The sequence below is a fragment of the Malania oleifera genome, chromosome 13 (assembly GCF_029873635.1).
Source record: "Malania oleifera isolate guangnan ecotype guangnan chromosome 13, ASM2987363v1, whole genome shotgun sequence".
NCBI classification, from domain to species: domain Eukaryota; kingdom Viridiplantae; phylum Streptophyta; class Magnoliopsida; order Santalales; family Ximeniaceae; genus Malania; species Malania oleifera.
In genome coordinates this window covers 24834067-24906155 of record NC_080429.1, presented here as the reverse complement: position 1 = coordinate 24906155, position 72089 = coordinate 24834067, and the positions used below count along the sequence as shown (strand labels likewise).

At 34.9% G+C, this 72089-nt stretch overlaps 1 protein-coding gene across 2 annotated transcripts; it reads right to left on the bottom strand.

The window, feature by feature from the left end:
- Positions 1 to 49643: 49643 nt before the first annotated feature.
- On the bottom strand, positions 49644 to 52443 carry LOC131145546 (cytochrome P450 736A117-like). Of its 2 annotated transcripts, XM_058094690.1 has the most exons (3): positions 51456 to 52443; positions 50758 to 51196; positions 49644 to 50230 (listed from the first exon to the last, which is right to left on the bottom strand). In XM_058094690.1, the coding sequence occupies exons 1-3, from the start codon at positions 52416 to 52418 to the stop codon at positions 50136 to 50138; spliced, it is 1497 nt and encodes a 498-aa protein (XP_057950673.1). In that variant the 5' UTR covers positions 52419 to 52443; the 3' UTR covers positions 49644 to 50135. The 2 variants fall into 2 exon arrangements, with proteins under 2 accessions (XP_057950673.1, XP_057950672.1); XM_058094689.1 differs by having other exon boundaries at positions 49644 to 51196.
- Positions 52444 to 72089: the final 19646 nt, after the last annotated feature.

Genomic DNA, 72089 nt, shown 5'->3' with positions numbered 1-72089 from the left:
AAATTGGTAGGGGGAGCATTTAAAATTAAATTTCCACTGCTTAGCCACAAGTTCTTTGAATTTGCCATGTGATCCTTGTTTCAAATTTCTCTGATATTTTTAGGATCTATATGGTTGGTTTTTCTGGTTAATTTATGCTACATTCTTAATTGTTTACCAGAAAAACTTTTCTTACTTGAGTCCTTATGTTAAAGTTTCTTTTTTAGCGAGCACAATCCCTAGAACTTATTAGTAATATCATAAGGGGAAATTACATGGTCTAATAACAAGACCTGGTGTAAGCTTGATCGTGCAATGGTGAATAAAACTTGGATTCAATCTGGTTTGGGTGCCTGTGCTTGGTTCCACTTTCGTGGTACCGTATCAGACTATGCCTCTTGTACTGTGTCTCTGCTGGATGAGGAAAATCTTGGAAAGAGACCTTTTAAGTTCTTCAACACGTGGACTCAGCATGACAAGTTTCTGTATGTGGTTAGATCTGCTTGGAGAAATAGATTTCAAGGATGTAAATTGTTCAGACTAGCATGTAAACTACAGTCCCTGAAAGCCTCCTTGAAAGAATTGAACACTATGCACTTTTCTCACATCTCTGTAAGAGCTGGCAAAGCCAGTGATGAACTCATAAATGCCCCAGCTTCTATTACATGATAGTCCTAAAGATACGGAACTGCAGAGAACTGCTCAGACTAAGAGGGTTGTGGCTGCCAGACTAGAAGAAGCTCATAGAAGCTTTCTGGCCCAGCAATCTAAAATCAGATATCTTGCCAATAGTGACAGAGGTTCTAATTTCTTTCACTCCTTGATGAAGAGGAACAGTGCCAGGAATCACATTACTGTTTTGACTAAATGTATTGGGGATACCACAAAATCAATGCAGCAAGTTGGTGACGAGTTCTTAATTTTCTTTAAGGAACTACTGGGAATTGAGAATGTCTGTGAGCCAGTTGATCCTCATGTCATTGGCAGAGGTCCTATTCTGAGTTTTGATCAGGGTGGGAAAATGGTGGAAGAAGTCTCTAATATAGAGATAAAAAATGCCCTGTTTAGCATAGATGATAACAGATCACTAGGACCCGATGGGTTCTCTTCTTGTTTCTTTAAAAAATCCTCCTCCAGATATATGTTAAAAATTGATCTCAGAAAGCCCTGACTCAATGTCTTAGGGTTTCTTGAAGGAGCTACTGGTTCATCTCAATTTTCCTAGGAAAATGGTTGGATGGATCATGCAGTGTATCTCCACTACCTCCTACACTCTTTCTCTGAATGGTGGGATGGTTGGGTTCTTTGAGGGTAGGAAAGGGATTAGGCAAGATGACCCCCTAATCCTATCTCCCCTTCTCTTTGTTATCTGTATGGAGTACCTGTCTAGGTTGCTGAAGTCTTTGAAGCATAGTCCCAACTACAGCTTTCACCCAAAATGTGGGAAGCTTAGCATCACTCACTTAGCCTTCGAAGATGACCTCATAATCTTTGGAAGGGGTGATTTTTCCTCGGTGAAAGAGATTATGGAATGCTTAAATTGTTTTTCTAAATGTTCAGAGTTGAATGCCAATGTACTCAAATCAAATTTTTATGGTGTAGGGATTGATGGGCAGGCTATGGTTTCCATTAAAGATCTAACTGGCTTTAACATTGGTGAATTTCCTTTCAGATATTTGGGAATTCCCTTGGCTTCCTCCAGACTAAAATCAGTGCAGTTCTCCCCTTTGATAAGCAGAATTGCCAACCTGATTAGCTCCTAGCCTGGGCAAACACTCTTATATGTTGGGGAACTGGAGTTAATAAACTCAGTAATACAAGGCGTGGATTGTTTTTGGCTTTCCATTCTTTCCATTTTTTATTCTGTTTTGGAGCATGTGGTTAAGCTATGCATGTCCTTCCTGTTGGGAGGTAAATGTAAACCATTAGTGGCCTAGAAGACTATTTGTTTGCCAAAAACGGAGGGTGGGTTGGGGGTCGTGGACCTCAAATCCTGGAACTCTGCTCTCCTCACAAAGACCCTTAGGAATATTCATGCGAACAAGGAATCCATGTGGTCGAAATGGGTGAGCCATGTCAACTTAAGAAGGGGTAACATTTGGGAGGCTACTTGTAAGCATGATGACTCCCCTCTGCTTAAGAAGATTGCGCATACTAAAAATTAGTTGATTATGAATTGTGGAGACAGTAGCAGTGCTGAAGCTCATCTGAAAGTGTGGGAAGTAGATGGTAAATTCTAGTGTGCTGAAACCTACAATTTCTGGAGACCTAAGGGGAGGATTGTTCTCTGGCAGGCCTTGGTCTGGAAGAATGGGAGTACCCCTAAATACTCCTTTATCCTTTGGCTAGCAACGATGGGAAAATTGAGGACTTACGACAGATATGTAGGGGATGGAGTGGAAAAACAGTGTGTGTTGTGTGGTTTTGAAGAGGAATCTATTGATCATTTATTTTTCAAATGCCAACTTTCAGCCATAGTTTGGAATGCTTTGAGAGGTTGGCTTGGGATCAATAGAGCTATGACTACCATCAAGGCCAGCCTCAAATGGTTACGCAATGAAGCCAAAGGTACTGGAGTGCAAGCTGTAGCCAAGAAAATCTGTCTTGCTACCAGGGTCTACTACTATATTTGGTTTTTTTGGAATAAAAGGAAATTTGAGGGTATTGTTACTCTACCGGCGGCAATTATAAAGATCATCTAAGGTCACATTTATAGAATTGTGTATGATAAATTCCCTCATCTCTGTATTTGAGCTATAGTTATTGGCCTTTGGTCCTGGGTATACCCAGGTATGATGTATGCTATTTGTTTCTTGTTTTGATGCTTGTTACCAAGCTTGGCCTTAGGGGATTTTGATGTTTGACTTGTATGGGAGGTAAGCTCCCTCTCCTGGGTATGCCCAGTTACACTATACATATCCTTTGATCTATATAATTATAATTTTCAGATAAAGAAAAGGGAAATTACTTTCAATTTTTTTTTTTAAAGTAAGAACTGAACTTATAGGATATATATTTTATCTTGTGTGCTTAAATGCAATTCATGACATGCACTATGAATTTTATAAAATTCATTTGTCATGAAATTATTTTTTAAAACCTAAAGTGTTGGCCTAACAAGACTTATGAATCTTATTTTGATGATAACAAATCAAGGGAACTTAACATATTTGGTTAAGTGGTGTTGCAGGACTCGAGTATGTGAATACAAGATCAAGTAGTTACAAGTCTTATTCAAAGCATATACTCCAAGAAAGAAGATTTTATAAAGTTATAGACTATTAAAGCTTGAAACCAAGATAGACTCAAAGAATGGAAGTAAAAGCATGACAACTTAGTACTTAGAATGTATAAGATTTAAGACGTCTCATGTAAGTACTTCATCAATGTCAATGTGAATGATTGAAACTCTTAAAAATCATTATTGACTTAGAGACTAGTTTTTGAAAATCTTGGAAAATGTTTTTAATTAAGGTTCATTTAAAATTTTCAAAAATTAAAGGCTTAAAGTATTGAAAAACAAAGCTTTGGAAAGATGCAAGCTTAGGCGACTGACCATATTTAATTAGGCGATTGACATTTTATGCTAATGAAAATTAAATAGACAGAATAGTATCAGGCGACCGACCTCTCAGGATCAGGCGACTGATCCCATTTAGTGTTTGAAAATATAGTGTACTTAAAAGGCATAGGCGACTGACCCCGATACTTCAATCAACTGACCTTTGGTTTTTTAAATTTAAAATAGCGAGGCGAAAGTTTCCAAAACTGATTGCATGGACCCCAAATTTTGTAAAAACTTGGGGAATACTGCAAGTAATCTTGGGGAATACGAAAATTAAATTTTTTTTTTAATCTATAAATACATGTTAAACCCAAGGATTAAAAACACCAACAATAAGCAATCAAGCAAAATTCTTTCTACTCTACAAAACTATCTTGCTAATACTCTTGCTGAAGTGCCTAGTGAGATTTTGCTGATAAAAGCTAATGGTTCTTTGATCTTTCACTGAGTTTTTTAATCTAAGAAAGAACCCTGTTGATAATTACTTGAGCTTCATATTTCTATATTGATTTTTGATTGAAGTATATTAGTTTTAAATTGTACTAATTTGGTCTTGTTGAGAGTCTTATTGTACACAAGATTGTTTCTTGTTTTCTCTTGTTATCTTTGACAATTCAGGATTGTTGAATCGTTGCCTAGTGAGAGGGGATTCTTATTAGAGAGGGAACTCCACATGAGAAGGAGAGAGGTTGTAACTTATCGTAATAAAAAGTTGGAATCCTCACAGCGGTTGCTTGAGGCAAGGACGTAGGCTGCAGGCCGAAACTTGTAAAAATATGGTTCCAAGCTCTTCTTTCCTACTCTTTTTAAATTATGCAAGGATATTAAATGTGTGTATGATCTTTATGTCTTGCTAAAGTTTTGGGAATGCTGGAAATTTGAAGTTGAGATTGAATATTGGTTAAACTTAATAATATTGTGGTTATTGGTAAATTGTTGAAAGTATATATTGTTAAGATTAAAATTCAACAAAGGAAAATTTAAATACAAAGTAAGAAAATTTATTTTTAAGAAGCCCATTTCATCCCCCTTCTTGGGAATTCACCTTACTTTTTAATTGGTATCCGAGCCAGGTTGTAGTAAATCTTAATCTAGAAGCTACATAAAGATTTCTATGGCACACCTAGGTGTATCTCCTTTTGCCAAGGGTCAATCCTCATCTAGACCACCTATTTTCTACGGTATAAACTATACCTTTTGGAAACAAAGAATGAGAATTTATTTGCAAACTATGGATTGGAAAGTATGGAAAGTTATCACACATAATGACCTTATCCCCACTAAAACCATGGATAGTAAAGAAATACCTAAAGAAGAAAAAGAGATGACTGACAATGATCTTAAGATGCTGCAAGTAAATTCAAGTGCTATGATTGCACTATCTTGTGCTTTTGACGTAAATGAGTTCAATAGAATTATGGGACGCAAATCAACCAAAGAAATATGGGATAAACTAGAGGTAAACTATGAAGGAACAATTGATGTTAAAGATAATAGAATTGACATGCTCACAAGCAAGTTTGAGGCCTTTAGGATGAACTCGGATGAAACCATCACTAGTATGTACACTAGGTTCGCTCATATAACAAACTCCCTCAATGCCTTAGGGAAAAATTACTCCACATATGAAATGATCCGGAAAATCTTTAGAGGACTTCCACCAATATGGGAACCAAAGGCCACTACAATTATAGAAGGGAGAAATTTAAAAAATACTTCACTTGATGAGCTTATTGGATCACTTCTCACTTATGAGATACCCTTAAATGAAAGAAATTCTGAAAATAACAAACACAAGAAATCAATAACCCTTAAAGCTGTTAAAGAAAGCTTCAATGAAGAAGAGGAAGACAATGAATTAGACGATGATGATATAGCCTTCATCACTAGAAGACATAAAATTTTTTTCAAAAGGAATAAAAAGTTCCCTCAAAAGTTAAAAGGTTCAAAATTTGACAAAGGGGAAACAAGTGAAAAGGAAACAAAGAATGAACCCATTATTTATTATAATTGTAAGAAAGTTGGACATACTAAACCTGATTGTCCACAACTTAAGAAAGATGATAAGAAGAAGAAAAAGAAGACAATGAAAGCTACATGGGATGACTCAAGTTCAGGTGAATCAGAGAATGAATCAAGCGATGAAGACATGGCGAACATCTGCTTCATGACATGATATGATAACGTAAACTCCTATACTAGCTCATCTAAAGAATCTAGTGATGAGTCATGCAATGATTAGTGTGATAATATGACTTCATATAGAGAGATTCAGGCTAAACTATTTGCCTTACATAATAGGTTCATAAAAGTAACTAAAAGAAACACAGCCTTGAAAGAACAAAATGAAAAGCTAAAGAACCAACTAGACACCTCAATATCTACTGAAAAAGAAAAAGACTCACACATTGATGATCTCATGAAGAAAATAAATGAGATGCCTCAAGATTTAGTAAAGCTGCAAGTAAATGGTAAAAGCAAGAAGGACTTAGAAATAAGTAACCTTAAAAGTAAAGTTGAGGATATAGATAAAATCATCTACAATTTTACAAAAGGAAAGGAAAACTTTGAAAAATTGATTGGAACTCAAAGAATGTCCTTAGATAAAGAAGGACTTGGATACAATGGAATTTGTTAACCTTATAGGTCATATCTAGTTTTAATAATGACAAATACCTTTGTATCTAACCTATTCCTTGGGTTTATGTACAGGATAACTCTTCGCATGAAATGGAAAAGTCTCAAATCATATGGTGGCACATGGAGATTCAAAGGAAATGAAGGCCAAATTGTTTTCATTTGTATTTGATATTTTAATCATTTTGGGTTTGTAATAATTATCGGTCTGTAATAGTTAATGCATTGCATGCATGGTAGGACTATAAGCTCAATGACCTTAGATCGACCCTAGGTCCTTACACATCACTTGAAAAATCCCCTTTAACTCACAAGTCATATCTATGCATATAGGGGTGAAATTTAAGTAAAAATAGGACCTACTGTTAATTTTGAAAGGGCTTTGGCCAACCGAACTTAGGACGTTAAAAACATCTAGGTCGATCGAATAGGCCAAAAGGTCAACAGTTGACCATGCCCTGGGCGACTGAACTTAAAATGAACTAATTGTCCCCGACAGAATGAATTCCTAAAAGCCACATTTTCACTGTCCCCGGGCGGCCAAACGTTTAGTTCAAAATCACCCCAAGCGACCGAATTATGAAGTTCAGCGGACCGAACCATTCATTGGGCAACCGAACCTCGAGTGTTTGGAAAATCGCCTTGGCCCAGCCACCTGGACTTTCCCTTGCGTACCCGAACTTGAAAAAGTAACTTTTCTATCTGTGTTTGTTCAGGCGACCGGCCCTATGGACCGGGTGACCGAAACTCTCGGGTTTGCCACATTTTTACCACAGGTAATTAAGGATAATTGAGGTTAAAAATTGATTAAACATTTTTAATAATTTGATTTGTGTCCAAACGATTATATTTTTGTTAGAGGCTATATATGTATACCTTCATTTGCAAAAATTACAGGGTGATTTAGACTTTGATTAACAAAAATATTCTCTAAAATTCCTTGAGCCTGTTTTTCATATACAAGCTTACATACTCCACCCTGCTCATTCCTTTTGCGAAAACATCTTTGGTGAGAGTATCTTGAGAGAACCTACATTGCTACTACAAGCTTACACTCTCATATACTTGAATTGATTTTTGTTTTTTAGTGAGAGTAAGCCAAAAAGTTTTTCCTGGTGATCTAATCCATAAATTTATTTTGGGAAAACTTTCCTAAGCTAGTGAGTCTTTGCAGTCTTGTTGCAAGACTCAAGAGCTTGTCTTGTATTTTGAAGAAAATATTTTTGAAAAGCTGGTTTTCAAAATATCTTGTGTGCTTAACTTTTGAAAAAAATTTAGGAGATTTTTCTTGTGTATTTCAAATCTTTGATATTGAATATTGTGATTGATATTGTTATTCTGAATCAAAGATCCCTATACATACACTCTCACACTATGATTGCTTTACTTGCATTATCTTAAGAGTAGTTATACAATCTTCATTGAGCTTATAATATCCTATCATATTGAAGTGCATTGATTATACTGGTTCATATCTGCTTATTGGAGAAGCAAATAGATTGTACATGAAAATTTATATTTGATTATCTCACTACAAAAAAACTAGTTTTTAGTGACGAAATTATTAGTGACATTCAATTTCATCACTAAAAGTGGGTATTAGTGACTGTTTTAGCAACCGTCACTAATACGACACTATTAGTGACGATTTGAAACCGTCACTAATAGTTTCTATTGACTCTATGAGTCTGATCCCATTTTGATTATGACAAAACCAATGTTTCTCACTTGTACACTGAATTTCTTGAACAGGTTTATCCTTGTATGCACTGATGGTAGGAACTCAAGCAAGCCATACGAACTATGAAGATCAAGTTTCATTTATGAGATCTGAAGAATCGAAAGAATGAAGACCTAGTTGCTATTGTATTTGAATTCATTTTTAATTGGTCTGTAATAATATGTTCTAAAATAATGCATTTGCATGCATAATAGAGTTTAATGCTTAACATGACCGTAGATTGGCCATAGGGACCGAATGACCTTAGGGCACCCTTAGGTCGACCGATGCGAGATTTTTGGGGCTTGTTGGCCTTACAAGGTCTAATACTCTATTTTGATGCTAACAAACAAGTAGGACTTAACATGCTTCGGTTGAGTGTTGTATTTTCTCAGGAATCAATGTTGAAAGTACTTATGTAGCATGGATCAAAGTCTGAAGTCCATAAGAGCATGATGATTAAAAAAGATCAACATGAGAGCTCAAAGTATGAATCAATGAAGAAATATCAAGAGGGTTTAAAGAGATGAAAGCTCAGATAATTCTGAGAGATTAGAGACTAGCAACAAAGAAAGTTCAGAGCAAAGAAGAATCTTTAAGTACTTAGGAAAAGTTTTTGTAAGTACTTTAAGTTTATTCAAATATGAAGTTTTCATTTTGAAGCTCATTAAACAAAGAGACTTAGGGACCTTAAGATAAAACTTGGAATATGTTTTTAAAGTTAAAACAAATCTATATTCCAAGCAACAATGATAGAGAAATAAAAAATTGACTAGAAAATAAAAACATTCAATGAACATACGACTGTCTGTAAATCGACAGACGACTGGCCAAATTAACAAGGCTTAAAACTCAAACACAGAAGCCTGACAGACGACTGTCAAGGCTCTGACAGACGACTGCTAGTGAAAAGTGAGAAGACTGTGAAGGTTTCACCAGACGACTATTCGCCTTCTATATTATTGAATGGCTTAAAATTACATATGGACGGACGACTGTCACCATATGGACAAACGACTGTAACCTCATATTCTAATGACAGACGACTACCACTCAAAGGACAGACGATTGCCACCTTTTTGCCTATGTTTTTATAATTATATTAAATGGACAGACGACTGCCAGGACTTCATAGTCATCTGCCTCACGACATTTTTCTGTTTTCCAACGGATATAATTTTTGAAATTCAAATATTTGGAAACTCAAATAAGTTTAATATAAGGAAATAACTCTAAGTATTCTTGGGGAATAAGCAAGAAGGTTTTGTACATCTATAAATACCCCTAGGACACATTGATTTCTACACCAAGATCATTAAGAAATCATATTCTGCTGTCATACTCTCTCTCATTCTGAATTTCTGAAAGTGCTTCAAATTGCTCTCATCCTTGCTCGAAATTAAGAGAAGTTTTTACTGAATCTCTCACCGTGTTTGATCATTGAGTTGCTGATTCTTTCATTGAAAGATACCTACGGTGATAAGTTTCTAAGAGCTTCATTCTGAAATTCATATTCTGAATTTACTGAAGTGCATAAGTGTTTTAAATTTATACTAATCAGCTCTTTGAGGAGTAAGTTCTTGTACGTCTTGTTTTCTATCTTTGTAACAAGATTTGTTGACGATTTGAGTATTAAATCGTTGGACCAAATAAGGGGAGATTGTTTGGAGAAGGCGGGCTTTAGCCTTACCTAAGGAGTGCTTGTAACTGATTTTGTTCTGGCTAATAAAAGAACGGTAATAGTGAATCCTTTGGCAGTTTTGCCAAGGGCGAGGACGTAGGCTGTGTTGAAGCCGAACCTAATAAAAATCCCCGTGTTCTTCTTTCTCTACTCTACTCTTTATTTTTTAAGGATATAATCTGCGTGGTTGCTTTAAATTTCAATTCTGAATGTTTGGTTGTTAAATAGACTGGAAGGTAATTCGTTTTGGATAAATTAGCATTGATTGCGGAAACTGAAAGGGACTACGTTGGTTGATTATCCTTGACCTATTAATCTGAAAATTTATTTAAAAACTGAACATTGGGGAGAATAATAATTGTGATACAGAGCTTATACTGAGTGCAGCAAATTTTCACATATATTGTTACATAAATTGAGTGTTTGATCTTGCTGTGTTGATTATGATTGTTTCTAAGATTTACAACTTAAAAGACTAATCCTAAAGGGACTATTTTTTTAAAAATCCAATTCACCCCCCCCCTTTGGGAAGCTATTTCTAATTTCAAGGCTAACTAAAAGACCTTAGGTCCTTATACTTACACGTAAGATAGTCCCCAATATCACATATATTATCAAAGTGTTGACTTGGTTTTGGGCGACTGAACCCTTAGTGTTCAAAACACTTTGAGCGACCAAACCTTTGACCAATCAGAGTGTTGACTTGGTTTCGGGTGACCGAACCAATTTGATCGTAGCGTCCTTGGGCAACCGAACCGCTATTTTGACTTTTCCCAACAACTCGGTAGCCCGAACTTATACGTTCAAAATAGCCTCGGGCACCTAAATACTTAAGTTCAGTAAATTGAACTCTAGATCAGGCAACCGAAATGCGGATAGAATGTAAATCACCTTTGGTTAGCCAACCAAACCTTGATTTGGGCACCTGACCTTCAAAATAAACATTTTTTACTATGTTTATTCAGGCGACCGAACCAAGGGTTAGGCACTCAAATCTCTCAAGTTGCTTTATTTTTACTACGGTAATTAAGGTTAATTGGGGTTAAATTTCAAATTAAACATTTCTAATATTCCTTATTGTGTCCCAATGATTACTTTTTATGTAACGACCTGCTTATCTAAATATAAAATTGAAACATACTAAATAGAATAGTCAACCCGAACCCATGGGTAACGGGGACACCTGTCAATCACAACGGAAACCTAAGCAACTGTAAATATAAATCATATTCTCAAAGCCATAGATTACATAATACCAGAGTCTACTGTAATTCCATAATACTGTGTTTATATACAATCTCCAAAAATGCCAAAATAAACTTAGGATCGTACAACAAAAAAATCTCCTGATCCTAGTACAAGACTTACCCTCCTAACGGGGTAACTTAATAAACTCAACAGCGGCCACGCCCCACCAGTCTCTCGGGGTCTCATGAAAAATTTATTAAATTAAAGGGTGAGACACTTCTTAGTAAAGGAAAATAAAATAAAGACAGCTGTGTGACAATATGAATATTTATTGCAGTTATACATACTCAGTACATTTCATATATCTAAAAACATACATCATAACATGGTGGAATAATCATATACTTTCATATTTTCTAGTAATTCATACTGATCATGAAATGTCTATTATAGCTAATAATACTGAAAACATACCCAGGATGAATAGGTAGCTAATGTCATGTATTACGCCCCATGACGGATTGTATAGCCTGAAGGAGGGACCCGACAATGGCTGGCTGACCACTACCGAGTCAAAAATGTCTGTAAGTACGATGGGCCCGCCACACCCTGGTTCGGACTTCCAGGTGGACGTCCACATTCTACTGAAAGCCACATTGACTATCCATCTCCTACCCTCTCGTGGGGTGGTTAGCACCAATCTGATCATAGATATCTGATCTATAAGTTACGGTATCGTGCTCCTGAACTAAACCAAACTAACATCTGGGTTATGATAGCATAGAATACATGATATTATAAAATTTTTTCTTATTTCATAAATACGGCTTCACGCCGAAATCATTCTATATATACGACCTCGCGCCGAACATTTCATAAATACGACCTCGCGCTGAAATCATTCTATATATACAACCTCGCGCCTAACATTTCATAAATACGACCTCGCGCCAAAATCATTTCATATATATATCATTCTGAAAATAAATCAATTATCATGTATTTTCAACATCATTTGTACTGTAACGTTTCATATTCCTGAAAACATGCTTCATCCGTAACAAAGTCATATCGTAATACATTTCACGTAAAGTAATATTCATGCCACACATTGCCATATAAAGCCATACATTGTACTCTAAAAATCATAATTTTTGGTATCTCATACATACATATATATATATATATATACATATATATATATATATATATATATATATACATTTCAACATAATAGCAGTATTTTCTCAAATGTGCATTTCCTTTGTAATATACATATATAATACATGTTTTCTTGAAAATAAATTTACTCATACATAATAATAATTTGCATGGAAAATAACTGTTTTAGTTTATTCCCTTATTTGACTACTGAGAAAACCCCTATAAATTCAGGACTCACACCTATAGGATTTCCTAATCAATACCCTGAAAATGAAAACTCTCAGTACTAAACTTCAATATTTTCATGCGAATATCATTTCCTATAACAACAGTAAAACCAAATTCGACATAAAAAGACTTATCTCAACTTAGGGATGATTTCAACGGAGTTCCACCGACGATCTGCTCAGGCAGATATGTAGAGAACTTATCCGAGAGCATCGTGGTGGGTTCAGATTGTCGATCTGGCGAGCGACGGAGCTGGAATCGAAGAGAGAAGGGAGAGAAATCGAATGGAGAGAGAGAGTGAGATTTTTCTAAATTTTGACGTTTAAATTTGGGTTTTTGATATTTATAGGATTAGATTTGCTGACGACACATGTCACCTCGTCGACGAGTCCTGTAGAAAGTTTGTTAACGAACTTGCACCTTCGTCGACGAATTTCAAATTTCCCCAAAACCCTCTCTTTCTCTTTATTATTTAAATCCCATTATTATTTGGGTCGTCACATTCTCCCCTCCTCATAAAATTTTGTTCTCGAATTTTACTATTCATATAATTCATCATCCCTTATTAGGAAAAACGGTCTACTTATTTTATTACTTATCCCCACTTATAGCGGAGCAATACCGTGGTTACATTTCAAGTCTTGGAAAATTACATATACCAAAAGAAAATTTCCCCCAAACTAAAATACTTCTTACTACTAGTATATTACATGTACCTACAAAAGAAGCATTACATATTTACTCACATTTCATAATCACATATGGACTTCTTAGAATAATTACGGGTATTTCTGTCTGATCTGTTCCTCGAGCTCTCAAGAAGCCTCTTCTATTGCATGATTTCTCCATAGAACCTTTACTAGAGGAATTTTCTTATTACATAGTTCCTATTCCTTTCTCTCCAGAATCTGCACCGGTACCTCCTCATAGACTAGCGAATCACTATGCTCTAACTCACCATAGCTGATAACATGAGAAGGATCTGGGATGTATTTCCTCAACATAGATACATGGAATACGTCGTGCATCCTGGATAGTGTAGGTGGCAAAGCTAGCCTGTAGGCCATCAGTCCCACTTTCTCTAAAATCTCAAATGGACCGATAAACCTAGGGCTAAGTTTACCCTTCCTACCAAACCTTATAAATCCTTTTAATGGAGCTATCTTTAAAAATATGTGATCACCCACATCGAACTCCAAATTCTTGCTGTGATTGTCGGCATAACTCTTCTGTCGACTCTAAGCTATACAAATTTTATCCCTAATAAGTCGAACTTTATCATACGCCTGCTGTACCAGCTTTGGCCCCACAACTCGCCGCTCACCCATCTCATCCCAATACAAAGGACATCAACATATCTTACCGCTTCAAATGGTGCCATGTCAATACTAGATTGGTAACTGTTATTATATGCGAACTCTACCAGCAGCATGAATTAAGTCCAACTACCCCCAAAATCTAATACACACGCTCAGAGCATATCTTCTAGTATCTATATCGTCATCTTAGTCTCCCCATCTGACTGAGGCAGCAGAGACCCTAAAGCTTCCTGCAAGCTTCCCCAAAAATGTGACGTGAAGCGCGGGTCTCGATCTGACACTATGGATATTGACACCCCATGAGAACGAACTATCTCTTGGACGTAAATCTCTGCCAATCGGTTGAGGGTATAGCTGATCTTAACAGGGAGAAAATGGGTGGTCTTAGTCAACTGGTCTATTATCACCCAAATTGCAGTTTGGCCATGGGATGTCGATGACAGCCCTGAAACGAAGTCCATGGAAATATGATCCAACTTCCACTCTGGGATAAATAACGGCTGTAACTGGTCTATCGACCTCTGGTGCTCAGTTTTTACCTACCGGCACGTGAAGCACTGAGCTACATACTCGGCAATCTCTCTCTTCATACCACTCCACCATTAAAACTCTCGCAAATCTCCGTACATTTTCGTACTGCCAGGATGAATCGTATATAAGGATCTATGAGTCTCTTCTAAAATAGTCCTCCTAATGTCAGCATCAGCAAGAACACACAGTTTGGAAAGAAACCGCAATGCTCCGTCATCTGAAATGCAAAACTCCTCTCTCTGACCACTCTGCACTCTGTCCATTAACTCTACCAATTATGGATCTTCTTTCTGGGCATCTTTAATTGTTTCCTGCAGAGTAGGCAGTACCACTAGGCTGGCAATAGATACGGGAGTATTACTCTCTATCAATTCAATAATGAATCTCTCTAAATCCATCATGATCGGGTGTTCGATCTCCATAGCTACCAACGCTGATTCCCCAAACTTACTACTCAGTGCATCAACTACCACGTTTGCTTTCCCTGTGTGGTAACTAATAGTACAGTCAAAATCCTTAATCAACTCTAACCACCTTCTCTACCTTATATTCAATTCCTTTTGGGTGAAGAAATACTTTAAGCTCTTATGGTCAAAGAAAATCTCGCACTGCTCACCGTATAGGTAATGCCTCCAAATTTTCAATGCGTGTACCACTGCAGTCAACTCAAGATCATGGGTAGGGTAGTTCTTTTCATAATCTTTCAACTATCTGGACGCATATGCCACCACCTTACCATGCTGCATCAATACACAGCCAAGGCCTCTCAAGGACGCATCACTGAAAATAGTATAACCCTCACCCCCAGACGGGATGATCAGTACTGATGCTGTGACTAGCCTCTGCTTCAGTTCCTGAAAACTCTGTTCACAGCTGTCGTCTCATTCAAATCTAGCATTCTTCCTAATTAGTCGTGTTAAAGGCCTTGATAAAGTTGAGAACCCCTTGACAAAACGACAGTAATATCCAGCTAACCCCAAGAAACTCCTGATCTCCGGGATGTTCCTCGATCTAACCCAATTCACTACTGCCTCAATCTTATTAGGATCTACAAAAATTCCATCTCCTAAGATAACATGCCCCAAAAACACAAATTTCTCGAGCCAAAAGTCACATTTGCTAAACTTGGCATACAACTTCTTTTCCCTGAGCATATGAAAAACCTGCCTCAAATGTATCTCGTGCTTCTCATAGCTCCTCGAATAGACCAATACATAATCAATAAAAACAATCACGAACTGATCTAAATATGGATGAAAAATTCTATTCATCAAATCCATAAATATTGCAGGAGTATTCGTCAAACAAAATGGCATAACAAGAAATTCGTAATGCCCATACCTGGTCCTGAAAGCCGTCTTCGATACATCCTCTGCTCTCACCTTTACCTGATGGTAGCTTGACCTGAGGTCGATCTTAGAGTATACCTATGTACCCTGGAGCTGGTCAAATAAATCATCGATATGGGGTAGAGGATACTTGTTCTTGATTGTCACTTTATTAATGTCCTTGTAATCTATGCACATCTTCATAGACCCGTCCTTCTTCTTCACGAACAGTACTGGAGCTCTCCACGGAGATACACTAGGTCGTATGAAACCCTTATCAAGAAAATCCTGCAACTAATCTTTCAGTTCTGCCAACTCTACTGGCGCCATTCAGTACGGTGCTTTATAGATCGACGCTGTACTTGGAAGTAGATCAATAGGGAAATTTACCTCAAGATCAGGCGGCAAACCTGATAATTCATTTGGGAACACATCCGTAAATTCTTTCACCACAGACGTATTGATAAGTTTCAATTCATTTTCTGACATTTCCTTCACAAAAGCCATGAATCCCTGACAACTATTCTAGAGCAGCCTCTTCGCCTGAACAGCTGAGACCATCTGAGGTAAAGATTGCACTTGTGACCCTGTAAATATGAATTTTGGTTTCCCTAGAGGTCTGAATATCACTTCTCTTGCATGACAGTCTATAATAGCAGAATTAACTGCTAGCTAATCCATGCCGAAGATGATATCAAACTCATGCATATCCAACACCACCAACTCAGCAGATAGAATCTTCCCCTAAACATAAACTGGACATCCACGAAATACCCTACTACATCTCACCGCTGACCCAATCGGTGTAGTCACTAATAATCCAATATCTAGTGACTGTGTTTCAACCCCACACAATTTAACACATCCCAATGACACAAATGAATGTGTGGCACCAGAATCAAAAAATGCAATAACTTTAAATGAAAACATGTTAACCGTACTTGTCACCACGTCACCGGCCGCCTCAGTATCGCCCGACGTCAAAGCGAAAACCCTGGCTGGGCAATATTCCTCTACTAACCTCCACATGGCGCCTGGTAGCCTCCTCGAGCAGGTGTAGGAGCAGGAGCAGTACCAATTTGTGTTAGACACTTCCTCATCATATGTCCTAGCTCTCCGCACCTCTAGCAGACACCTCGCCCGGCACGACACTCCCCCTGGTGTCTCTTTCAGTAAGATGGGCAAGCTGGAGATGGTTACACACCCTGGAAACCGTGATTCCTAGTCTCCCATCTCTGGTCTCTATAATGGCTACCTCTCTTCCATGAAGCATGGCCAACTCCCTGCTGGGAACCTGAAGGTGCGGATCTCTTCTTCTATCTCTACTCCTCGGCCTCATATCGCTCCCCAATCTCTGCTATAGTGGCTCTATCCACCAGCTCAGCAAAATCCTGCAACTTTAGAATCAACACTTGCTTATAAATTTCTCTCCTCAGGCCTCTCTCAAACTGTCGTACCTTCTTTGCTTCATTTAGTATGATGTACAGGGCAAAGCGAGATAATTCGATGAACCTCACGTACTGTTGTACAGTCTGCTTTCCCAGCTTCAAATTCAGGAACTCCTCAATGTTTGCTTCCCTGAATGAGGCTGGAAAATACCTATCGAAGATTATCTCCTTAAACTGTGCCCATGTCATTTCCACTGGTACCGTCCTCTGAAGCTCCAAAAGTTTCACCGCCGACCACCATCTCTTAACCTCCCTAGTCAGCTTGTAGGTAGCAAATAGCACTCTCTGCTCCTTATAACACTGTAGCACTGCAAATATTTTCTCGATTTCCTGTGCCCAGTTTTCAGCGACTGCAGGATCTGTTCCTCCTGAGAAAGCCAGAGGATTCATCTTTATAAATTTCTCGATCGAGCTACCATTGCCTACCGACAGACCACCCTGTTCCCTTGAACTCTTGGCAATTTTTGCCATAACCTGCTGTGCCACGCTGCGTAAGACAACATCTAAATCACAACCTACAATGCCTGAGGGTCCAGCACCCTCACTCCCACTAGCGTGGGCATTACTGCCACCAGGGTCCATCTTGAAAAGCAAATAACCTAACTCAGAACCCCTTTTCTATTCATATCACCCAACCAATATAATATATACTTCTAATTAATTTATCCCTCCTGATCTTAATTCAAGGTTCCATCCTGCAACCTAGATACCCAACCCGACGATAGTTTACCATGAATTTCCTAAAATCGTCACCCCAGTAAAATCACACAAACCACCACGAAAATCCTGCATCTAGATTACAAAATTAGACCTTAAATCCCCTTATCCTATACTCTGGTATTATTACTGTTGCACTTTAGGGTCTATAGAACCAAATATGCTAGGCTCTGATGCCAAACTGTAACGACTTGCTTATCTAAATATAAAATTAAAACATACTAAATAGAATAGTCAACCCGAACCTATGGGTAACGGGGACACCTGTCAATCACAGCGGAAACCTAAGCAACTATAAATATAAATCACATTCTCAAAGCCATAGATTACATAATACCAGAGTTTACTGTAATTCCATAATACTGTGTTTATATACAATCTCCAAAAATGCCAAAATAAACCTAGGATCATATAACAAAAAAATCTCCTGATCCTAGTACAAGACTTACCCTCCTAACGGGGTAACTTAATAAACTCAACAGCGGCCACGCCCCACCGGTCTCTCGGGGTCTCCTGAAAAATTTATTAAATTCAAGGGTGAGACACTTCTTAGTAAAGGAAAATAAACTAAATACAACTGTGTGGCAACATGAATATTTATTGCAGTTATACATACTCAGTACATTTCATATATCTAAAAACATACATCATAATATGGTGGAATAATCATATACTTTCATATTTTCTAGTAATTCATACTAATCATGCAATTTCTATTATAGCTAATAATACTGAAAACATACTTAGGATGAATAGGTAGCTAATGTCATGTATTACGCCCCATGATGGGTTGTGTAGCCCGAAGGCGGGACCCGACAATGGCTGGCTGACCTCTGCCGAGTAAGAAATGTCTGTAAGTACGATGGACCCACCACACCCTGGTCCGGACTGTTAGGTGGACGTTCACACTCTATTGAAAGCCACATCGACTATCCATCTCTCACTCCCCTCGTGGGGTGGTTAGCACCAATCTAGTTATAGATATCTGATCTATAAGTTACGGTACCGTGCTCCTGAATTGAACTAAACTAACATCCAAGTTCTGATAACATATGATACATGATATTATAGCATTTTTTATCATTTCATAAATACGATCTCGCGCCGAAATCATTCTATATATACGGCCTCGCGCCAAACATTTTCATAAATACGGCCTCGCGCCAAAAATCATTTCATAAATACGGTCTCGCGCTGAAATCATTCTATATATACAGCATCGCGCCGAACATTTAATAAATACGGCCTCGCATCGAAATCATTTCATATATATATCATTTTGAAAATAATTGAATTATCATGTATTTTCAACATCATTTGTACTATAACGTTTCATATTCCTGAAAACATGCTTCATCCGTAACAAAGTCATATCGTAATACATTTCACGTAAAGTAATATGCATGCCACACATTGCTGTATAAAGCCATACATTGTATTCTAAAAATCATAATTTTTGGTATCTCACACATATATATACATTTCAACATAATAGTAGTATTTTCCCAAACGTGCATTTCCTTTGTAATATACATATATAATACATGCTTTCCTGAAAATAAATTTACTCATACATAATAATAATTTGCATAAAAAATAACTACTTTAGTTTATTCCCTTACCTGACTATTGAGAAAACCCTTATAAATTCTGGACTCACACCCATAGGATTTCCTAATCAATACCCTGAAAATGAAAACTCCCAGCACTAAACTTCAGTATTTTCTTGCGAATATCATTTCCTATAACTACAGTAAGGCCAAATTCAGCATAATAAGCCTTACCTCAACTCAGGGATGATTTCAACGGAGCTCCACCGACGATCCGCTCAGGCAGATATGCAGAAAACTTCTCTAGGAGCATCGTGGTGGCTTCAGATTGCCGATCTGGCGAGCGACGAAACCTGAATCGAAGAGAGAAGGGAGAGAAATCGAATGGAGAGAGAGAAAGAAAGAGAGAGTGTGAGATTTTTCTAAATTTTGACATTTAAATATGAGTTTTTGATATTTGCAGGACTGGATTCGTCGATAAGACACGTCACCTCATCAATGAGTCCTGTAGAAAGTTTGTCGACGAACCTGCACCTTCGTCGATGAATTTTAGATTTCCCCAAAACCCTTTCTTGGTATCTTCTTGTCGACGAATCTTGTCTTCATCGACGAGGTCCTCTTATACCCTCGTCGACGAATTTCCTGTGTTCATCGAGGAAGTCGACTTCCTCCTTCTATTATTGTTTCCATTTCCCTTCCACTTTATTATTTAAATCCCATTATTATTCGGGTTGTCACATTTTAAGTCCCACCTATATATAACACTTTATTTGGCTTAATTAGCAACAAGATTAGCAAAAGTGATTAAGATTTTCTCTCTCAAAATTTTCATACTCTTTTGCTATATTCTTTTCAATCCAAGCTTATATTTTGAAATCTCTCATTCATACTTTCTTATAAATATCTTTTTGAAAGTGAGAGAAAGTGTTAGTTGTTCCCATCTTTTGCAAATCAATTACAAGATTGAAGGGAAGTGATTGTGGTTAGTGCATACAGTCTTACATATCATTTCCTTGGCAAATACTCTCTTATAAGCATACGATTTTGAAAATTCATTTTGAGAGTTCTTGCTTATTTGATCTTTCCCATAGTATTTTATTTCATAAATATTCGAGAAGATCTTGATTTTTGCTTGCTAGTCTTGACACTCATGTTGTAAGCCTTGAAAGCTTGTCCATAATCTTTGATATTGGTTTTGTAAATCCAAAATATCTATTGTGCTTTTCATTTACAAAAACTTTGAGATATTAATCTTGGATTGTGTTTAACTTCCCTTTTATTAATTGTTTGTTGAATATCATAACTTGAATCAAAGGTTGAAACTCTCACATATACATTTACTCATATATTTTGGAGAGTTTACACATTGGATCTCACCTGAGCATTAAGTCCATATCATTTGTGAGTGCATATTTATCTGGATTGTATTGTAGTACATATAAGCTTGTGTAGAAGTGCTTAAATTGTAGGCAAAATTTCATATTCATTGATTGTATTCCAGGCGTGGCCTAAGGGGGTTTGATCTAACCCGTAAGGATCGTTAGGACCTTCTTCGCCCCGCGAGGAGAGTTTGTAAAGGTTGAAGTCAGCCCTGAGAATTTGACCTGATTGTAATCAGTACCGCTCCACTTGTTAAGTGAGCCGTAGTTGAATCCCTGTGCTTGTGAGCCAAGACGGGGACATAGATAGTATTGACCCAACCCCGATAACATATTTTGTGTTGGCTCTCTGTTTAATTTCCACACTTTCAATTCCGCACATGTATGCTAGTACTTGAACTGCTATGATTGTTTTAATTGCTTTAAATATTTGCATACATACTTGCCTGGGTGAATTGAGTACATTTTAGAAAGACCCTAAGTTGTGTAATACTGTTGCTGGACTAGTTGAACCTAGGGGAGAAATTTTTAAATCTTCAATTCACCCCAATCTTGGGATTGAACCAAAGTCAACAGTTTCATCACTAAAAATTGAAAAATAAAGTGGGAAAATATTTTTCAAGCATAAATTATCTCGAGAAAATATTAGTGACGAATTAAGTCCATCACTAAAAGACACTTATTATAATATTTGATGTAAAACTTTATACAGTATTTCCAGTATATGAAGTTATACAGAACATACAGATATAGGCAGATATTTACTGATATTATATAGATAGATATATGTACATATACAACTTTTATTCACATAGTTTTGCAGATAGTTATATATATATATACAGATGTTTATTGAGATTAGTATGTATAGTATTTACAGAAAGCCATGTCTTCCTAAATGCCATAACACTCAGAGTATACAGACAAATTATCCAGATAGATGATATAAACAGATTATACTGTATAGCATCAAAATGCTACATTTATTTAGATATTACAGTATTTACAGTACAAAATTATAGTATTATGGTTATTTTGGAAACATGATGAAAATAGTAAAAAAGTATATATATGATATCAGATCCTTGTGAAAAGATTACAGACAGATACAGATACAAAATATAGAGCACGATACCGTTGCTAATACAGATAGAGTGCGACCACGTATCTCAGATAGTGTGTGAGTACTTTCAAATTGTGCTCGGAGAGGATACAGCTCCCTAGTTCGCTGGGTTGAGGGGGCCAGTTTGACAAGGTAGCAGCCAATCCCGAGCTTAGGAGTGTATGCAGTTTGGCCAGGCTGAGGTAGTATAAAGTATAGTGACTCACCTAGAGGGCCAACCAGGTTAAGTCCCGCCTACGGGCAGCACAACCCTATCACGAGGAGTCAAATCATGACATACAGAGTTCTAGGGATAAAGAACAGTTTTGTACATGTATATAGTTTTACAGTAGTTGATAAATATAGTATGATATTAGCAGTATGAAAAGTAGAAAACTTAGATGATACAATTATGTTTTAAACTGCGAAAAATGTAAGATATGGTTTACAGATTTATCCTTTATTACAGCTTAGATGTTATTTAAAATATATGTAACTTAGTCTCCGCACACTAGTAATAACATATTTCCACTTACTGAGCATCGCCTCACCCAATTGCTTTATCATTTTTCAGGTGAGCCGACTAGGTGAGCAGATCAGACTCGCTGATAGAGAGTTTACTTGGTTACCCTAGTTGTAGGGCGAGTTTGTGATAGAGTTTTGTATTTTTTTGGAATAGGTGATATTGGAAGGAGCTGTTTTATATGGCTATGGTCTGAATGTACTAAACTCTGGCATTGTATAGTATATATGGTTGTATGACTTATGTATCCGCTGCTTATGAATGGTTATATATATATATCTATTAAAAACAAATGGAGAAATTTTTTGGGTTGTTACATTTGTTGTATCAGAGCCTAGGTTGTTAGGTTCTGCAGACTCTAGAGTACTGCGGGAAAACAATACGAGAATATAGGAAAAAGAATTTGAGGTTTTGTTCTGTGATCTGGATAGAGGATTTCGTTATGGTTTTTGTGTTTTTTGTGGAGTGACGATTTCAAGAAAGCCACAGTAAACTATCAACGAATCGTGTGTTTGGGTTGCAGGATTGGATTTTGGGGTTAGGATCAAGATGATTGGTTAATAGAGGATCTGAAGTTGTAGTTAAATGGAATAAGTTGGGTTTGTATGGGAAATAAGATTTTGAAATAGTGTTCTATATATTTGCAGGATGGACCCAGGAGGCAATAGTGCTCACATCAGTGGTGATGATGGAGCAGGCCCTTCTGGAGTAAGAGGTGGAGATTCAGATGCTGTGTTATGTAGTGTGACTCAGCAAGTTATGGCTGAGATAATGCGGAGCTCTAGAGAGCAGGGGGGTCCATCTCTAGTTCAGGGATGTACCATAGAGAAATTTATGAAGATGAATCCGCCAGACTTTTCTGGAGCGACTGACCTTGCAGAGAACTGAGTGCAGGAGGTAGAGAAGATACTGACAGTACTTCACTACACTAACGAGCAGAGAGTCTTAGATGCTATATATAGGCTGGCAGGGGAGGCCGAGAGATGGTGGATAGCTACCAGGCTATTAGAGGAGTAGAGGACTATACCAGTGCCGATGACCTGGGCTCGAAACAACTATAATACCAAAAGAACTCACAAGCATTTCCTCCCGCTGCAAACTAGATGACTTCTTAGCTTCTTTAGACTTAGAATGCTGATTCTCATCAATTGCATCTTCCTTGTTGGTTCGTCCTGGATCAGTTGTACCTTGATTGACCAGTGGAATGGGCGAAGTAGCTTTTTGCAAGTCATCATCAATTTTATTTTGATCAGAGCTCGTTTTAATTGTATTCTTACTCCCACTCGGCACCAATGAGTCCAAATTTTTTGAGCCATTAACACCATCACCAATAATTTGAGCTTGATGCTCCTCAAGAATTGAGACTTCCAGTCTTGGCGAAGGATCTGCGCCATTAAAATAACTACGAATTACAGAACCAACTGGGGAAGGAACCAAAAGCAATGAAGCAAAAATCAAAAACAATGCTAGTGCTATTACTGTGACCACAATGGAGTTGATGCTCCGTAGAAAGCCAACCATTGAGGCGTGCCCTCTAGGTGAAGTTGAGGTCATAGCTTTCTATGCGAATCAAGTAAATTCTTCATACAACGAACAGAAAACCAAGAAGTTCCAGACAACAAATAGTTGAACTGAGATCTACCAGAGGAACACTTAATTTAACATAAGATGAATGAGATTCTAAAGAGATTCAAATGCTAATATTGTTCGTCAATATTGCTTGAAATTGCTAACAGGGATGGCAAATCTTAGCAGAATGGAAGCCGAGAACAACCAAATAAACCTCATCGATCATCGGTTGATGAAGTAACAATGAAAAATCAGCAAAGTTCTTTTCACCTTTAGAAATATCACGTCAAGGATATAATATCGATTCAACGAGGTTCTAAAGCACTAAAACGCTCGATTAGCGCAAAGGAGATGAAGAATTAGGGGAAAAGATTCAGAGAACTCTCAGAGTGTAAGAGATTGACCGCCAACTAACAGATTTAATCCAACAAGGGAGAAAATTTTCAGAAAAATGAGAGAGAGCCAAGGAAGAACAGCCAAGAATCAGAGGAGCTGTCGGTGCTCAGGAAGGCGATGATGGCGGGGTAGGTGAATGCAGGAGTGAGCAAGGAGCTTCGCGTGCAGTGAGAATGACGAGAGACTGAGTCACGAGTGGCCAGTGAGCGACTTGGCGAGGGGCCGAAAGCCGAGTGGTTTGCCAACTAGGCTGGCGAGCGACGGCAGTGGGAATCGTAGCTCGTAGGAGGATACTGGTAGTGGGAGTCTGGGTCCTCTAGGATGTGACTGCGGTGCTGTGTTAGGATGAGTGTGTGCAACGTGAGGATAAACAGAGAGGACAGGGGACTTACAGTGAGGTTGTCGGAGCTAGTGGCTGCATGAAATCTGTTGCCAAAGATGGAACTACTGCTCTGGTTCTGACGACGGCTATGGTCACGTGCAAGCGGTGAGGCTGGTGACTGCTCGTACTGGTGGCTGCTATGGAGGGTTCAGTTGAATGCTACTGTTGCTGTTGCCGGAGTTGCGACATGAGAAAGAAAGAGGCGCGGTTGCTGGCAACGAGGCGTTGGGCTCTGCTGTGTGCGAGTCGTGAAGGCTGCTCGCTGCTGTGAGGGTGGACGAGTGCTGGTTCAGTGGTGTTCTAGCGGTTATGGTGTGCTCTGATAATGGTTCCGGAGCTGTGGGACGTGGAGATGCAGGGAGAAATGAGATGGTTCAACTCGCTGCTACAGCTGGGTTGTTGGAGGGTGGCGAGAGAGCTGCGAATGAAGGGGAGGTGAGAACGAGGGTGGTGCGAGATCTATGAAGATAGGGGGTGGCGAGAGTGGCGGGTTGTTGGCAAACAGAGAAATGAGAGTGAGAGGCAGAGATGATAGAAAGAGAGAAGTGATAGAGAGATAAAGAGAGTAGGGGAGCTCTGTGTGAGAGGAAGAGATGGGGAGAAGATGAAGGAGTCCGTGCGCAGAGCCGGCAGGGCTCAAATCGAAATTGGCAAAATTTTGGCAATTTTGGAAAAAAACTAGATTAAAAATTTGGAAATGCTCAAATGGAAAGATTCAATCTTAAAACAAAAAGAGACTTATTATTATTTGAAAATACCAGGACCTGATTTTAAAACTGAACTCCGATTAAAAATACTAGAACTCAAATGAAAACACCAATACTTGACTGAAAATACTGAGACTCAAAGTAACACACTAAGACTAAAATTAACATACTGGGACTCGAATTAAAATACCAGGACTTGGTTTTAAAATACTGGGACTCCATTAAAAATACCGGGACTCAATTTAGAAAATCGGGCTTTTAAAAAAGAGTCCTTTAATTTTCAGAATTCGAAGTCAACTTTTATTGCGCCGGGTCTTTCTAGGAAACCCTGGTAAAAATTAGGGTGTCTACAATAGTTATGTTAAGTAACATAGGTATAAGATGTACTATACGACATTTATACAAGCTTTCTTAGATTCAGTTATCTATGTATTTTTCTAAATCAGATGACACTATATGTAACTCATTTTCCACACACTAGTAATAGCATATTTCATCTTATTGAGCGTTGTCTCATCCCAATGATTTAATATTCTTTTTTTCAGGTGATCCAGTTAGTCGAGCAGATCAGGTTCGTAGATAGAGGGGGCTACAGTATTACCATATCTGTAGGGTGAGTATTTTGGGAGGTTATTTTTGTATAGTCCTAGTTTTGAGTTAAGGATATTTTTGGGAAAAGTTGTGTATGTATATTTTAGAAAATATTCTGACACTCTAGTATTGTATATATATATATATATATTTATATATATATATGGTTATGATTTTATGAATTCAACTTCTCGCTACTTAGGTTGTTGTTGTGTCTTAGATTTCATGGGTCCTATCTAGATTGTGATGAGGGATTGATCTATATTAAAATGATCAGAGCAGTGAAATTTCACAGTATTTATTTTAAGAGAAACACACACACACACACACACACACACACATATATATATATAAAATAAATAAATATATATATAAAATAAATATATATGGCATTTAAAGGTCAGGTCGCTACAGTTTGGTATCAGAGCCTAGGTTGATAGGTTCTGTAGACTTTAGAGTGCAGCAGAAGTAATACCAGAGTATAGGAAATGATTAAGGTTTTGTTGAGTGGTCTGGATATAGGATTTCCATGGTGGTTTCTATGTCTTTCCTAGGGTGACGATTTTAGGAAAGTCATAGTAAACTATTGTTGGGTCGTGTGTCTAAATTGCAGAAATGGATTTTGAATTAAGATCAGGGAGGGTAGTTAAATATGGATATAGTATTTCAGTTGAATGAAATAGAATGGATTTTGGATGGGAGATAGGGTTTTTAAAATGTGTTCTTTGCCTTTTCAGGATGGACCCAGGAAGTAGTGGTACAAATGCTGGAGGCAGTGGAGCAGGAACTTCTAGTATGGGAGGTGGAGATACTGAGGCGGTATTACGCAGGGTCACCCAGCAGGTGATGGTTGAGATGTCCAGAAGTTCAGGGGAGCGTAGTTGTAAGATTAAGCAGTTTATGCGGTTGAAACCCCCATCTTTTGTTGGAGGAGCTGACCCGATTATGGCTGAAAATTGGGTCCAGGACATTGAGGAGATGTTGGCAATGCTTCCATGTATGGACGAACAGAAGGTGGTATTTGAGACGTTTAAATTAACAATAGAGGCAAAGCACTGGTGGAGATCAGCGTGACTGATTGAAGAGCAGAGATCGGATCCAGTGCCCGTAACGTGGAATAGATTAAAGGAGCTGTTCTTCGAGCGATATATCTCTTTTATCGTTTAGAGTGCAAAGGCAGCTGAGTTTATGCACTTAGTTCAGGGGCAGATGATAGTATCACAATACGCAATTCGGTTTATTGAGTTGTCTCGGTTTTTCCCACATTTGGCACCAGACGAGGAGAAAAAGGTAAGGAAGTTCGAAGAAGGTTTTAGGTAGAACTTGTTTGAGCAGGTTATTGGTTTTTGGGCTTAGACGTTTACGGAGGTTGTCGATAGGGCTGCGGTGATTGAGAGTGGCATACAGAGAGGTATCGCAGCTCAGAGTCAAAGGAAGAGGCCCAAACCTCAGGGCTTTCAGGAAGGTTCCAATCATGGCCCATGGAGGGGAGATTGTTATAGGGGAGACCAGAGACAGACGACAGGACCTGGTGAGAATCAGTGTATGCAGACCTACCCGGTGTGTCAGACGTGTGGGAAACAACATTTAAGGGAGTGCCAGGTAGGGAGAGATGTTTACTATTGTTGTGGGAGACCCGACCACATGACACGAGCATGCCCAGGATCGCTAATTCAGGTCCCAGCTCCCAGACCCTATTAGGGAGGTTATCAGGCGACACGAGGTGGCCAGCAGAGGAATGTAGCCTTGGCGAGGGTTTATGCTTTGATGTCAGGTGATACTGAGATTGCCACTGATGTAGTGACATGTACTTTTATTGTTCTACCATATCAAGTTATTGTTTTATTTGATTCAGGTGCTACTCATTCCTTTGTCTCTACAACCTATGTCAAATTGTCTGGAAATGAGACCCTACTATTAGATATAGAATTGTTAGTAGCTTCACCATCAGGGTCAGTGGCGAGGTGTTGAAGAGTGCTCAGAGGTTACCCAATAGAAATTCAAGGGAGAGTGTTACTAGTTGACCTAATCGCATTGGATATGTATGGGTTTGATGTAATACTTGGTATGGATTGGTTGACAGTTAATCACGCCAGTATTGATTGTCATCAAAAAGAAGTAATTTTTAGACCCCCTGGCAAGCAAGAATTCATATTTGTGGGTTCACGTGTGCGTGCTTCGCCACAATTGGTATCAGCCATGCAAGTAAGCAGACTACTCCTAGACGAAAGTTAGGGGTTTATGGCTTTTGTAAAGGAGGTGTCAGATAATGAATCGAAATTTGACAGTACACCGGTTATAATGGTAAGGGAATTTCCAGATATTTTTTGAAAAGAGCTACCTGGGTTGCCTCCCAATCGCGAGGTAGATTTTGCTATAAATTTACCTTTGGGGACAGCGCCGATCTCTAAGGTTCCTTACCGTATGACTCCAGCTGAATTGGGAGAATTAAAGGATCGGTTGCAAGACTTGCTAGATAAGGGATTTATATGACCCAGTGTATCGCTGTGGGGAGCTCCAGTGTTGTTCGTAAAGAAGAAAGACGGGTCTATGAGGATGTGCATTGATTATAGGGAGATAAACAAGGTAACTATTAAGAGCAGATATCCTCTACCCCGTATAGATTATTTATTTGTTCAGCTCCAGGGTACACGCGTGTATTCTAAAATTGACCTCAGATTAGGCTATCATCAAGTGAGCGTAAAAGCAGAGGACGTCTCGAAGACAGTCTTCAGGATCAGGTATGGGCATTACGAATTCCTCATTATGTCATTTGGTCTGACAAATGGCCCAGCTGTATTCATGGACTTGATGAATAGAGTCTTTCACCAGTATTTAGACCATTTTGTTGTAGTTTTTATTGATGATATACTGGTTTACTCGAGGAGTTTCGAGGATCATGAGGCGCACTTGAGACAGGTACTGCAAACGCTCAGGGAGAAGAAGTTGTATGCCAAGTTTAGTAAATGTGAATTTTGGCTAGAGAAAGTGTCATTTTTGGGTCACGTGATCTCAGGGGATGGTATTTCCGTGGATCCCAGTAAAATTGATGTCGTGGTGAATTGGGCCAGACCAAAGAACATTTAGAAAATCAAAAGTTTCTTGGGACTAGTAGGTTATTATCGTCAATTTCTTGAGGGGTTTTCAGCCTTATCAAGGCCTCTCACGCGTTTGACCAAGAAAAATGCTAGATTTGCATAAAATGATGAATGCGAGTAGAGTTTCCAGAAATTAAAGCAGCGGCTCACCACTGCACCGATACTGATGATTCCATCAGGAGGTGATGGTTATGTAATTTACAGTGACGTATCTTTGAAAGGGCTTGGCTTTATATTGATGCAGCATGGTAGGGTGGTAGAGTATGCTTTCAGGTAGTGGAAAGAGTATGAAAAGAACTACCCTACTCACGATCTGGAATTGGCTGCAATGGTGTACGCCCTAAATATTTGGAGACATTACTTATATGGTGAAAGATGTGAAATATTTTCTGACCATAAAAGTTTAAAGTACTTTTTCACGCAAAAATAGTTGAATATGCGGCAAAGGAGATGGTTAGAACTTATTAAGGATTACAATTGCACCATCAGCTACCACCCAGGTAAAGAAAATGTGGTGGCTGATTCACTGAGTCGTATATAAGAGGTTACAGCGCAATTAGTAGTAGTAATTCAGCACCCAATTCAGATGGACTTAAAAAAACTCGGCGTGGAGTTAGTAGAGGATGATCCTCAGGTATTTATAGCTAGTGTAGTTGTGCAGCCTACGCTATATGAAAAGATTAAAGCCGCTCAGGAAAATGACCAAGAATTAGCAAAGGTAATAGTTAGAGTACAGGATGGTTAGGGAGAGAAGTTTAGCATTTTTGATGATGGGGCATTGAGGTTCCGTTCCAGATTGTGTGTGCCTGTAAATGACGATATTAGGAGAACGATTCTAAAGGAGGCTCACAAATCTCTATACACGGTTCATCCTGGTAGTACTAAAATGTATAGGGATCTGCTGTATTTCTAATGGAATGGCATGAAGAGGGAGATTGCAGAATTTGTGTAGCAATACTTGACGTGCCAGCAGGTTAAGGTAGAGCACTAGAGGTTGACAAGGCAGTTGCAGCCACTTTACGTCCTCAAGGGGAAGTGGGGTCAAATATTCATGGACTTCGTTACTGGGCTACCGTCGGCTTCGCATGGTCAGAATGCCATCTAGGTGGTGGTTGATCGGCTGACGAAAACAACTCATTTTATACCTATCAAAGTTAGCTATTCCATGAACAGATTGGTAGAGATTTACATTTAGGAGATTGTTTGATCCCATGGAGTACTGGTATTTATAGTTTCAGACCGTCATCCAGGCTTTACATCATGATTCTGGAAGAGCTTGCAGGAAGCTTTAGGGTCTCAATTAGCATTCAGCATCGCTTTCCATCCTCAGACAGATGGTCAGACAGAGAGAACAATTCAGATACTTGAGGATATGTTACAAGCGTGTGTATCGGATTTTGGGGGTAGTTGGACCCAGTATATGCCACTAGTGGAATTTTCCTATAACAACAACTATCAAGCTAGTATAGGCATGACACCTTATGAAGTGCTTTGTGGTAGGAGGAGCCGTTCTCCTTTATATTGGAGTGAGCTAGGTGAGAGGCGAGTTTTGGGGACAGAAATAGTGTAGCAAGCGTATGATAAAGTCTGACTTATTCAAGATAGAATCAGTGCAGCATAGAGTCGGTAGAAAATCTACGCAGATACTCACCACTGGAAATTGAAATTTGAAGTGGGGGACCATGTGTTCTTGAAAATAGCACCACTGAAGGGAGTCATGAGTTTTGATAAGAAGAGTAATTTGAGCCCTAGGTTTATTGACCCATTTGAGATACTTGAGAAAATTGGGCCGATCGCCTATTGGCTAGCTTTACCACCAGTTTTATTTAAAATAAATGACGTATTTCATGTTTCTATGTTAAGGAAATACATCTCAGATCCTTCCCATATTATCAGTTACGTAGAATTAGAATTCAGTGATGCTCTTGCATATGAGGAAGCTCCAGTGTAGATCTTGGATAGAAAGGAACAGGAATTGCGCAGTAAGAAGATACCACTAGTAAAAGTCATGTAGAAGAATCATGTGGTAAAAGAAGCTTCTTGGGAGCTTGAAGATGAAATTAGGCAGAAATACCCACAATTATTTAGTGGGATATAGCATTAATTTGTAAATTAAAGTAATGTTAATTTTCTTTTATGTAGTACGGTGTAATTGTAATGTCGAGTATAAGATAAGTAGTGTTTTAGTTTTGGGAGAATTTTCTTTATTAGGTATAATTGTAATCTTCCAGAACTACTTATGTAACCGCGGTATTCTTCCGCTATAAGTGAGGGTAAATAATAAAATAAGTAGACCACGTTTCTTTAAGGAATGATGAATCATATGGGTAGTAAATTTCAAGGACGAAATTTTTATAAGGAAGGGAGAATGTACTGATCCAAAAAATTATGGTATTTAAATAATAGAGGGAGGAGGGAAAGAAATTGTAAATGAAATTCAATAGGGGCCTCGTCGACGAAGTGGTTTATTGGGCTCGTAGATGGGGGCGTGTTTCGTTGACGAGAAAATATCGAGAGGCTATTTCTCAACCCTGAATTTCGTCGACAAGGAATAAGCATCGTCAACGAACTTCCTTCATGACCTTGTCGACGAGGTCTCGTTGACGAAGGTTAGTGTATAAATAGCTCAAATTCGATTTTTGCAGCAGAAATTTCATGCTCAAACCCTCTCTCTCTCTCTCTCTCTCTCTCTCTTTTTTTCTCTCTCTCTCTCTCTCTCTCTCTCTCTCTATCTTCATCATTACCCCCTTCTCTCTAAGTTTCTGGGCCAGATTCTTGTCGGTTCGATGATCTAAGACCACCATGACACTCTTGGGAAAGTTTTCTTCAAGTTTGCTAGAGTGGATCGTTGGTAAGACTAACTTGGACACCATTTCAAATTTAGGGTAAGACTTTATATTAAATATTTGGCTTTCCTACAGCTGTAGAAAATATAGTAGGCAAAGAAATACTGAAATTTTATATTGGGGGAAGTTGTTTTCAGGGTATTGGTCAGGGAACCTTGGGGGTGTAGGCCTAGTTATTGTAGGGGTTTTCTAGTAGTCAGGTAAGGAAAATATGCTATGCTAATCAATCAGTTATTTTCACTAGAAAAATATAGTATTTGTTTATGGGTTTTCTAGAGTAGGAATTATACAATTTTATTGATTATGGTAAATGAGTATTATTTACTTGTGTGGCATGAGAAATACTGGTATAGTATAGTGTTCTATGCAGCTTTTACAGAATCACGAGTATATATATAGAATTATTTTTCATAGAATAAACAGTTTTGAACTATTACAGCTATTCAAATATACAATTTTATACATATATTCAGTTTATACAGATATACAGTTTTACATAACTATGACATGCAGAAATACAGTTGATATAGAAATACAATTGATACAAGAATATAGTTTAATACAGCGTCATGATTAATACAGTTGATACAAAATTATGGTAAAATAGATAGATTTTATATAGAAATATATTATATAGTATCAGACTCTGATGGACCATTACAGCTCAATTTATAGAGCACGGTACCGTAGCTATTTACAGTTCAGAGTGCAACCATATAACTCAGATAGTATGTGGATTTACAGGAGTTGATCGTGCATATGTAGTGGACAGGCTCCCCATTAGTTAGGGTTGAGGAGGCCGACTAGACTTTTGTAGCATAATGACTTATCCTGGTTGGCCAGCTAGTGATAGGTCCTGCCTACGGGCTGTACAACCTAGTCATGAGGGGTTAAATCATGACATAGAGTTATCCAACTAGGGAGATTTTCTCAGTTATTATATGTATAATCAGATTTCCAGTATCAGTAGATATATCTATGAATATTAGAAGTATTATGAATAGAAAATATATAAGACAATTATTTTAAGTAACATAGGTATAAGATAAACTATACGACATTTATACAAGCTTTCTCAGATTCAGTTATCTATGGTATTTTTCTAAATCATATTACGCCATATGTAACTCATTTGCCACACACTAGCAATAGCATATTTCGTCTTACTGAGCGTTGTCTCATGCCAGTAATTCAATATTTTTTTTCAGGTGATCCAACTAGGCGAGCAGATCAGACTCGCAGATAAAGGGGGCTACAGTACTATCCTATCTGTAGGGTAAGTATTTTAGGAGGTTATTTTTGTATTACCCTAGTTTTGAGTTGAGGATATTTTTGGGAATAGTTGTGTATGTAAATTTTGTCCTATCTACAGGGCCGGCTCTTCACAATATGGTGCCCTAGGCGAATGATTTAATCAAGGACCCTTAATATTTTTTTTAATTTTTATTTTTATTTAAAATTAATTTTTCTAACTTTTTGAGATGCAAAATCACTAATTAAAGTTTTATATTCAAGATTTTCAAGTATTTCTTTTTCTATTGATAACATAGTCAATCAATTTAATCTTTCTTGTGACATAGTTGATCGCAAATAATTTTTTATAAGTTTAAGTTTTGAAAAACTTCTTTCTGCAGAAGCTACTGTCACAGGTATCGTTAATAAAATTCTATAAGCAATAAATGTATTTGGAAAACAATCTACCTTTTTTATAAAGTTCAATGTTTCAATTGGTGTACTCGTTTCTTCCAAACTTTCTTTTAAAATTCTCAATTCTGAAAATAAATCAAAACCATTAATATCTGAATGTGTTCCACATTTTAAAATATTCTCAAGTGTCAAACATTTTTGTTTCAAATTATTCTCATCTAATGATTTTAATATTTTTAAATCATATAAAAAACCAAAAATACTCTCATATGTTTGAAATTGTTCAAATCTACTCTCAAATGAAATAATAGCTTGATCTATTATGTATAAGAAAAAATTAATCCTAAAAGATTCTTCAGCTGAGTGTGTTGTATTATCATTAGCATTCTCATCAAATTGTTTTTTCCTATTAATTACACGTTTTTTACGAAATATAAGTTCGATATTCATTTCAAGTGCAATCTCTTTTGCTGAAATCATAGAAGATATAAATCCATTCTCCCTATAATTTTTTAGAAAAACAATAAGACCTTTTAATTGATTAATGGCGACATCAATACACATATCTTTTGATTGTAAATTTTTACTAACACAATTAACAGCAAATAATATGTCATACCAAATAATCATTCCTAGTAAGAATTCAAAATTTTCCATTTCATAAGTTGTTATACAATAAGATTCACTCTTTGTTTTTGGATCATCACTAGTTTTTTCTAATTGAAGCAAAGCATCTCTAATTTGAGAAGCTTGAAACCTTATTGCCTTAACACTCTCTATTCGACTTTCCCAACATGTTTGTGAGAATGATTTTACAGTTAAATTTGGTACATATTCGGTTAAAATTTTCCATCGTTTCGTAGAAGAAGAAAATAATGTATATATTCGTTGTATTACTCCAAAAAAAGTTATAACTTTAGAACAACAATTAGCCATATCACAAAGTACTAGATTAAGACTGTGACAACCACACGGAGTATAAAATGCTCTAGAATTTAAATCTAATAGTCTCTTTTGTACACCTTGTTGTTTTCCTTTCATATTAGATCCATTATCATATCCTTGCCCTCTTATATTCTCAATACCAAGTTCAAATTTTTGTATGACATTTATTAATTTATTAAAGAGTCCTTCTCCTGACGTATCATCTACTTTTAGAAATTCTATAAAATGTTCTTCTATTTTAATTGGACTTGTAGAAAGATTCAAATATCGTATTATTAAAGACATTTGTTCTTGATGACTTACATCCGGAGTGCAATCGAGTATGATTGAATAATATTTTGTTTCATTGATTTGCTTCATAATTTTCTTTTTAATATTAAAAGTTAATAAATTTATCAATTCATTTTGCATATTATGACCAAGATAATGATTATGAATTTTACCATGTTGAAAACGTCAAATATGTTCTTTCATTATTGGATCAAATTCCGCAATCATTTCAATTAAACTTAAAAGAATTCTATTATTCTCTTGAAAAATTCATTCATTTTTCCCACGAAATGCCAAATTATTTTTAGCAAGAGTTTTCACAACAGAAATAATTCTCAATAATACTTTTTTCCAGTGTTCTTTTTCTTTGTTAATTTGGTCTTCTATATTTTTATCAATTGTTATATTTTTTAACAATCTTAACTCTAAATCAGTCCATTTACTCATATTAAAAATATGTTCTTCACTAATTTCGTGACTTTTAAGTTTGGTACTAAGATTTTTCCAATCTTTACACTCTTCATTAGCTAATTGTTGGTTATTTAATTTTTGGCCAAATAACTTACAACAAAAACAAAATACTCTATCTAAATCTTTAGAATATATAAGCCATTTTCTATCATGTTTCTCTCCATTTGATAATTTTCGAATATAATATATATTTGAAAAATGTCTTGAATTTTCATCTTTTGGAAAAATTAAATCATTATCCCTAATAGGACCTTTTTCAACTAATAAATTTCGTAATTTGGTATCTATATTTTCCCAATATTTTGGATCATAAATATTATCATCATTATTTATTTTTTTTTCTTCTATATTATTAAAATGTCTTTCAAAAGAAATATCATTAGTGAACATTTCCTGTATATCAATGTTATCTTTATCACTATTATTATTATTATTATTATTATTATTATTATCAATCATTATATTAGATTCTAATTCCATCTCTGGAATTGATTGCTCGTTTCTTTGAGGATTTTCATCTTGTTCATTTATATTTTGCTTAGAACTAAAAATAAATTTATCAAGAGCTCCTTTTTGAGATGACACTAATTCTTCTATTTTTTTTTTCTTTCTTCGTTTTTCGTATCCGGATTCATATTTTCTTGTTGACATAGTTAAATTTCAAAATTAACACTATAAATTGACAAATTATGTAAACAAATAAAAATAAATTTAATAAATCCATAGAAATAGTAGATTGAAACAATATAACCTGATTATTATTCTTATTGCAAATCGATCGGTGAGTGAGACTTTAGAGATATCGGATTCTTGCCGGATACAGCGCTCTAACCTCAAAACTTCCAAAATCTAAGAAAAAATAGAAAGAAAGAAAAATTCAGAGTGAAAATAATAGAAAAATAATATACAAACATTGAAATCAAAATTAGAGTTGAAGAAAATTACAGAGAATCGTAGGCCCGAAAATGATGAACACAATAGTTGGAGCAAAAATCATAGAGAGACTAAGAGATGAGAGAGAGAGTGTGAGAGATGAAAAAAAATTTTTAGAGAAACTAAGAGAGAGAGATGGGAGTAATATATAATTTGAAATACAATAAAATTGTTAGATGGGAAGTATAAGACTTGAAAAAAAAAATTTTAATTATATTTATTTTATATTTTAAAATATAATTTTATTTATTTATTAGTTGGGAAGTCAATTATGGGAATAGAGCATAATAAATAATATTAATATTATTTAATTAAAAAAAAATTTGGGACCCTAAAAGTATATTATTATATTAAACAAAAATTGAGGGGCCCCAAAAATTTGGGGGCCCTAGGCGGCTGCCTTAATGGCCTAAGGGCAGAGCCGCCTCTGCCTATCTAGACCATGATGAGGGTTTGACTTATATTAAAATGTATTAGAACAGTGAAATTTCATATATATATATATATATATATATATGGCATTTAAAGGTCAGGTGGCTACATGGTTGGTTTGCTCATTTTGGGCATAATGTTAGTTTGTTTGTTTGCTTAAGATGATTAAATCTTATTTTGGCTTGTCATGGCAAGACTTTGTTTATTACTAGCCAATGCACATGGGCGAATATAAAAGGTAGATAATAAAAAAGTGCTGGGCAACCACTTTTAAACACCAAGTAATTGCTCATAAGAGAGTGGGTGGGTGGTTAGTCATAAGGGAGAGATAGTGGGGACAGTTGAAGAAATTGACCGGTTATTGAGCAATCTTGTGAATACATATTGGAGCATCTTTTAGTCCTACAAAAGCAGAGGTATGAGTAGATTTATTTTTATGGTTTTAAAGCAATTGGTCTCTGCAATTTCATTTTAATCTCGTTTCATGATGTGCAGCCCTAGTCAGCAAATACTTATCTGGCATTTCATTTTAATAATGTTATCTGGCAAACCGTATGCTATTGTCTACTGTTTTGTATATGTGGATATGATTGCATAAACATGCCTGTGCTGGATATTATGGCTTATATTACTGAAGATTGATTAACATTAAGAGGAGGACATTTGGTTCATGGAATCTTTCAACATTGTTAGGAATGTAATGTCATTGGCATCACATTCCATGAGATTGGAGGATTTCCATGAAAGATGGGAATTCCATTCCCATGCTCCTCCATGGGTAAGTTTCATAGGCGTCCCAATTTTTGAACTAAATTGCCCCCACTTTTATATTTCCTCTTAGCAGCTCTTTCCATTCGGTGGTTTGTGGTTCACAGGATTCAAAATAATCCCATCGAACAATTCCAAGGAATAGAATGCCTACCTCATGAAAATACTTTTGTTTTGGTTAGCAACTAGAAATTTACAGAGGATGCCCATAGCGCATGTATTTTTGGAGGCCTGCAAAATACAACTGATGGATGCAGATGTGGTTTTCAATACTTGTATTGAGCCGCTGCATGCAGTTTATGCATTTTAGGTGATATTTACAGATCTCCATATTTGGTTTTAACCGAGATGTAAAATTATGTTAGATGGACTTGGTTATGAGGATTAAAGGAAAGAGTAATGTTGTTCCTTGCATTATGTAAGACACACAATGGAAAACATTAAATATTGGAAGATCTTGAGTTAGCATGTAATATATATATTTTTTCCCATAGCAAAAGACGAAATTTCATTGTTAGAGAATAAGACATCTCCCTATAGAAAATCTAGGACAAACAAGAATGAAAATGCTAAAACAAGAGAAAAAAAAAAAAAAAGGAAAGGAAGAAAACAAAGGTCATATCTCCCATAGCCAAGCTGCGCTAATCTCACTGAACAGCTAAAAAGCTCATTGGTTTTTTAAATGCCCATAACCAACACGCCACAACGATGCCATGTAATTAATCTTATGGACTTTCATGCATATCATTGTCTTTATTTTTGAGTTAAAGGTTGTCTTAAACACATTGAGCATTTGTATGATGCAAAAATATTCTGAATTGCATGCTTTTGTGATTTATAGGTTTGGGAAATGTTTTATTTACAGACGGCATGTTATTGAAAATTTGTTAAATTTCTCCCAAAATAATCAAAACTATATACCATATTTATGAGAATGATTATAGTGTACTAAATGTTAAAAAAATTTTGAAAGGTTGAGTGAAATTCAAATGAATTTTCAACTTCATCTGTAAATTTACTTTTACATATATTAAGTGAAAATTTCATCAATAATTGACTCATTTGCATTATTTGATTATTATAGTTGTTTTTGAATCCTAAAGAAGCCATGTAAATCATTATCAACATCACATTCTATTTTTTTTATAGAACTATAGTCTGATATAGATTGTTTATAGGGTGCATAAACACATTACATTATTTAATGTTGATTATATGAAGATCTTGTACATTCATAAAATTCATTAATTACTGGTTGGATTATTGTGATCTGTTTAGTATAAACACTCAGGTTTCAAACATATTTCTATGGAAAATGTCCTATTTATATGGGAAATGCTGTCAAAATTTCTTAAAATTGATAAAACTTAGCTATTTGAAATAGTATCATTTTTTTTTTTAACTTTGTTCGAGTGTCAGATTATTTTTCTGTCAAATCATTGATACTTATAGTACGTATATGATAAAAAATTGTATATTAATTTATTTTTTTTATAATTCTTAATTTGTAAGATTTGTAGCTGTCACAATATTAACATGATGACATGCACTACAGTTGAATGCAGCTTTTGATTTTTTCCTTTTGTATTTTTTTTTGTTATCCGAACATATGAGATTCATGTATAAAATATTCGGAATTTGTATAATGTATTTGTATTTAATTTTAAATTAGAATTTTTATTAATTTATGAATTTTTTTAATAATTATGATTTAATGTTATCTATGCGAAAATGTAATTATAGAATTTCATAGGAATTAATGATTTAAAAAATTATTTTTAAATTATTAGTGATGGTTTTGAAAACCGTCACTAATAATTGTCTATAGATATTAGTAAAGGATCAAAATTGTCATTAATACTATACTATTAGTGACGAATTTTGATCCTTCACTAAAGGCCAAGTGTTAATGACGATTTTGATCTTTCACTAAAGCCCAACTATTAGTGACGAACTTTTAACCGTCACTAATACTATACTATTAGTGACGAATTTTCATCATTCACTAAAGGTCAAGTATTAGTGATGGTAGTGATCCTTCACTAATACTCTACTATTAGTGACGGTTTCAGGATTCGTCACTAATAGTATAGTATTAGTGATGGTTTTGAAATTCGTCACTAATATCTTACTATTAGTGATGATTTTGTGCTAAGCCAATATAGAATTTATAGTGATAGTATTAGGGTTTTAGTGACGGTTATAATTTGTCACTAATACTATATTATTAGTGACGATTTCAAAATTCATCACTAATAGTTAGTAATAACGACAAATATAACAACTAATTTAAAACTGTCACTAATACTATTAGTGACAGTTTTTTTATTATTAGTGACGGTTTTGATCCTTCACTAATAACCTTATTGTTTGTAGTGTTTGTTGTATTCCAAGTGTGACCTTAGGGGACGTTAGTTTAGCCTGTTAAGGATTGGTTGTAAAGGTTGAGGTTAGCCTTGATAATTTGATCTGATATTATATACGGTGTCGCTTCACCCGTTAAGTGAACTTTAGTGGAATTCTCGGACTTGCGAGATAGAGGCGGCGACGTAAACTTTTTTGCCAAACCTTGATAACACATTTGGTGTAATCCTTATTTTATTTGCTTTACCATACTGTGCATGGTTTAATTTATTTGGAGCAAATTTATTATAGTTGTATTTATTGACTTACTTCTTACATGTTCTAGATTGTCCATAGGTTTGTGAATACTGCTGTTGATTAGTTGACCTAGGAAAGAAACTTTTAAATGTCCAATTCACCCCCCTCTTGGGCTTACAGTAAAGTCAATAGAATTGAAAATAAAAAGAAAAGAAATTTCTATATGGGATACTTTGTAAATGAATCAAAATATGATGTAAGTGTCACGACGTCCCGGGGCGCGGGTGCGCCGGGGTGGCGAAATAAAAATAATTTTATATTTTTCAGGAAGAAATAGGAATAAAGTCGCAACTAACTTTTCAGTGTGGTTAGAACACTTAATTATTACTCAGTTAAGGGTAGAATGAGTCTATGTTACCAAAACTGGGGTCAAGAGTTCGGTTACGCGAGGGGAAGGTACAAACACAACCTACGCGCCCTTCTTACGAACGGTACCTAATTGATTATGAAATTATCCCTAAGTAAATTTAAAGTCTTTAGGTTACTCCTTTTATTAATTTACAAATACACATACAAAATAAATAAGTAAACAAATTATACAAAGATATACGTAATATCTATATTTTCTCAGAACCAAAGGTAAGTGAAGCCCGAAAGCTCGTACCCTTTCATTAAAATCACAGGGATAAAAATTAAGAAAATATTTAAGAAAATATACTCCCAACTTTTGAATTTGTATATAAATTTTTTAAAGGAAAATACCAGTATGAGAGGTTTCAATACGTGATAATAGGATAATAAACTAAAATATTAAGCTACCATAATACACATAATATTAATAATAATAAGAATACATATCTACTAAAATATTACAAATACTAAAATAAGTAACAAAATACCATATACCACATATATTAAAATACTAAAGATACTATAAAAAAAAAGTAATACCATAAATATTAGGATACTAACAAATATACACTAAATAATAAATATAATCATAATAATAATATGTAACATAGAATGAAATACTAAAAATGACATAATATTAAAATATAACCATATTCTTAATATAAACATTAAATAATAACCCTACATGTGAACATTAATTATGACAAAAATCCTGAACTCTAATATTGGATATAACCCTATTGTGAACATTGCGTATAACGTACCTAAACATATAAATATTAAACAATAATGCCCTTAAGTAAATAAGTACTATAATAACAATCATTCTAAATGCATAAATATTAAACATGCAATAATAACAAAAATGACCTTAAATATGACAATTGAACATTAAAATAGCTGTGACAAAAACCTGCAACATGAAGACTAGACATATAACATAACATTAAGGATCCTACAATAATAATATTAATAATTCAACGAATACAAAAGGTTAAACTATAAATATAAAAAACAATCATAATAAAACAATTAACCCATATAACAAGTACAATAAAAAACTTACCATAAATATTAAATATTAAAATAAATATAAAGAAAACCTGCAAGATGAATGGTAATCATTTAATATATATACACACACATATATCTTACTTGCATATACAATGAAACCCAACATTAGATCAAAACAAGAAAATAATCAAAATAGAAACAGAAAGAAAGGACGAAAAAAAACTCTATGTGCCCGTGTGTGCGCGTTCTGTGTATGTGTGTTCTGTGTATGTGTGTGTATGTCTTGCATGCAAAGGAGCTCACCGGGGACTTACCATGGGCTAACGGAGATTGGAGCAGGGAAGGATGCAGGAGACGACGATGATGATGGCTGGGAGAGTGGGGTCGCTGGTGTTACTGGGTGAGCTTGACGGGAGTGTGGAGTGGCTGGCGGGTGTTGTAGCGGCGTGGCAGTTCTGCTGTACTGGCGTGGGCGGAGCAGGGAGGCGGAGGATAGTCTACTGCTGTGAGGGCTGCTGGGATTAGAGAGGGGCCGCGGTGTGAAGGTGCGGCGGTGATTGTCGCCGTGAGTTGCGGCAGGTTCTGATACGGCAGCAGGCGTTGAGAGTGGTCGGAGCCGTGGAGAATGATGGAGATGTCGGAGGGCGCCCGTGGGGAGATGGTCTGTGCACGAATCGGTGAAGAGGGGTTGCCGGAATTGAAGGTGGGAGGATGATGATGGAGGCGTGGCTATGGCGTTGGCCGGAGCAGCTGTGCGGAACAGCAGGAGGCTGCTTGGTGGAACGAGAATCAAGAAGAGAGTGAAGGAGAGGGAGAGGAGGCTGCCGTGAGGGGGGCTGTGCGAAAGAGAGAAAGGAAGCAGAGAGGGAGAATCAGAGAGGAGAGCAAGGGAATACCTAGGAAGCTTTCAGTGCGCCGGATCCTTGAAGAATAGAAAAAATAGGAGCTTGGTTTTTTTTTTTTTTCTTTATTATTATATTTATTACCATTATTATTATTATTACTTTTATTATTATTATTTTTAGTGGGTCTAGGGTTTTGGGGAGCCTATTTATAGGCTTTCTCACGCACAAGAATGGGGGGCGGAGAGGCCAAGCGCACACACCGGAGCACGGCAGCGCACAGCAGGCCAAAATAAAATTTTTCTGCTAGCCTCTTCTTCTTCTTCCCTCATCCACCACCATTCCTCTCAACTCTCTCATACCATCACACCTGCAAGCCCGAACCCTTCAATGCCAGCAGTTCTTACCCTGCTTCAGCCTCCATCCGAAGTAGCACCACGACCAGCAGTGCTGTGAGCAGCCACCCTCCGTTCACCGACCTCACTATCGCCGCCAACACCAGCCTCTCAGGAGCTGTCGCGACCACCGCCGCCCACAAAAGACTCAGCAGCGGCCGCAGGAGCAACCACCCAGCAGCCCCGTCGCTCACTCCCGTCATCTCCGGCCGCAGGAGCAACCACCCAGCAGTCCCGTCGCTCACTCCCGTCATCTCCGGCCGCAGAAGCAACCACCCAGCAGCCCCGTCGCTCACTCCCGTCATCTCCGGCCGCAGGAACAACCACCCAGCAGCCCCGTCGTTCACTCCCGTCATCTCCGGCCACAGCACAGCAACCCCAGCATCTCCGGCGAGCCTCGCCTTGCCCTTCCTCCAGCAAAGCTTGTCTCCAGCCACGCCGCTGGTCCCCCAAGGTCATCGGCTACACTTCCTGGCGTTTTGGTAATATATCCGATTTGTATTTATTATATATATATATATATATATATATATATATATATATATATATTTGTGTGTGTGTGTGTGTGTGTGTGTGTGTGTGTGTATACATTAAATGATTACCATTCCCTTTATAGGCTTTTCTTTATATTTATTATTCAATATTCATGTTAAGTGTTTTTATTGTATTTTTTATATAGGTTCATTGCTTTATTATCATTGTTGTGAAATTTTTATAGTTAGAATTTATTTTGATATTTATAATTTAACCATTTGTATTCATTGAATTATTAATATTATTATTGTAGGATCCTTAATGTTATAATATGTGGTATATGTCTAATATTCATGTTGCGAGTTTTATTATTGTTACAACTATTTTAATGTTCAATTGTCATATTTAGGGTCGTTTTTGTTATTATCGCATATTTAATATTTATTCAGAATGATTGTTATTATAGTACTTATTTACTTAAGGGCGTTATGGTTTGATATTTATATGTTTAGGTATGTTATACATAATGTTCACAATAGGGTTACATCCAATATTAGAGTTTAGGATTCACATGTAGGATGGTTATTATATTTTTTGTATAGATTAACTATTACCGTTGAAAGGTGTATATTGTTGATTTATTTTAACTTCCCCTATTTAGGTTTTGTCGTATTTGTTTGTTAATATTCCTAATGTAGGTAATCATATTTATGTTAGCATCTAATGTTCATGTTTAATCATGGTTATATCATATCACTAGTATTTTAGAATTTCAATCACATTGTATAGCATGTTAGGACTTTAGTAGGTTAGTATTTTAGTCGTATTATATATAGCATTTTAGAATTATAATTGTATTTAGTATTCTAGAATTTTAGCTATATTATAGTATCTTAGTATTTTTGGTAATATCGCGTATTTAATATATTAGAATTTTAATTACATTATATTTGGTAAGTTAATATGGTATTTTTATTATGGTATTTTTTTCATAGTATATATGGTATTAGAGTATTTTATTATTATTATTATTGATATTCTTAGCATTTTAATATATATAGATGACTACTTATTATGGTAACTTTTGTATATTAGCATGAATAATTGATTGACGGTAACTCTTAGTATTTTAATATATGGGGACTATTTATTATAGTATTTTTAGTATTAGCATATATGTAACTTATTGGGATATTTTGAGTGATTTAATATATAGAGTATTACTTTTTGTAGCATCTTAATATATATGGTATTTTATTACCTATTTTAACATTTGAAATATTTTAGTAGTTGCTGATTATCCTATGATCATATATTAAAACCTCTCATACTAGTACTTTCCTACTAAAAATTCTATACGATTCTCAAAATATGGGAGTGTATTTTATTAAATATTTTTTATTTTTATCCCTATGATTTTAATGCGGGGTATGAGCCTTCGAGCCTCACGTACCTTAAACTCTGAGGGAATATATATGTATATATTATATTTATTTATTTATTTATTTATTTATTTTTCATGTGTATTTATAAATTCACAAAAAGGAGTAATTTAAAGACTTATTAGATTAACTTAAGGATAATTTCAAATTAATTAGGTATCGTTCGTAAGAACGGGCGCGTATGGGGTGCTTGTACTTTCCCCTCGCATAACCGAACTCCCGAGCCTAATTCTGGTAACGTATATCCATTCTACCCCTAACGAGGTAGTAATCATGTGTTCTAACCACACTAAAGGTTAGTGGTGACTCTGATATCCATGTTTTTCCTTGAAAATTAAAATGATTTTTTATTTCGCCGCCTGGGGCACACGCGCTCCCGGGATGCCGCGACAATAATAATAATAATAAAGATAGTAAAAATACTAATAATAATAATAATAATAATAATAATAATAGCAAAATAATAATCATCATAATGATAATAATAAAGATAATAAAACTACTAATACTAATAACAATAATAATAAATAATAATAATAATAATAAAGATAAAAATACTAATAATAATAAATAATAATAATAATAATAATAATAATAATAATAATCGTAATAATAAAAATAATAACAAAGTAATTACAATAATATATGAAAATAATAATAATAGTGAAAATAATAGCAATGATAATAGATAATAACAACAATAAAAATCATAATAATGATAATAATAATAAAGTATTAATACTAATAATATATACGATAGTAATAGTAAAGAAATAAAAATAATATATTGGGCCTGGGTAAAAATGGGGTGTCTACAAACACGTTTAGAAAATCCGATACTTTAATATAGTAATCTCATATTCAAACTTAATCAGTTGGTTTCGAAAATAACATCTATTAACCGAACCCTAGGCTCGAAAACCTCAGTTTGAACGGTTGGATTGGAAAGTAAAAGTTGTAATCATATGTATATAACCATATACTAGATTTTAATCGGTGAAATTTACAAAATTAACTAACATAATATAATCCCCATACCTGTTCCTAAAGAAAATTCTTAAAACCTTCGAAACCACGAAAACCCTAACCGCACGAATCAACCGATTATTGACGGCCTACGTGCTGGGAGAAGGGAGAGAAGATCGAAGGGCAATCGAACATGATCTGGGAGGCTAGAGAGAGAGAGAGAGAAAGAGAGAGAGAGTTGTGAGAATTATGAAAAATAAAACATAACTTAACCCTTAGGTAAGTAGGCTTTTAGGAAAACCGTCGACAGTTTTCCTGAGCTTGACAAAATCGTCAACGGTTTGGCACTTAAACCATTCCCTGTAGCTGAAACTGTTGAGTGTTTTTGTGAGCCTCCTAAAATTATCGACTGTTTGGTCCTATGCCAAACCAGTTTCCCCCTTTTTCTTTCTTTTTCCTTATTTCTCTATTCTTTTATTTATTTTCTTTTCTTTTTTGGGTTCGGGTTACTACACTTTCACTGAGTTTTTCAATCTAAGAAAGAACCTCAGTGATAATTACTTGAGCTTCATATTTCTATACTGATTTTTTTATTGAAGTATATTTATTTTAAATTGTGCTAATATGCTCTTGTTGACAGTCTTATTATACACAAGATTGTTTCTTGTTTTCTCTTGTTGTTTTTGACAATTCAGGGTTGTTGAATAGGGGAGTCTCGGTAGAGAGGGAACTCCACCTAAGAAGGAGAGAGGTTATAACTTGGCCTAATAAAAAGTTGGAATCCTCACAGCGGTTGCTTGGGAAAAGGACATATGCTGTAGGCCGAACCTTGAAAAAATCTCATTCCAAGCTCTTCTTCTCTACTCTCTTTAAATTCTGCAAGGATATTAAATGTGTGTATGATCTTTATGTCTTGTTGAACTTTTGGGAGTGCTGGAATTTTGATTCTGAAACTTATTAAATACAGCTTACTTTAGCTAATTGTTTGGTTTGATAAAGTTATCAAAGTTCTGATTTTTTGAATATCAAAATAGCTGCAAGGTATCATAAACTAAAAGTTTTCAAAAATAATATTGATTAAAGTAAAAGAAAAAAAATTTTGAGTTCTAAATTTAAAATCTGAGTTTTATCTTTAAACTATTCTAATCTGATTTTTGAAATTTAATCAGTTGAGTATCAATATCAAAGGTTTAAACTTGAGATTGAATATTGGTTAAACTTAATAATATTGTGGTTATTGGTAAATTGCTGAAAGTATAGATTTCTAAGATTAAAAATTCAACAAAGGAATTTCTAAATACAAAGTAAGCAAAGAAATTTTTAAGAAACCTAATTCACCTCCCCTTTTGGGAGGTGACCATACTTTTCATAAGGGCTATGGTTTTTAAGTGATCTTCTTATTTAAGAAGAAATTTTATTAGCCTTTTTTATGATGACAAAAGGGGGAGATATTTTATGAGAAAAATTATCTATCTTCCTATCCTTTTTTTATTTACAAAATGAAAAATGATAAATGTGTTTAATAGAAACTATTTTTAAAGAAAGCTTCAATACATAAACTGCATGTTGAACCCGTACTTAAATGCATAACTTGAAAAATACTGAAGTCTTCATGTTTGCATTTGCTTGCACTTTATTGAATAAAATTTTAAATTATGCATATTCTTAGGAGGAACCTTTTCAGACTAAACTAAATTTTGCTCCTATGTTTGTCATCATAAAAAATGGGGAGATTATTGACTTTTTGAGTCAAATCCATATTTTGATTATGACAAACAACAGTGTCTCATTTGTACATTGAGTGTTTGAAAAGGTTTATAGTTCTAGAAGCATAGACAATGATGAAAAATGGAAGTCGTAGAAGGACCTTGATGAGTAGACCTCGACATATTCCATGGTGTATTCGAGGTGCAAAAGCGTGAAGACTTGGTTAATTTTTTGGGTTGTGATATTGTTTAGGTTTATTTGTGCATGCATACTTATGTGATTTAATTTGAAGCTCAATGACCTTAGGGGCCCCAACCTTCATGAAAATATTTTTTTCCAAAACAAGTTCTTTAAAAAAGACCCCTTCATGTTTCTTCTATTGCATTGATGAATACTTTTTTTCTATCAAACACTCCTTATCTTAAAAAGTGTCCAACATAAAAGTTGTGGTATTTTCTCTTAACTTTTTGTTGATATCAAGAACATTCAATTTGGGGTTATAAAGAAAAATTGATGGCCAAAAAATTGAAAGGTGTTGCCGCAGAAAGCCCAGGTGACTAGTTAGGGGATTGGTTGACGAGAGCAGGGGAATGGTCCACCAGCAAAACTAGTAGCCAATTTATTGTCGCAGACTAGGTGACTGGTCAACCAGTATAGGGCATTGGTTGACCAGTGGGTAACTGGTCGACCATACAAGGTGACTGGTTGACTCGAGGTCTCGAGCCAAGCATCCTAACGACTAGAAAATGGCTAGAACTAAAAATAAAATATCTTTTTACTCCTCCAACGGCCATATAATGGCTACTTGAGGGTTTAGCCTATAAATACAAGCTTTAAACACCTTAAAAATGTTGGATAATCCCTTTGTGATTTATGTTAAACATCTTTTGATTCTCTCACCATTTCTATACCCTATTTGAGCTTTAAATTTCCATTTTCTCCCACTCTTCTCTTATTTAAATATCATTTGTGGAGAAAATATTATTGGGGGTTTTATTTGAAAAGGCTTGGGCATATTCACATTGCTTGAAGGCCTTGTTCATTTTTCTATGCTTCTCAAAGGCAAACTTCTCCCACACTCTTTTATTTGAAAATATCCTTTAGGGAGAAAACTTTTTAGGAAAAACTGGGAGGGCTTGAGCTTATATTCATGATCATAATATATAACTTGAAAGCTTCCTCATTGTTTTGAAAATCTAGGTTCAAATTTTTCTTACCCATTTATTTTGAAAATCATTTTGGAGAAAAATATTTTGGGGATTTGTTTTAAAAGGCTTGAACATGTATATTCAAGTTTATATATTGCTTGATAGCCTTATGGTTTTCAAAGATAATATTTCTCTCATTCTCTTCTTTGTAAAAATTATTTTTGGGGAAATATTTTGTTTATCCAAGTAAGACTTGAGCATATATTTAAATCTCATATATATATTTTGCTCTTAAGTCTTATTATTTTTTTTTTAAAGAAAAGCATTTAGAAAGAAAACCCAAGTTCTCTTATTTTTATTTGAAAATATATTTGTAGAAGAACTTCTTGGGTTATTCAAGAGTGTTGATCATATATTTAATTGATATATATTGGCTTGAAAAGGTTCTGGAGAAAAGCTTTGGGCATGTATTTAATCATATACATATTTGCTCGAAAGACTTGTTGATTATTTTTAAAGGTCATTTCAGAAGAGAAAATCATTTTCCATACTCTAATGTTTTTATTTGAAAAATATTTTTGAAAGAAAATCCACACTTTATAGAACTTCATGTTTAAATCATATGAGAGTGCATATTAGATTTTAATGTTGTACAAATCCGCATATTTAAGAAGCATTTTAAATTGTATGAAATTGTTTTTCGAAGCAGCCCTTCACGGTTTGGATTGTGAACCGTAGTGAGGTAGCTTCACTTCGTGTGAAGAAAGCGGACATAAGAGGTAGCTTCACCTCGTGTGAAGAAGCGAATTGTAAGGGTAGCTTAGCCCCGTGAAGAAGCGGATGTAACAGGAAGCTCCGTTCATATTTTAAGAAGCAGATAGAGAAATCCTTCGGGGGTTTGCTCAAGATGGGAAGTAGGCAAGATTGGCTGAACCTCGATAAAAATATTCTCTCTCTCTCTCTCTCTCTCTCTCTCTCTCTCTCTCTCTCTCTCTCTCTCTCTCTCTCTCTCATTTATTTTTCGCATTTTAATTTCCCTAAGTGTATGTTTGCATTCATGGTTATAATTATTTTACATACATGCTTTAAATTTAAATTGGGATATTTATGCAGTGAATCGATTTATTTTATTCTGCAAATTTTTAAATCCCAATTCAGTCCCCCTTTTGGATCACAACGTTCTCCTCACTCTCCTTAATGTAATTTATTGGTCATGAATGAATTCTCTTCTTCTGATATAAAAAAAATTATGATGAATTAAATTAACCAACTAATTTTTTTGCTTGAAAAATGCTACCTTGAGTTGAACATGAAAGGAGCCTTAAATCAAGTTGGTGAAAATAGGATATCCGCATACCTTATCTAAAAGGTAGCTTGGTTTACAAATTAATCCTCCCGATAGGTATTAATGATATCTTTCAACATTTCTTTTTTCCTATACATATTATAACATTTGAATATGATCATAAGTCATCAACTATGTTGTTGAAATAATTCCTCCTCAAATAATGCACAACAGAATAACAATATTGTGTAAAAGATCAAACATACACTTGCAACAATCTAAATGATGAATACAGAATAATTCCAGAACCATAGCAACATAAAGAAAGCAATAATAAAGGCAACAACACCAGGAATTAGGTGGTTTGGCAAAGCCTACATCTACGGGAGCAATCAGAAAAGGTTTCACTATGAAGATCAAAGATACACAATAAAATTGATTACAGTGATCTCCCTCAACATTCTCTCCCTCTCTTAACAAAATATGCCCAGAAGGGCCTATATAACAACCCCTTCGAAGGTTTCCCTCCAAATTCCCAACCACCCCAACATTCCAATTCAAATTTGAAATTCTTTCTTGCAGCCTGGATGCACTCGTCGACGAGAACATGATACTTGTCGACGAGACAAAGAAGGCTACTTGTCCACTAGTAAGATCACTCGTCGATGAGTATTCACATTTCTGATTTCTTGCTCTCGGTATCTCATAAACTCTATGATTTCTAGCCTCTTGGTATCTACTCATCGACGAGTACAGGACACTCGTCGGCGAGTCCTTGCCGATGAGAACCATTGAATCCATATGCTTTTCTTCTTTCTTTATTTATGAGCCCTAACAAGTATAAGAGCCACACATACAAATACAACAAACTAATAATTGGGGTTTGCTCTCATTGCAAGCTGCTGGAATAAGAAGTTCACCATGATGAAAACTTATGTAATTACTAACTAGATTGTTTTTTTATTTTTTTATTTTACACTTTTCTGTTTTTGTTCTAGTGGGAAAACATAGCTCTAGGCTATGTTATGAGATTGGACATTCCCTACATCTGCTTCTCAAGATCTGAATTTGAAACTCTTAATATGAATATCTTATTTTCAAATCGTCCTGCTATCTATTCTTCATAAAAAAATGAAAAAAAAAAAAAAAGATACAATATTCAACAAGTTGGGCATGGTCCATTCATTATAAATAGTGGTCCCTAGCACAAACAACAAGGGGGATTTTTCGATGAATGCTTATTCCGGTACATTCGGTTAAATCTAAATCCTCATCTTTTGATTGCTTAGGCAATGCCCAATCAAACCTGTGCAAAAGATTAGCTAACACAAGCTCAATAATGGCAATGGCAAACGTACCTCCAGGGCACCCCCTTCTTCCAGCTCCCAATGGAATTAGTTGAAAATCATGTCCTCTAAAATCTATAGGATTGTTCAAGAACCATTTTGGCACGAATTCCTCAGCTTCTTCCCATGATTTTGGGTCCCTCCCAATTGCCCAAGCATTGATAAATACTTGTGTTTTGCCCAAAACATCATAGCCCAGTATTTTAATATCCTTAGTGGATTCTCGAGGAAGAAGTAGTGGGAGTGGAGGATGTAGCCTCAAGGTCTCCTTGATCACTGCTTTCAAATAATGCATTTCCTTTGTATCATCTTCAGTTATATGTGCTTTACTTCCAGCAATCACTCTGATATCCTTTTGTACCTTTTTCATCATTTTTGGGTGCCTTAGTAGCTCAATCATAGCCCATTCTAGAACTACAGAAGTAGTTTCAGTACCAGCAGCAAACATGTCCTACAATAGGTTATACAAATTATGATTAGAAATCATTGAAGAATTACTCTATCGAAAAGTTTAAATGATTTAAGATTTAAGTGTTGTTTCTCACATCCTTTGTGATTCATGTTTGTATTAAAAAATATATTGTAACATATAGCAAACTAGCAAGAACTTTAATTATTTTTTTTGAGTTTTTCTTAGCTTGAGTAGTAAGATAAATACAACCATAAATAAAAAAAATGAAGAGATATAAAATAAGGTGAAGCATCCTTACGAGGATCATAGCTTTTATGTTATCTCGACCCATGAAATGCTCACCATCAATGCTACTCTTCTGAATTTCAAGCAAAACATCCACAAAATCTAATTGATCTTTATTTCCACTAGCCATATGATCATCAAGTATCTTATCGAGAAAAACATCAATCTTTCTAAACAATTTCTCCACTCTCCACTTCAAACCATTCACATAGCTCACCCACCCAAGCCACGGAATGAAATCCCCCACATCAAAAGCACCCAGTATGACTCCCATGTCCTCTAATAGCTTCCTAAACCTCCCCCCTCCCTCCCCTTCTTTGTACTTTCTCCCAAAAGCCACCCTACAAATCACTCCACTTGTGAGTGACGTGAAAAGTTCACTTAAATTCACAAAATCAGAGGAATAATTATACTGCTTTTGAGAGCATGAAGGCTCCAACCGTCTATTGTCAAATATATCATGAGAATATTCTTTAATTTTTTTCATCATTAGAGCCATCTCTTCTTCCCTGATGGCTCTAAATGATTGCACTCGAGTCGAACTTAAAAGTTGTGTGATGCATATGCTCTTCATCTGCCGCCAATATGACCCATAAGGGGCAGCAGCAACATCCTTATAATTATAAAAGAGTCTCATCGGGATACTCGAGTAAGGTCGATTTGCAAAGATAGTGTCATGGGCTTTAAGAATCTCAGAGGCTGCATTGGCGGATGAGACAATGAGAGTTGGCTTCCAACCAAAGTGGAGTAGCATGAGTGGACCGTGACGTTGAGCCAAGCCTCGAAGAGTACGGTGTGGGTGTTGGCCGAGCTGGTGGAGGTTTCCCATAATTGGGAGCTTTGGTGGTGAGGGTGGGAGTCTTTTTGTCGATGTTCGGTTGGTGAAGACGAGCCATTTGAGGAGAAAGAAGAGGAGAATGGGAAATAATAGGGATAAGAGGTTGAAGATAGCCGCATGGAGGTTATGCGCTTCCATGACTAATTTCTCAGTAGGGCATTCCAAGCTTACACTTCATTCCATCGTGCATGGATTTATAGGACCACACACGCATTCTGCATAGATCACTTGGCCCATATCCAACCCAACTAATTGAAAAGAGCTGATTAGGAAATTTCAGTTGTGCCTTAATTGCTGTTTCGTACCAAGGACATGTGTGAGCCTAGGCCATGCATTTGGATGGGAGAAATTTAAGTACTATTAAGTGTTCACCTGCCGCACTTCTAGATTGTACATGGTCAATTTTTTATAGTATTGTATATTTTGTTTAATTTACTTTCTTTAGAAAAATAATTGAATTACATATTTTTATGTTAGTTTTACTAATTTTGGGTACATATTATGTTTATATTTCTATTTTTTAAAAAAATTGCTATCTCTTAGGAGAGAATAGGGGTGAGTAGATAATGAGAAGTTATAAATAGTTCTTAAAATTTTAAAATTAAAAGCATTTTGTTAAAGTATTTGGATACACATGATCTATAAAACTTGCAATTAAAATATAACTAATTCATTTTTTTTTTCTTTTAACTTTGTAACTTTTTGGTGGTTCTTTCATAGTATGAACTTTGATACTTGTCTTTCAAAAAGAAAATTGGAGTGCCGTTAAAGAATTCTATGCGAATATGTATTATTTTTTGGAAACGTGAATCCCGACTCTAAAATGTGAACACAAAGTGCTAAATACCCCAAAATAAATAAAAAATTTTCATGTTAAGCTCTCTTCTAAAGTAAATGCTACCTCCAATGATGAAAAATGAAATATTTTGATTATAGATTTGCTTGAGGGAGAAGAGATGGTATGTCCAAATAGGCATAGGCTAACTAAATGGTGTTCACATAGCAATTGGGGTTATGTCAAATCTTAAGAATTCATTTATCAACGAATAATTAGGAAGATAGGTGGATTTAGGGTGCTTGCTCCAGTAGATGTAGTTACATCTAATCCTTCCTCTTGACCTAATCAAACCTGTGCTAAGTACCAGAGTGTCCCAGCAGGAGTCTTAGGATATGGCATCAGGACCTGCTGGTGCTTTAAGTCCACAATAATAACTATTAATTAATTAATTAATAAAACCGACCAAATTAATTAAAGTGCAAGATGGAGCGGTGAGGTCGGCAGCTTAATTAATTACCCACTTGACGGTCCAATAAGCTAAGTTTATTAGTAACCTAACTGTCCAACCTACCAGCCCATCCAATCTCCATATTCTTTTTTATGCACATCACTAATACCCCATTATTAGTGACGGTTCTCCCAAACCGTCACTAACACTCTTAACCATTTCTCTTTTAATATTTTTTAAATAAAAACACTATTAGTGACGGTTTCAAAACCGTCACTAATACCCCATTATTAGTGACGGTTCTCCCAAACTGTCACTAATAACCTTAACCATTTTTTTTAAAATATTTTTTAAATAAAAACATTAGTAGTAACGGTTTCAAAACTGTCACTAATACCCTAGAATCGTCACTAATATTTTACCGAAAAATTTTTTGCACGCAAATTGTTTACTGCGCTGTTTTTAGTGACGAAAGTATTAGTGACGGTTTCTGAAACCATCACTAATGCTTAGACTATTAGTGACGGTTCTTAAAAACCGTCACTAATACCAACTTTTAGTAACGAAATTGAATTCGTCACTAATACTTTTGCCACTAAAAACTAGTTTTTTTGTAGTGGTACCATCTCTCTCCCATTCATTTCCTCTTCCATGCAACTGATTGACTTCTTCACAAAGTCCCACACTATTGGTCGTTACCAGTTTCAACTCAGCAAACTCTCAATGCTTCTTGGTGCGCCATCATGAGTTTGAGGGGGGATTTTAGATAATATATATTTCACTAGGGGCATTTTATTCTTTATACACATATTAGGTTTAGGTTTATATTATTATGTATTTTCCTCTTTGGAAGTTTGTTCTGAATACTGAACGTAGGCTGGCTGTGAGCACAACCACTCTCTCTCTCTCTCTCTCTCTCTCTCTCTCTACTATTGTACCATGCAAGTTTGAATCTTTACAAATTTATATACAAAGTCCAAATTTTTTTAAATGATCACTGGTTGAGCCCACATATTCAACTCTAAGGAGCCTCCTTAGTCAAAGCAGGATCTAGATAAGTTTCATTTTTCTCACTTTCCTTTATTTTCTTACGAATCAAAGGATTTTTTTATTTTTTTCTCTGAATCAATCTGAGCTTGTTTGGGTTCTGTTTGGTTCTAGAGATTAACTTGGGCTTCTGTTTGATTATAAAGATTGACTTGGGCTTTTGTTTGGGTTTTGAGCTAAGCCCATAGTTGGGCTGAGGGCTCTCAACACATGATCATTTAAAAAATTTTGGGCTTTGGGGCTCAGAGCTAAATATGTGGGCTCGACGAATGCTCACTTAAAAGATTTTGGGCTATGAATTTTGGGTCAAATAAACTTTAGTATTAATAGACGTAGATCCAAATTGGATGTGGGTATCGAGTATGTGGATCCATCAGTTAGATGGGTCGGGTCAACTTGTGTTCAGTGGATAGGGTCAATGGACCTGATTTAATGGGTCATATCCGCCAATTGGATTCGGGTCATTAGACTAATTTTAGAACACTTTTTTCTTTACTGCGTTGAATTTGAAAATAAAAAAAACAAAAACAAAAAAAAAAACAAAAAAACAGAGCATGAAAGTGAAAACCAACCTTTGGTCTTCAACTCGATGTTTTATTTTTTTTCATTTTGTTGTAAAACATGTCCTTATATAGGCAAATACATTGGTATTGCAAATGTTAACCACATAATGAACCATTATGTGGGCATACCAAAGGTTATAACCTATTATCTAGATAGTCATTCACATAAATATACATGTTTTACAACACTTTTTTTTCTTTTTCTTTTTTTTCATTTTTCCTTTCTACAAATATTTTATGTAGTTGTCAACAAAAATTAAAATGAATTTTCTCATGTGTCAATCTTGTGGTTTGAATTTTAATTTTTGAATTATCAACAACTCTTAATTTATTTATAAAAAAAAAAGTCACTTGAGTTGTTTGGAAGGACCTCTATCGATGCCAAGATGTTGATGACATACAATTTGAGATCCGGTTCACATCAATTTTTAGCGTGCATCATATTAATTTATCACAAATTCAAGTGTGAACTCAATCATAATTTAATATTTAGATTATATACAACTCAACAACTACTTGACCTTTTCTGCAATTTTAAAAAGAAAATGACTCTTGAGGAGGACTCTCTCTGATGCCAATTCAATAATTAAAACCTGGAGCACATTAATTTTTTACATCAATATTATGTTAATCACAATTCTAGCTTTGACCCAATTTTCTTTTTTGTTTTTAAATGTATTTGATATCAAAGATATATTTCTTGTCTATTCTGTTAGGCGTGCAATCAATTTCATGTACTAACTTATATCTAGATGCAATATAAGTATGGGAATGGTAGACTTATCCTTTAAAGAAAATTAAAATACTTTAGTACTTTAAGTTTAGCACCGATTTTATTGTTTTTCCCTTACCTGTTTTGATTTCAATTATTATGGTAACCACAATACATTAATTTATATATAGTCCAAAATATTTTAAATGATCATGGGTTGACTTGGGCTTATGTTTTTGTTTTGGGTTGACTTGGGCATTCGTTTGGGTTTGGGCTTAGCCCATAGTTGGGCTGAGGACTTGGAGTTGAATATGTGGGCTCGGCCCATGATCATTTAAAAAATTTTGGGCTTTGGGCCTTGGAGCTAAATATGTGGGCTCAACAAACGCTCACTTAAAAGATCTTGGACTATGAATTTTGGGTCGAATAAACTTCAGTATTAATAGATCTAGATCCAAATTGCACCTGGATCTCGAGTATAAGGATCCACCAGTCAGATGGGTCGAGTCAATCTGGGTTCAGTGGATCGATTCAATGGACCCGCTTTAATGGGTCAAATCCACCAATTGGGTTCGGGTCATCAGACCATTTTTAGAATACTTTTTTTTTAACTACTTTGAATATGAAAAAAAAAAAAAAAAAAGCAAAAAAGTAAAAACCAACCTTTGGTCTTCAACTCCTCCAATTTTCAAATCTCCCTTGATTTTGTCTATAATTCTGAATCCCAAATTCTAACTTTTAGAACCTCCATAACCTTTGAATTTAGAAGCTCAACTCTTCAACAATTTCCTCAAGCCTTCAATCAAAACTTGCTCTGATTTTCTCACTAAAATTGCTTGAATGACTTCCTCAAGCTAACTCTCTGTATTCACCATGCAAATCTCTCTGTGTGAGGACTCTTTCAGAAGCCTCTATTTATAGGACTTAAGGAGTAATTTGCATTTAGTTTGATTAATCAGTCAAAATCAAATCAATCAATCAAAATTAAAATAATTTGCTAATTTAAGTTGATTAATCAATTTTAATTTGTTCAATCAAGTAGCTAATCAATTTTAAATTTTGATATCCTAGCTAAATTTGTATTGTGCGTGCGTCCCAATGATTTTAAAAGTGTAAAGAGGTATTTCAGACCTCGTATATATTAGCTTTGAAGGAGGTTTATTTAACAACATCCCTCGTTTAGAGGTCTTATCAGACATTCCTAATAGCCATTTGATTTTTATTTTCCTTTTAAATTTATTTTATTTATTTGTTTATTTATTTATTTAATTGTTTGTTCTAAAGAAGTTAATTAAAGACCATTATATTCTATTTGTGGATTATTCATGATGGCTGAACTCTTCTTGAATAACTGAACTCTCAATCCTAACTTTGGTGAAAGCAGACTAAGATTACTGATTCTTTGGTATAAGAATAATTTAGAAACCAATCAATAAAATATAATTAGGTGATCTAACCACACCAAGGTAAATAACAAGTTAGTAGCGACTTCATCAAAATTTAATATTATTTTTTCCTCGCCATTTTGGCCTCTTTTCCAAGATGTTGCAACATCTATGAGCCATTGAAGAACCTTTCATGCCCATGATTTACGGGTTTTGAAGGGGGGGAGGGGCGCAAAAGTTTTTATCTTTTTATTTTTGGGTGTTTGGATGGAGAAGAGGAGCCATTTGAAGAGATACGGGATGAGAATGAGGAAGAAAAGAGAAAAGGGTTGGAGGTGTCCATAAAGATGCCAGTAAATGTTGAAATTTGCTACAAAAATGGAAATAAGCGCTTAACTCATAAAGTAAAAATAGGGCCTTTTGCTCTAATAGCAAGCCATGGAATAAGATGGCCAGTGCTATTAGTTGATATTAGTTTTTCATTTCACACATTTTTATAAGGAATAGTCCATTCTTCTATCCCATGATAAATGTAAATGAATCTAGGTTGATGAATATCCCCTTTTCTCTTATAGATTTTTAAATAGATTGGTAAATATATCATGTGCATTGTACATGATTGAATATGAATAATAATGTAAAATATTTTTATAATTTTTAATAAAATTTAATAATATTTTTAATAATATATTGTTATAATTTAATTTATAAATATTAAAGTGTGGATATTTAAAATTATTTATAAGAATTAATACTTTGTAAATATTATAAGATAAAAATATTAATATAAGATATTATTATGATACCATGTAAATATAGGAATAAGAAAATTCTTATAAAACTTATAAGATATTATGTTATCGATGCTCATTTTGTCTGAGTAACTTTGCACTAAGGAATTAAGAAGTTTAAACTCCAATCTTCTTTTGATCCTTTTTATTATTTTGAACTTTTTTTTTAATTGTATTTTACCAATTTTGACCGCACCAAGTGATTCCGTATAGTGCAAAATTATAAAATAGATTGATAGTGTAATGCCCCCAACCTGAGAGTGGGGCCCAGGGTGTCATGAGACCATCTATACATCTCTGAAACCACATTCATCATGCACGCACTGCAAATAATTAAACATTCTCCATTAAAATACTAGAGTACTATATTACACGACCAAAGAGGAATTTCCATTTGTCCATATTACATAGCCAAAATTTTAAAACAACATAAGTTTAAAAAGTTAATCCATATTACACAGCGCATTTACTTCACAACCCGTGGTTCTTAGGGCACCCCTCCCCATTGTTCCCCCCACGTTCTTACTCGAACACTTCCACTGTCACAACACACACACAACCTTATTCATAGTAAAAAAGTAAGACGACCTCCTCATGGCTGCCAATGTCTTACCCCATCTATATAAATGACAATATAACGACCTCTTCAAATCCTCCCAACGTTATATTGTGACTTATAAAATGTACAATATAGCGAACTCCTCACTCCTCCCAACGTTATATTGCAATTTACATGAATAACAACACAATACCATAACATATCAGTTAAATGCACCACAACAATCACAACCAGTTTATTATAAAGAGTTAATCTCATGCCACACGATTTATGCATTAAACCATAATTTAATAAATTGAAATGGTCTACTCACTTTGATCATTTATGAAATACATTTAACGATTCAAAACCAATAATTTATTCCGATTAGAACGTTCATAAAATCCATTACTATAACCCTTTGCTCATATAATTTGGTTTAATTGGTTAGTTTTGGAAATAACAATCGTTTACATAACCCTAAACTCAAATACTCCTTTTAAAACGGATAGGTTTCGAAACAAATGTGGTATTCATATACATAAACTTATATACTCCATTTTAATTGGTAGAATTTACAAAAAGAACCGACATAATTTATTCTCCTTACCTGTTTTCCCAAAAAGGGTTTGAAACAAACGGGAAAGCAAAACCCTAGCTTTCCGAAACTCGCTGAGGAACGGGAGCCTTTGAGCCGGGAGCAGGGAGAGAGGATCAAGGAGCACGTGAGAGTGGTTCGGGGAGGCTTAAGAAAGAGAGAGACACGAAGGAGAGAGCCAAAAATCTGAAACCCTAGCCTTTTAGAGAGAGAGGAAATATATTTTTCTAAAAAAAAAATGACTCGCCTCTATTTATAGAATTGTTGTCCCTTACAAAATCATCGATAGTTTTCTGAGGCTTTCTTAAACCGTCGATGGTTTGACACTTAAAATGCTCTTAGTAGTTTAAACCGTCGACGGTTTTTTGAGATGGCCTCAAACCGTCGACGGTTTGGTGCAGAACCAAACCATCTCCATTATTTTTCTTGTTTTTCCTTCCCCTTTATTTATATTCTTTTTTTTTTTAATTTATTTTCCTTTATTTCCTGGGTTCGAGTCTCTACAGATAGTAATTTTGATTTTGAACGTGAAAATTAAGTCTCTTTTAAGTCATCCTTGTCATTTGAGTGTCTTCTCCTTTGTTAGTGATGGAAGTAATTTTAGTGCTAATTAATTAATTAATTATTTATTTATTTATTTATATTTTCAGAATCATTTGATCGATCGACTTCTAAGAGTTTGGAAGTTGATTTTGTAAGAAATATTTATATTATTTTATAAATATTCCCTTAAAGTGATTTACATTTCACCTTTATTTTTTGATTCCAATAACCATATTAAGTGATAGTTGTGACTGTTTACATTTTATATTAAGTGCACTTGGTGGTTATTTATCCAATGAGTGCATGAATTAATAGTCTTATTGGTGATAAAGTTACAAACTTTTCATATTTGTTCCTTGATGGATGGAATTAATGAGGGAGCTCGAAAGTCATAAGAGTTATGTGAAGGGTCCCTAGACTTGCCTATAAGAAAACCCTTGTATTTCATCAATCTATCCCATAAAGTCTAAGGTAAGGACTAGAAGACACTTCATAAAATTATAGTTCTCTTTTCTAGAGATTGAAGTAGCTCTTAGTAGTATATTTACAAGTCAAGCACAGTGAACAGAGGTACAAATTTCTTCCACTGCTCATGTTTTAAATATGTTATTCTGTTTGATATTCTTTCATTTGGTATCAGAGCCAAGCCTCTTAGCCTATGCTTGATTTGTAATATTGACTCTATTTGGAGTTTTTTTGGGCCTAAAATTTTTTCACCCAAATAACTAATCAATCTTGGAAGTCAATATATATGTCATGTGGCTTGATTTAAAATTTCGGGAGTAGCCATAGCATCTTAATAAAGCAAATCAATTTAAAGGTTTGTGCCACAATATGGTTATTGATATTAAAAATTGTAATTAAGTTTTGAAGTCAGTGACCCAGCCCATTAGAGAAGTTGTTGATTTTATAATTTAATCAGTACAAGAAAGTAAATTTATCAATGTGGTGAGGTTTCCTTAATGCCCTTAGGATAATGAGAAACTTTTTGTCATATTGATTAAATTTATTTGTCTTACTTTCATAGCATTAAAGTCATTTCTTGGTTTTGCAGTTTTTTCTTTAGTTAATAGTGCACAACATGTTCCAATGCTTGAAGACAATAATTTCTCAAACCGGAAGGATTCCCTTATGTTTACTCTTGGGTACATGGATCTCCATTATGCATTTCGGGAAGTGAAACCACCTACCCCTAAGGATGGTGACGCACAAGAAGTCTTTGATAAGCATGCATGGTGGGAGCAAACCAATCGTTTAAGTCTAATGCTCATAAAGTCCTGTATGGGAAAGAGAATTAGAAATGCGATTGGTGAGCATGAACATATTAAAGATTTTTTGAAGGCATTCGAGGATCAGTTTGTCAGTTTTGACAAAGCTCTTGTTAGTACCCTAATGAAAAAATTCACTAGCAAAATTTTTGACAACTCTAAAAGTGTTCGTGATCACATCATGGAGATGAGGGACTTAATTGCTAGATTAAATCCTTAAAAATAAAGATTGAGGAACCATTTTTGGTTCACTTCATTCTGAACTCTCTTCCATCTGAGTATGGACATTTCAAAATTTCATACAACACTCATAAAGAAAATCAGACAATAACGGAACTCATGACCATGTGTGTTCAAGAGGAAGAGAGGTTGAAGCATGACAAATCAGAAAGTGCTCACTTGGTAGCTCATGCGAAGTCAAAAACCAAAAAGGGCAAATTTGACCAAGGCAATAATAAGCAAAATTTGTCAAGAAAGAAAAATGACGATAAGGCACTTAAATGTTTCTTTTGTCGCTAGAAGGTTCATATGAAGAAGGATTCCCTAAAATACAAGAAATGGTTAGAAAAGAAAGGTAAACTCTTATCTCTGGTATGTCATGGATCTTTTTTTGTAGAAGCTCCTAAAAATTCTTGGTGGATTGATTATGGTTGTACAATCCATATTATTAATACCATGTAGGGATTTCTCAACCTAAGGAAGCTAATGGAAAATCAGCGATTTGTCTATTCAAGAAATAAAGGACAATCCTCGGTCGTGGGTGTTGGGAAATTTAGAATAATTTTGCAATCGAGATTTGTTTTAAATTTAAACAATGTATTTTATATACCATAATTTGCAAGAAACTTGATTTCTATTTCGAGGTTGGCTGTAATGGGTTATGGTTTCTTATTTGAAAATTTTGTTACTATACTTAAAAATAAAATTTCCATTGGTACTGGTATTTTAGTTGAAAATCTTTTCAAGTTTGACTTAGATCCTGATTTTGAGCAAAATTATTAAAAATGTTACTGCTGGGATTAAAAGGAACCTTTTAGATGAAAATTCCTCTTTATTATGGCATCAGAGATTGATACATATCTCTTTAGAGAGGATTAATAGATTAGTAAATTAAAGAATCCTTAAAACTCTTGATTTTATTGATTATAAGACTTGTGTGAACTGCATAAAGGGCAAGCAGACCAACAAGACATCTAAAGGTTCAAGAAGGAGCTTAGACATTCTTGAACTCATACAAACGAATATCTGTGGACCATTCTCCACTCCTTGCCTAAATGGTCAGAGATTTTTTATTTCGTTTATTGATGACTATTCTAGGTTTATGTATCTCTATCTTTTGAATTAAAAATCTAAAGCACTAGATGTTTTTAATATTTATAAGGCAGAAGTAGAGAAATAAAGGGAAAAGAAAATCAAGGTCATAAGATCTGACAGGCGAGGAGAATATTATGGTAGGTACATAGAAAATGGACAAATGACTGGTCCATTTGCACAATTCCTTGAGCAAGAAGGTATCCTTGCTCAATATAGTATGCCAGACACACCTCAAAAAAATGATGTATCTGAAAGAAGGTATTGCACCTTTATGGATATGGTAAGGAGCATGATTTCTCATTCCAATTTATCACTAACCTTGTAGAGTAAAGCACTAAAAGTTGCTGTGTATATATTAAATCATGTTCCATCCAAGGTTGTTCCCAAGACACCTTTTGAAAATTAGTATGGATGGAAACCTAGTTTGAATTATACACACATATGGGGTTGTCCTATTTAGGTGAGGATTTATAATCCTCATATAAAGAAACTTGATCCTAAGACAATCAATGGGTTTTTCATTGGGTATGTGTTAAACTCAAAAGGTTTTAGATTTTATTGTCCATCTTTTAGTCTAAGAGTTGTTGAAGCAAGAAATACAAGGTTTCTTGAGGATTGTGAACCTAATGAAAGTGATCTTTCTCGAACTATTAAGTTCGGAGAGACACGTGAACACGCTGTTGGGGGTCATTTGGTTGAATTAAGTCAAAATTGACTGCAAGGTCATCACAAACAACCATTCTCAGGACATAATGTTCATGAAGAAGAGGTTCAAATCGTAACAAGTAAATTGTTACAATTAGATTCTCCTGAATCATTACCTAATAAGGAAGCAGTAGTTTGGAAATCCTCAAGAATAAGGAAACCTACAATTTCCAATGACTATGATGAATACTTGATGGAGTCTCATTTTGATGTTGGACCTAAAAAAGATCCAATCACATTTTCACAGGCCATGAGTGTAGATAAGTCTATACTGTGGCTAGATGCCATGAAAGAAGAGTTGGAATCCATGCATAAGAACCAAGTTTGGGATCTCATTAAATCACCAGAAGAGAGGGCAACTATAAGCTGTAAATAGGTCTTTAAAACCAAGCGCGATGCTTCTAGAAATGTTGAACAATAAAAGGCTAGATTGGTTGCTAAGGGTTTCACTCAAAAGGAAGACATTGATTATCATGAAACCTTCTCTCCTATTTCGCAGAAGGATTCATTTAGGATAATCATGGCTTTGGTAGCTCATTTTGATTTAGAGTTACACCAAATGAATGTGAAAACGACATTCCTTAATAAGGATCTTGATGAAGAAGTATATATAAGGCAGCCTGAGAGTTTTAGTGATGATAGTCATAAAGTTTACAAGCTAAAGAAGTAAATCTATGGTTTGAAACAGTCTTTCTGCCAATGGCATTTAAAGTTTCAAGAGGTTATCATCTTATGTGGTTTTGATGAGAACATTGTGGATCAATGTATATACTTAAGGAGAGTGGAAGTAAGTTCAATTTCTTGGTCTTGTATGTAGACGACATTCTACTTGCGAGTAATGATTTGGGTTTGCTATATAAGATTAAATAACTTCTCTCTTGAAATTTTGAAATGAAGGATTTGGGTAAAACCTCTTATGTCATTGGCATATAGATTTGTTAACTTTGGTGCAATCCTAAGAGGGGTGGTGAATTGGGTATTTAAAAATTTTTCCCTTAGGTCTATCCACTAATCAGCAATATTACGTAAGTCTAAGGTCAATCTAGTGTATGTAAAATAAACCAATGCAAATATTCAATGGAATTTAAACTGCAATGGAAATTTAATCAAGCATGCACGATAAAGCAGTAAAGGAGACGACACCCAGAAATGTTATTGAGGTTCGGCCAGATTGCCTACGTGCCCGCCTTGGCTAACAAGCACAAGGATTACCACTACAGACTCATTTAACAGGTGGAGCGGAACCTAAACAACCAGGTCAATTAGCACAAGGCTGACCTCAACCTTTACAATCAGGTCAATTAATACAAGGCTGACCTCAACCTACACAATCTTTATCGGGTTGGATTACCACCCCCTCAAGCCACGTCTAGAAACACTCAGATTTTACAATCAAAGAATATTGGTACAGTGATTGTGCTTTCGTGTAAATCAGATATGGACCCAATTACGCACAATATAATCAATATACTACCAAAAGAAAGGATTTGATAAGCTCAATGTAGTCTAAGTGTCTACTCTCAAATGATTATATGAGCGATGTAATTAGTGCGTGAGAGTGCAAATGATATGATCTTTGTATCACACAATATATTCAATCACAATGCACAAGCAAAGATCATAAGCACACTTCAAATATCTCAACCAATATTTTTGTCAATATAAACCACAAGAGATATTTAAATAATGGTTTGTAAAAATATTTATTTGATCTTTGTGATAAAATGATGATATCAATGAAAAGATATAACAACAAATATCTTCAACACACAAGCAGATATCTCAAAATATTTCTCAAGGATAAGCACAAGAGATATTTGAAAAACAATTTAAAAAATATTTTTGCAATCAAGACACAATATGAACTCTTGAGTATTTGCAATGATGATGCATCTCACAAGCTCTACGAAGTTTTCCTACGAAAGACTTATTAATGAAGTCTCCTAGAAAAACTTCAAGCTTACTTTAGGATAAAAATATATATCAATCAACTAGAACAAATGAGAGCGTAAGCTTAACTAGACACTCACAATAGCACTCTTACTTAACAAGATTTGTATGCGGATGAATAAGAATGAAGAAATAAGGCTTGGATGTGAAAAATAGAGCTTTTGAGAATTAGAGGATTTTTATTAATTGTTTTTCTAATCTTATTACTAATTATTCCAAATGAAGGGGTATTTATAGACAGCCCCTAAAATATAATCGTTAGGGACCTATTGGAAATAATTAGGAAAATTTTAAATCATTTTAAAATAATTAACCCTATTTAAAATATTTAACCATGGTAAAAAATTCAAGGCAACCCGAGAGGTTCGATTGATTAGAAACATTTTAGGTCGACCCAAGTTCATATGGTTCGATCGACTAGGCCAAAAATGAACTTGGGACACGATCGACCGGATATATGTGTCAAGGGCAATTTTTCGAGGTTCGGTCGACCAAGAGAAAAATGAACTATTGTCTCGGTCAACCGTAAAGGGCAATTTTTTCAAACATCGAGGTTCGATTGACTTGGAAGACTTGAACTAGATGGTTCGGTCGACCAAACCATTGGGACATCTCCTGAGGACCCTCGGTCGACCAGATGGTTGGAGTTCATTTTGGGCTCGGTTAACTAGGTGATCAACAAGTTGACTCAAAGGGAGTTTGGTCGACTGAGCATAAATGAAATATATCAGTTCGATCGACTGGACTATAGTCAAAATGTTGACCTAGTCCAGGTTGGTCGACTGGGCGTATTTGTACATGGAAGTACGGTCGACCGAAAGTACCTATTTAAAGCATTTCAATCGTGTTTAAGCATACAAACACCCTAATCAAATGACCAAACATATATGTGCATGAGTGAGTGCCCTAAGGTTATTTCAAAGTCTTTTTGAAGACACCGAAAAAATCCAGTGTCGGTCGACCGAAGGGTGTTCCCTAAAATTCATCTATGGTCTTGAGCTTATCCATCCTACCATACAGGTAAGGCATTAATTATTATTACAGACCATTTTTCCTAATTACTATTACAGACCCGAATAAATGATTAATATAAATTACAACACAAAACAATCTTTAGGGTCTTTGTCTTTCTTCAAGTCATGTGCGTGTACTATATGATACTTCCTATTGGTCCTATACAAAAACTCATTCACCATTAATATCATAGTATTTGTCATAATCACAATGGGATATGACAAATAAGGTTAATAAGATTCAACTCATTCACCATTAAATATCATAGTATTTGTCATAATCACAACGGGATATGACAAATAAGGTCAACAAGATTCACTATAATAAGCTGATCCTCTACGTGGGTCCGGAGTGCTACTAATCCATTCATTTACCTGATAATCATCATTCTAATATCATGTACGCAGTGGAAAACATAATTATAATCTTCCAACAAATATAATACCAGAGTTTTCTAAATCTATCTACATACCATAATAAACCATGCATCCACCTATATTCCAATATATGCACATTTCTCCCAAAAATATTAAATATTCACAGTACCAGTATGTTTCACGACCATTCATAATATCTAGAAGACTTAAAACATAAAACATAAAATATTTGCATTCCCAAAAAGATCATTAAAATGTTTATACCTTTTTTTTTTTTTCCTTATATCTCTAAAAAATGCTATATAAAACCTCGAGCTCGCTAAGCTCGATCTCTAGGAAATCCTGAAAAAGATAAATTCATATTTGGGTGAGACACATTTCAATAAGGGAAGAAATAATATATTAAAACAGCGTGTGACTAATATAAGGTATATAAATATCATTTGCAAACCATTAATATAATACTGAAATCATTTTCTAAACCTACCAATCACATGCAAAGGTTTAACTCACGAAATTACCCAAGGATAGGGGTGATTACCCACCCATGCAAGTAGCACCCTTCTTCTCTGATACTAGGCAACCCTAAGGTCACAACTAAAGCATACCATAACACTCATGTTTCTTAGTAAGCGCTCAAGTATTAGAATGATCTCGTACTCACATAATTCAGCAATAGCTTACTAGAAAAGGCCCTAAGGATAAGAAAATCTACCCGCTCATACAAGTAGGTTCCCCCTACCCTAGTATATTATGCAGCTACTACCGCATCTGAAGCTACTAGTGCACTTGCCTTTCTCTGCAAGCCCCCAAGCAAAGAGTACGCCTCGCCCAATCATAACATGTTCTACATACATAAGTACTTCAGACATCATAATACATTATTCTCTATGTCATTAATTAATCACACATTTTTGTTCATGTTCATAGCTTAAACATTGCATTGCATTTCGCTTTACTTGATCTTCTACATTACATCGTTCACATTTTCCATTTCATTCCATTATCATTGCATAACATTTTCATTTCATTTCCTTCGAACTACAGCTAGTATTTAGCCATCATCAGCTAGTCTACAGCTCCTTTTAGCTGTCATCAGTTAGTCTACATAGAAATGTCCTAGATCTGCGAACATGGCTATCTTTTAACTATCTTACATTTACATGGTTGTATTTAACATACACATGTAACATTGTCCATATCATATTTTATACTTAATACTTTACTTACTTAGCCTGCATCTCATACATTTAACATATATTTGCACAGAATCTCATGCCACACAATTTAATAGTAAAAATTCATACATATTCTTGTAAAATAAGTCAACTCACATTTAGCATTTAATCACTGAAAATATAATTTTCATTTCTTACATAATTATCTAGAAAATTTCTTCTACTTTTTTCAGTTCATTTTCACAAATACATAACTAAATAAGTGGTCCTAGGCTCAGAAATCATAATTTTACATGGTTGACATTTTAATAATTCACACCAAAACATACATATAATATAAAATAAATTATTGCCTTTAATTTCATAAAATTTGATTTAATATATAATTTCCCCTTACCTGATTTCTTGAATTACCCCAACAAGGATCCCGAAAAGATGCTTGCGGCGCTCACCCAGATCTTGAATCAAAAATCCTAATTTCATTAAATTAATCATAAATAAAATATTATTTGAATATTTTGTAAGCCCTTAAATATCAAATAAATAGTTATACCCTCAAATATAACCAATTTACCAAATTTTCTAAATTCCACTCTCACTTTGGAGTAGGGCCTAAAAAACCCCAATTAAAATTTACTCTAGTCAAAATGACGACAATCGCGACTTGGACCCCATGGTGGTGTCTGATCACCGATTTGACTGAAAATCTAATGAGAAATTGTGAAATTAGGGAAAAGTTGTCTTATCCCAGAAATAGTGCTTACGCCGCTCTCAGAGATGGAGGAATGACGAAGAGAAGCTGAGAGAAGGGAGATACACAGGACTGAATTGCAGAATGAGGAATCCAAATTCGAATTGGATTCTGCTTCCTTTAATAAACCATCTATCTATATATATATGGTTATATATATATATATATATATATATATACATATTTAAATATTATTTATCATATATATTTGTATACTGATATATATCTATCAAACCATTTATTTAATTATTTTAATTTAATAATGCTTAATTAATTTAGTTGATTAATAATTAACATTTATTTATTTATTATTATTATTATTATTATTTTCTTTCACACTATTCCTTTTTATTTGTTTACTTAATTAATTAGTTTAATCATGTTTAATTAATTAATTAATTAATTAATAATTAATTTAAACATTTTTTGTGGGTTATTACATTCTTCCCTCTTTAAAAGAATTTCGTCCTCGAAATTTTACTATCTAATCAATCATTTCCCCATTTCAGACATTCATTAACTCACTATATCCCAATATTTATATCAAATGAATTCCAACATTATGCACAATGAAATAAAATCATCATATAAACTTCTCAATCATCCATAACCAAATTAAATCATTATTATCTTAATCATAAACTTATACCTGCGCCCCTAACATTATCTAGCTCAGTCAGGATCAACGAGTTCACTTGCGCTGGTCCACCTCTACCTAAAGGTAATTGCTGGTTTTCCCTCGATACCATAACCTCTGAAATCAACTAACCAACCTCATACCACACATTTTCATTTACTCCAATTTTAATATCAAACACCCAATTTGACCGCAAACCATTAAACCACAACACCTAAATTATTCTCCTTCAAAGATTTTTCTCCCTACAAATCAACCAACCTAACCTTTGAGTTCAAATTCCAAGTTCTAATTTCTCTACTCGGAAACATCACCATTAATAGATTTACCATGATTTTCAAAACCTAGCTACTTCTTCAGAAAAACACAGAAGACCATCACGAGATTTTTGCCCTAAAATTTACGAAACACTACTCAGAATTCCTAATGATATCTTAATCTTCCCATCCCTATCCTTATTGCAACTCAATCCTATACTCTGGTATAATTCATTCCTAACCTAATACTCTAACATATCCATATCCAAGAGATGTGAAATTAATCACACTTCCAGCTGGACACTGCTCAAAAACCATCTGTAACGGCCCCACCCTTTACGTAGGCCCAAAGTGCTACTAATCCATTCATTTACGTGATAATCTACATTCTAATATCATGTACACAACGGAAAATATAACTATAATCTTCCAAAAAATATAATACCAGAGTTTTCTAAATCTATCTACATACCATAATAAACCATGCATCCACCTGTATTCCCATATATACACATATCTCCCAAAAATATTCAGTATTCACAATACCAGTATGTTTCACAACCATTCATAATATCTAGAAGACTTAAAACATAAAACATAAAACATCATTAAAATGTTTAAACCCTTTATTTTTTTTCCTTATATCTCCCAAAAATGCTATAAAAACCTCGAGCTCTCTAAGCTCGATCTTGAGGAAATCCTGAAAAAGATAAATTCATATTCGGGTGAGACACATCTCAATAAGGGAAAAAACAATATATTAAAACAGCATGTGACTAATATGAGATATATAAATATCATTTTAATATCATTTGCAAACCATTAATATAATACTTAAATCATTCTATGAACCTACCAATCACATACAATGGTTTAACCCACGAGATTACCCAAGGATAGGGGTGATTACCCGCTCATACAAGTAGTACCCTTCTGCTCTGATACTGGGTAGCCCTAAGGTCACAACTAAAGCATACCAAGATACTCACCTTTCTTAGTAAGCCCTCAAGTATTAGATTGATCTCATACTCACACAATTCAACAATAGCTTACCGGCAAAGGCCTTAAGGATAGGGAAATCTACCTGTCCATACAAGTAAGTTCCCTCTGCTTTAGTACGTTATGCAGTTACTGCTGCATCTAAATACATTATTCTCTGTAAGCCCTTAGGCGAAGAGTACGCCTCGCTTAGTCATAACATGTTCTATATACATAGGTACTTCTTATATTATAATACATTATTCTCTTTGTCATTAATCAATCATACATTTCTGTTCATGTTCATAGCTTAAATATTGCATTGCATTTCACTTTACGTGATCTTCTGCAGTACATCGTTCACATTTGTCATTTCATTCAATTGTCATTTCATTGTCATTGCATAACATTTTCATTTCATTTCCTTCGTACTATAGTTGGTCTTTACCCCTCATCAGTTAGTCTATAGCTCATTTTAGCTGTCATCAGTTAGTCTACATAAAAATGTGTTAGATCTGCTAACATGACTGTCTTTCAGCTATCTCACATTTACATTGTTGCATTTAACATACATAGGAAACATTGTCCATTCCATATTTTATTCTTTATACTTTACTTAACCTGCATCTCATACATTTAACATATATTTGCACAGAATCTCTTGCCACATAATTTAATAGTAAAAATTCATACATATTCCTGTGAAATAAGTCAACCCACATTTAACATTTAATTATTGAAAATATAATTTCCATTTCTTACATAATTATCGAGAAAATTTTCTACTTTTTTCAGTTCATTTCCACAAATACATAACTAAATAAGTGGTCTTGGGCTCAGAATTCATAGTTTTACATGGTTGACATTTTAATAATTCACACCAAAACTTACATATAATATAACATAAATTATTTCCTTTAATTTCATAAAATTTGATTTAATATATAATTTCCCTTTACTTGATTTCATGAACTACGCCAATAAGGACCCCGAAAAGATGTCTGCGGTGCTCACCCGGACCTTGAATAAAAAAATCCTAATTCCATTAAATTAATTCTAAATAAAATATTATTTGAATATTTCCTAAGCCCTTAAAAACCAAATAAATTGTTATACCCTCAAATATAATTAACAAATTTCTCAAATCTCACTCTCACTTTGGAGTGGGACGTAGAAAACCCAAATTGGAAATTTATTTCCGTTAAAATGATGACAATTGTCACTAGGACCCTATGCATGTGCTTGATCGTCAATTTGACTGCATATCTAACAAGAAATTGAGAAATTAGGAAAAAGTTGCCTTAGTCTAGGAATGGTGCCTATACCACTCCCACAACAAATCTGCTCCAATAGAAATGTCGGTGGCGGAGTTAGGAACCCAACAGTACCTTCTGTTTCTTGAACGGCCGAATATCCACCGAGAAATTGAGAAGAGAGAAAGACAGAGAAAGAGGACTGAATTGCAGAATGAGGAATCCAAATTCGGATTGGATTCTACTTCCTTTAATAAACCATATATATATATATATATATATATACATATTTAAATATTATTTATCATATATATTTGTATACTTATATATATCTATCATACCATTTATTTAATTATTTTAATTTAATAATGCTTAATTAATTATTTGATTAATAATTAATATTTATTTATTATTTTTTTCTTTCATACTATTCCTTTTTATTTGTTTACTTAATTAATTTGTTTAATCATGTTTAATTAATTAATTAATTAATAATTAATTAAAAAATTTTTTTTCGGGTTATTACATTCACAAAGATAGACAACAAAGAATTTTGGGTTTGTCTCAAAAGATTTACATTGAAAAGGTTTTAGAGAAGTTTGGTATGAAAAACTGCAAGTTCTTAGTAGCTCTCATAAACAAAGGGGATAAACTTCAAAAAAACCAGTCACCCCACACATGCATTGGAAATGGAGCAGATGAAAAACATTCCTTATGCATCTGC

Bases quoted from the DNA above. Each gene is read 5' to 3' on its own strand.
- LOC131145546 (XM_058094689.1), bottom strand. From the start codon at position 52,418: ATGGAAGCGCATAACCTCCATGCGGCTATCTTCAACCTCTTATCCCTA. The intron at 51,197-51,455 runs GTAAGGATGCTT...AACCTATTGTAG, and splicing joins ACATAAAAGCTATGATCCTC to GACATGTTTGCTGCTGGTAC.